Below are 59323 nucleotides of genomic sequence, written 5' to 3'. Positions count from 1 at the left end.
GGAATGCAAGATGTGTATGACTTCTTACATTTAAAAACTCCAAAGTATGTAGGCTAGCATGAAGTTAAAGGCAAAAATATCTTGAAAAGTTTCAGGCTATAAGAAATTTCTGACACTGAAGTCTTTCTTTGAACACATACAGTCATCTGACAGTTACAGAAACAGTTATGGCAGGTTACTTACCTTTTTCCTCACCGATGAAGAGGATGCTGAACTGGATTCTTAATGGTAAACAAACACATTCACCATCCATCTTGGCAGTGTTAATTGACTTTCGTCTCATTGTAATATATACTCTAACAACAACTGGCCAACACAGCTCAATGTCTAGGGGAGATGTTGGGAAAACAGGGCACTCGGTGTACGCACAGGTACGATATGCCTGCGGGACTTTTGATGCCAGCTGCCGTAACTGAAATTAAAACCTACATAAAAAAGTAGCTTTCAATACTGTCTTCTGGATTTAGAGGTAAATGATGGCAGATTACCACAGAAGATTAACAAGAAGAATAAACAGCAGCCTGGAGTGCTCAAGCCACCAGGCTATGAAGTCTTTTATAAAGCATTAATTCCTTGCACAGTTTTGAAAGGCTGTGTATGTTTTGAATTACTCACAGGAACCCTACCTACGACTTGCTGAGCCCAATTGCAGCCTGAGCTCTGAAACTGCTGCAAAAAAACACTCCTGGTGGGGGCTGGGGGAGCATACACAACGGAAAAAGAAAAAGCCAACTACTTGTCGAGTTTACCACGTGCTTTCTAAGGTCCAAGGTCTTTACAGTATCCTGCCACCTTACATCATCAGTTGCAAAATCCTGAGAGCAAGTAAAAAGGGGATGCTGGGGAGAGAACAAATGGAATTTCCCCCTGCTTGTATGGAGGAGTCAGTCAGCTCTGCTACAACAGTGGACACACAGCTTTCCCTCCAGGTCAAGAAGCTGATCCCATACAGGGTATCACTGTTTTCTCCTTGTACGCTTTTTTTTTTTTTTTGGATGTGTGCATGAGGGTATTTGTTTGTTTGCTTTTTAAAAAAAAACACAAACGTGTCCACTGGCAGCATTTAAAAGATAAAGAAAACACGCATGCAACCTAGAAGCCTTTAAACTAGACGGGGACAGAATACCTTACCACAGCTCACCTCAACTCCTTCCTAAAAATAAGTTTAAGCATAGTGCTAGATAAGTGAACCCTTAAGAAGGCTGTAAGGTTAATGGAGACCTTTCACACAGAGAATCAAAACAAAGAAAAGACCATACTGAAGATTACACTCTCTCCTTACAGAGAAATGACTCAGTGCCTTATCACACAGTATTTTCAAATATAAATTAAACAAAACAGATTTAAGAATAGCAGCGAGAAGGGTGTGTGTATTATGGCCACTCCGAGCCCCAGCATATTGGATACACAGATAATTCTTTTACTTTATTCCATGAAAACAAAGGAAAGATGTTCTTCCCAATGCTCTCTGCAGGGCCCAAGCTGAGAACAAAAATAAAACTCTGAACACTCTCATTTGGTCACAAGAGCAAGGAGAAGGGAAGAAGAGAGAGAGAAGGGCCAGCCAGCTGCCTGCCTGATTTCAGCACTGCAATCCTATGACCCTCAACTGCATATTCAATGAGTTGGTGTCCTAGGCAAAGAGGAGAGGGGAGGAAGGCTGGGAGAACTCAGGCCACGGTGCTAATTCCTTTCCTGCACAAAGACAGTCTCTTGAGGACACAGGCCTGCCTCCTGTAATGTGATCTCATAGTCCAGGTGGGAGAGTTTCCTTCGAGGGAAGTTGGTGAGAAGTTCAAAGCGTTCATTGGGGTATCCTTTTGACTGCACATGTTTCACAAGAGCCTAGGGAGAAAGAAAGGCAAGGAAGCATCATTTAATTACACACACCAAAAAAAAAAAAATCACAAAAAAAGTATCGCAAAAGTATCCTGGTTTCCTTTAAAAAAAAGTTTGTAATCACTGAGAAAGAAAATTTTGAAATTTTGCATGTAATATAGAACTTAGCTACTTTATTATCTAATTTGACCCTCACATGGTGTGAGTAATCATAGAAGCTAATTACCAAGCAATCCCTTACCTAACTGATTCTTTAAACAGAAGGAATATATACACAGCAATACATTAATTCAAGCAATCTGAATTCTACATCACACATTCAAGTCACAGTAAAGTAAGACTTGCAAAAAAAATCGAAGTACCCCAAATCAGAAGCCCCCTCACTTGCTTATCCGACATTACCCTTATTGAACCTAAATGCCACCAAAGAAGTATTTTTGTCAGACAACACTGACAAAAATAAATGCAACTTTTTTTTTTTTTTTAACTAAAATATTGATTTTTTTCCTACCTTCAAGAAGCATGTGTTTTTGGGGATTTTTTTTTTTAAAGCACTTTTTAATTCATCAGCTTCTCTGCCTACAATAGCAATCGAGGCAGGATACAGAGGGCATTGGGATGATGGGGTACCAGCCTCACAATCCAACACTCAGATGCACCAGGAAGAGCTAAAGCCCATGCTACACGAGAGAGATTTCCCAAGTTCATTAGCAAACACAGCAGATGAGAGGATAAAGTAGGAACAGACAGGGACAAAGAAATGGAGATTGGCTAAGATACAACAGGGAGTACAGCAACAGAGCAAGACTGGCAGAATGAAAAGTCGTAGCTTTTTGAAGAGCTGGAAAAAAAAGAAAATAAGTATGTAATAAACAGAAAGCATGAAGGAGTCCCAACAATCCTGTTCGCATAGTTCTGGTAGGTAACTTATGCTAGTAAATTAAGTGCACGGAGGTAAGCTAACAGTGTTAAACTTCTACTAGGACTAATTATTCTGCCAACTTCCACTTGCTATTTAGCTGACCTGCTGGGACCTCAGCGAGCCAGCATACAGCAAAAAGTGGCTGCCATCAAGGGGCTGGCAGTTACTGTGGCAGCTCACACCCACAGGGCTCAGGAGATGGCTGGCTGCTGTTCGTTTTGGTGTTTGAGTTCTGTCAGGAAAGCCGGTGGTGATACCGTGCTGACACGACACAAGATGCAGCCTCCCACAACAGACCGTGGCACTGCTCTATTATTTCAGGGGCACCAGGGCAGCTGGAGCACCCGAGGAGAGATGTGTTTGTGCAGGTGATGGGCTACAAGATGCAGCCCCGCGTGGGGCTGTGAAGGATCAGGTGGGAATGGTGGGAAGCAGGCTTTGGTTGAACCCCTGAGCTGTCAGCTCAAGGAGCTGCAGGAAGAGGTCAGCACGTTCTGCTACATCGGGGAAGATGAGCAGGAAAGCAGCAGCAGGATGCTGGTAGCAACACTACGTGGGCAAGAACTGAGGCCTCACAGTGCGGATGGAATAGGATGACCAGAAGCAAAACTCAAACGCACAGAGGGAGAACAGCAACTTGTGGGATAAGGTTCCCTGACGACTCATGACCCGTGGCAATAAAAACAGCAGCTCTCCCATCATCTGGAAAAATAAAATAAAAAAAATCAACTGAAAAACAGATATAAAATCTTGGTAATAAATGGCAAGGACAAACAAGTTCCACTGGAATTCAGCTGGATCTACCGGTCCTGCTCAGTAAATCAAAACCAGCAAGGAGAAGCAGTGAACACTGCAGGCAGGGACACCCTTCTGGGGTGGACTGAGGTACCAGCTGCTGACCTAACTCTGAGTCTTGGGAAGTTTGCTGCTTGCTTGAAGCCAAGACCCAGGATGTCACAGACAGAATGCCAAAACGCGTTAACAAAACTCAACATGTGTCTGAAGCACACCCTTGCAGCAGCAACAGCAAACCTGGGCTGCATCAGGAAGAGTACGGCCAGCAGATCAAGGTGATTACCCCACTTTGCTGGGCCACAATTGGAACACAGTGTTCAGTTTTGGCCCCCAAATTCAAGTGAGACAAGGAGAAACTAGAGAGGATCCAGTGGAAGGCCACCAAAGTGACTAGAAAATTGGACATGTATTGGCACGTGAGAGAGGCTGAAGCACTTGGGCTTGTCCAGTCTAGAAAAGAGATGGCTAGGTGGGAATATAACAACAGTGTTCTGACACAGAGATGAAGGCATTTCTTTCACAAAGATGCATGGTGAAGAGAGACAACGCACAGAAGCTGACCTGCAGGAAATTTAATCTGTTTATAACAAAATAAATCTTTTACTCCAATGTTTAATTTCTTTCATGTTACTTTCTCAGAGCAGCAATGGAACATCCCTTGCTGGAATCGCTCTAGACTCAGCTTGACAGGGTGCTGAATAGCCTCGCCTACAGCCCTGCCCTCAGAGGGTTACGCCAGATGGTCTCCAGGCATCCTCTTCAACATGGGCTTTCCCATGATTTGATGACTGCAGAACAGCTAGGAAGGTAATCTGCACAAAGATTTCTTACCAATTCATCAGAATGCACAGGCAAACCTTTGGGATAAGGAGACTGTGGCCCCAACCTCCTTCTTTTACCTGGACTATTCTGCAACAGGCTTTGCACATTAGGATGCCACTGTCTGATGAGGCATGTAAGTACGTTGGACTTCCTTTTCAAGCAACAAGGATAACCGAAACTGCTCACAAACCACTGTACCTAAAGATTTGGTTCAGTTTACTGTCCACATCTTGCCACCGTTTTAAGGCCAACCTTTCCTGCACACCCTATGACACTTGCTAGCAAATGGAAGTTAGTCAGGCAGCCAAGCAGCTATGCAGACAAAGTGCTAAGCTGCTGAACAGAGTGAAGTCAACTACTTGCTGCACACAAAGAGTAACTGCTTCTATAAAAAGGCAGTTTTGCTTTTTTTTTTTTTGCCTGGGGGAAAAAAAAGGTTACAGTAATATCAGAAACAAACATATCCTGGAGATAACAGTGTGTAAAGCAGCCACTCTTGATCAATAATAATGCAAGGATTAAAAAAAATCTGCCTTCAAAAATAGTTTTGGTGGGAGAAAAATGTCAACTTATCAATTAAAACTTTCAAAGTACAACTGTTTCCTCATACGATTTTCTTTTTATAGTTCTGGACAAATTTAAAATGAAAGCATCTAAACTGATAAAAAGCTTGGAAACGATGCTCACAAAACAACATCTGAGACTCAGCCTTCGTTTGACTGAAATGGCTTTAAAAGATTGCACGAGTCCCACCGCATCTTTTAGACAGGTGAGAACAAAAGCTGCCTGTTCAGTTCTGTAATGAAAAGAACACACACACATCTTCACCAAACCTTGTCTTACCTAAATTCCTCTGCTACTTGCAGAGCAGACAGTGAAGAATCTACGTGCTGAGATTTAACTTATTTTCAAATTGTCAACTACCATAGTCCATTAAAAGGAGTCAAGCCAGAAGTTAGGATTATTGGAAAAACTTTGATTTTACACCTATATATCATATAAATTAATTCTCTAACCATGGATTACTAGCACTTGTGCACAAAAAAAAAGTTAGTTGCATATGCAACTGTAACTTAAGTATTCAAAAGTTCGACATGTTTAATAACACATGCAACAGACTGCTTTCAAAAAACAGTTCAGATATAAAAGAGACCTTGAAAAGATCATACAGAGATGACTCCTATGGCAAAGCAGGAATGAAGGTCTGACACGGGAAAACTGGTTCCTACTATAAGAGTGTCCTTCAGTCTTCCTTTCAGCCCCAGGACTGCACAGTGACCTGCAGGCAGTCTGCATCCTCTGAATGGTTTTCAGACAGCTGCTGGTGTAACAAAGATGACTTTTTTTTTTTCCTTTTAAAGCTTTCAAGCAAAAGAGTAAGGATGAAAACATGACCCAGAGAGTACATTTCTAGAGTTTTGTGGACTATAAGTCTTATTTTCTTTAAGAGATGCAAACATTTTTCTTTAAGCTCCTTCTGAATCTGCATGAGGTCTCTGAAGAGGCGTGCTTTAGTCTTCCCTTAGACTTCAACACTGAGCTTTTGAGTTTCTTACACTAAAATGAGCTTTATTGGCCATTGTGTCATGAAAACAGAATGGCTAACAGGAATACAGTGACCTCTTTACACACTGCTTCCAGATGAACGCCTGTGAAAATTTGATGGAAACACCATCAACATCAACCTCTCCAGAGTAAAAAAGACAGAAGAACAGTTGAGAAGGACACTTGAAGCACGGTGATTAAATGATACCATAGGAAGTCTGTTTTGGGAGAGCTTTCTCCAAAGTCTACTGTCATCCATATCCAGAAGGGAGTGCGGAAGCACGCTGAAAGAGATGGAGAACAAGAAGCAAGAGTTTTGCCTTCGATTTCACCATTGTCTGACCATGGACAATGACTAAATGTTTCAGTTCAGAGAAAAGATAAACGAGCGAGCTGAGAGCATTTTATGGTAATTAAAAGATCAATGCAAAAGCTATTTGGAGTCATATTAGAAAGAAAACTAGCAGTTTGGGGACTAAGAAAGATATGCAACCTAAGCAGCAATGGAAACATACAGAGCCAGCAGAGTCTGTTGATCACAAGAGAGGAACAACAGGGAAAAAAACACAACAGAATGACAGTGAAAGCGCTCCCTGCTAGTGCCTTTCACTAGATCTAATTTCATTAGTGCCACCATAGGAAAAGAAATTCTCCAGTTTCAGCTTTCCTGTACTCAAACAAGGATTCCAATTAACTCCACTCACCAGAAGTTTAGCTTGTTCGGGCAGTGAAATTTGTTCCCTCTTTCCATCTGGATACCTTAGCATCAGCTGTGCCTTTGGTCCTAGCATAAAGGAAGTTACTACAAGTTAACAAACAACAAGGCAGCTGAATTGAGCTCTTCTGTAGATTTTAGGTGGCACACTGCATAGGATAGTAGGGTTAGGGACTGGAGACAAATACAAAGCTTTTAGCACACGAGGTTTCAGTCTATGAAGACATACTTGTACTGCATGTGTTTAAAATATACGCATCAAACTCAGGACTCTTGAAAGAGTTCACAGTACTGACCAAAACCAGTCAGTGTTTCCAGAGAAAAGCATACCGTGCTACCTCTGCCTGTGAGACCACCTCACAGTGCTGCATCTCAGCTCAGAACCGCAAGGAGGAACAGAGACTCCTGCGACTTGTTTGTATTAGCCTAAGTTGCACCGCTAAAACTCAGTCCGGACCCTCAAGGCAGCCAAGCTGAGCACGAGGTGGGGCTGCTGTTATTTCATTTCTCTCCACCACACCGGTAGAAGCCCTGTCATATGCATCTGCATTACACGAGTGCGAATTTCACTCGCAGACAAGGTCTCAAACTAAGAAACTTGAGCTCAGGGACTAACATGACTGCAGCATCACTGCATCAAAGTGCTGCTGCCGGCAACATGAACCGCCCGAACGTCTAGTGCCAAGGAGGGAGTAAGACAGAAGAAAAGGTTTAGCTTTTCAAAACGAGGGCTGAAACTATGCCCATCAGAGTGTAAAGACTTTCAGAAAAGAAAGCATAACACAGGTCACTATAAAAAAAAAAAAAGCAACGATGAGGCCACTTACCATTCACATCTAGGCCCTGCAACGTACTTTCAGGCTTGTCAGCTGACTCCTCCAGTATCCCTGCATCAATGCAGGGCAGTACTCTGTGATTTGATGTTGTTCCAGGCTCAGTCCTTGCAGGGGGTTCAGACTGAGGCCTCCGGCTCTCCTCTTTTTTATACCCCAAGTCCTTGTGCGGAGACTTCCTCAACTTGGCAGGATTCTCCGATTCCTCCTCCTCCTCAGATCCACAAACAGAAATAAACTCTTCGCTTCCAGAAAAAAGCTCTGACTCAGATTCCTCATCTGATCGACTCTCCTGCTTGGCCTGTGTGGAATCGAAATGTGTCTCCTGTAACGAGGCTCTGATAGCAGCTTCCAACTGGCTGTCCTCACTGGCATCAATGAGACTCTCCTGTTGAATACAGACACAACATAAAGACATTATAATGGTTTTAGATACGTACTAAAAATCAAGAGGATATTAAAGTGTTCCAAAGGAAAGCTACTAAAACTGTCATGAACAAACAGCATGGAAAGCTAGTCATCCTGTGACTACTTAATGATTCCTCCGTGGAGTTTCATATGGAATAGTAAATCTTCCTTCCACACACACACAATTCTGTGACTGTTAAATCCAAAACAAACGCTGAAAGTGCAAACTGTGTAACAAAAATAGTAACCGTGGGAGAAGGACAGAAGTTCATGGTGCACCACTGCTTTCGTTTTTGCATACTCTTCCACTAATTCATGAAGTCTGTTTATGCTACGGAACTGGAAATCAGTACAGCTGGATACAGACATACTACATTTTCTTCCAGGTTTCTGCAGTCCTCATACTTACTGAACGAGAGCATTTTTGGGGAGGGCTGGTAGAATGCCCATCCAGCTGCCCATGCTCACTCAAGAACCCAGTCACTTGGTCCAAGAAAGAAGTCACGTCCAGCTGGTGCCACTCCACTAGCTTCTGGCCTAGGGAACATAAGTCATCATAAAATGTATTTTCAGCAACAATCCTCCTAAGACTGCAGCTTAACCATCAACAATATCATTTCACTACTGTGCAAGCACTATGCAAGAATCCACATTTGTGGAACTGCAGCTGCCTACAGGCCACCACCTGATGATGACAAAACTTCCTCTCTTCACCCCCTTCAAAAGGTTCCACTCACGTACAGACATAAATACAATATGTATTTAGTTCTGCTAAGGGAATGTGTGCAGAATGGTGTATTAGGCATCAAAATTAAAAAACACAAAACACTAATTTTATGAAGAAGCATTTGTACATCCACGTCTGCTTTGATTCTACACCTTGGCAAGCAGCATTTATTTCCATGAGTAAAGTGCTGAGAACTTCAGTTTCAACAACAAAAAAATTGTTTTCAGGTGGTTTAAGTCAAACAGCAAGAAAACTCAGCTCTAACGAAAGAAACTATTCCTTCAGTCCTGAGAAGCATGAGACCAAACCATTAACACAGTAGCCTTCTACAATGATAGAAAAGGCAAGGGTTCTGTCACTCAAATGGAAAAGTTCTAATTTTAAAAGAGCTCGAGGTAAATTATTTCTAAGATAGTTTATTCATCACAAGATTTCAAGCAGCTTTTAAAAGGCCACTTCAAAAAAAAAAACTCACCAAAAACTCATTTAAGAATTTTACCAGCAGGTGGTACTCTTTTCAATTTTTAAGCAAAGTATTTGATAAACTATACCAAGTACCATTATCAAACATAGAATTTCACAAAGCCTTGGGAGTTTTGTTCCTTTAGTTCTTCCAGAAGTTGTTTCACTTCCTCAGGGACAAGATGATCTCTTGGAGGACAAATAAGAGAACTGAGATGCTTTACTTGCAATGTAATACATACTGCCAAAGACAGTATTCTAGCCTACAACTGTATACGTAAACTGCAGGTAACTGTCACTTGTCTTACCTGTCCTGGGATCCAGGATGGAGACATAAGGGAAGTCTGCTAATTTATAGAACTGTATGTACCTCTGTCCCTCCTCACTGTCATGGTACACCTACAAAATACCACATTGGAAGCTAGTTACTGAGGGGAGAGGGAACAAAAACTCCATCTTGAAAATGTACCGAGTTTTTCGCTATTTTACAGTGTATGCTACAATTGGTATGCACATGTCTCAGCAACTTCTACAAGCTGACTATGCACCTCTAATGGTGTGTGTATTAGAGCTTAAGCACTAACATTTTGAACCCACTCGTGAAAGGCTGTGTATGCACTAGAACACACATCCATAACTACAAAGGTTGTCTCTTCCACAGTTCTCCAAGAGAACTGCAGCAGTACCATTTTATTCAAAGAAGTCTGTTTTCACTGTCCTGCGTATCAGGACATCGAGTTACCAGTGTGGCTCCATTAAGTTTCCCACCTGCCAAAAAATGAAATGTTCCCGGATTATGTTCTTCACGGCCTCGTTGCTCCAGACATCACGGTTGAGACACTGGCACGCAAAATCTTGCACATTCTGAATGTTTATCATGAGCCATTTGTTCTGCATCTGACCACACTCCTTGGCCTGTAAGCAGAGAGAAAAGCTTCATTAGTTAAAACCGAAGAGCTAGATATAAACAATGCCAACAATGATCAGTGATGGCTTCTAACAGTGTCAGATTTTTCACCAAAACCCCTTCACAGTGAGAAAGATGGACAGGGCTAGTGCAAAGGCATCCACAAAACAGAAAGCAGGGCTGAAAGACCTGCTCAAATGAGATTGGTTGAATTACAGAATCACATCGATGAACAGAGCTGCTGGATTTCAACAAGCCAAGCACAGAGTGGGAAAAGCAGCTTTAGGACTGGGGTGGGGGAGAGGTGGAGGGAAAGACACTGAATTAAGTATTTGTTCAGGGAAGAGTGTAGTCAATCACACCAATCTAACAACAGAGAAAAGACCTGTTCACTCTAGAGATAAACCTGTGGAACATCATCTATTTAAATAGACAGCATAATTGACAGAGGACTTGCATAAATGCAACAGGACCACCTCTCTCTCTGTTTTTTTTGTTTTTCTCTCCAAGTTTTGAGTTACTCTATTACTGTACAACTGCCAAATTAGACATCCTTTTCTGATGCTCGTTATCCAGACTGCAAGTTGGGAGGAAGACGGGAAGGCGCAGGAAGAAATCTTACTGGTTTGAGTCACAAAGCTGGCATAGTCTGACTGCTTGGTTGCAAGTTAATGGTAGGAGTTTGATCAAGAATGTAATTCTGATCGCTGAATTGTCATACCTGTTGAAAAAAAGAGGGCTATATCAACAGAAGGAATGCTCTTACCACCTGGAGAGACTGGAACTAGCATATGAGCTTCCCTTCCTTTTTAAAAATATGCATTTATTTCTAAGTGCATTCACCATCCTGCTGGTAATGCACTTAACAGCAAAGCCAAGGAATTAGAATGTTACAGAAGATTTTGCTGTTTTGGGCAGCAGTTTGTTCCCCAAACCAAAGCATTTACATTTAAGGTGATTTTTAACCGGTGCACCTTCGAATAGTCAGTCTATCCGGTGCATGATAGACACGCGAACCCCATCCACTTAGCTCAGTGAAGTTCAGGACTCAACACTCCTCTTAAACCTGTAAATATTAAACTATAAGCTTGCTCGTTGTTCAGGTCTACAAAATATACTCTGCATGGCCAAGTGACCTGCAGAGCCAAACAGTATTTTACTCAAAGAAAAAAAAAGCTACAGAAGAAAAAATGAATGCAGAAGTGTGGAATATTCCTCCTGTTGTCACAGGGGACCTCACACCAACTAGGTACCACTAACATTACCACGTGAGAATCCTGTATTTGTTCACCAGAAGGGAGAAACAAGGCAGGTGGCACCTAAGTAACTGCTAAGGGTTTTAATTATACTTGTGATGCCTTTATTTTAAAGATTTACTTTGAGCTAGCCGTGGGATTTGAGGACCGATTCCAGGCAATCGGTTTAAGATGAGGCCTAGAGGTACTGCCCAGGATTAAAAGGGAACATATGTCAGTATGTAATGTCCGTTAATCACACTGCCTTAGTCCCGTGTTCTAACGTAACCCATATGGCACTGAAAGAACAAACTCAAAAATATGTAACTAGCATAGCTGGAAAGTTTATCACACTCTTCTACACTTACTTTGTATACTTTTTGACATTATTAAAAACCTGACTCTACCTCTCCTCCATCCAGCCACTGCACGCAGAAGGGTACAAGCAGGAAATTCCACATGACATTTTTGCAAAGGTAAGTTTTCACCTGGAGAGCAGGTCCAGCTCTTGAAACTACTTTTAACTTCCTTGTAAAAACAACAGGCTTCACTTTGAACAGTTAAGAGGACGCAGTTAAACTGCTACCATCTCACACACACATACACCCATGCTCTTACACAGCCATTGCTTTTCTGGAGGTAGAGGGGGAGCGTGGAAGGAAGAAATAGTGTGGGTTTAGAGATTACATTTGTGGATCATTTTGATGAATGACCAAAATAACAATGCAGGGCTCAAGAGCTGGCTTGCATAGCCTGAAAATTGCCTGATGGCTTTAGGTCCGCTGTTTCCTACATCTGTTCCCTCCTCTCACTTCTCCTCCTTAGAGGTACGAGTGCCTGGCACTTAACAAACAGCACCCAAAGGGTAAGTACAGAGCAACTCCTCGCTGCAAGCGTTCCCACTCAAGCCTTTAGCAATCAGGAACTTCCAAAGACAGATGCTTGTTAGATACAACAGGACAGACCCCCAAAAGACCCATGTCCCCCAAATTCACCTTTCCCCTTTCTACCCATCCATATTTTTTATCACTACAACAACCTACAGCAACAAACCAGCCATCACGGATCTGGCTAGACAATGTGGGAAACAAGCCTTGTTTTACAATCGCTACTGCCTCTCCCTGGAAACTCTCGCTCTTGTACTACTGAAAATATCATGGTTTATCATTTGTTTGACATTTCTGAACCATGTATGGCTCATAACTTTTGCGCTGGCTCTTTCTCATCCCTTTGCTGAAGTGCACTACTCCCTTCAGTCAGCAGAGAGGAACGAGGAAGTGGAGCCAGCATCTTGTGACCTTCCAGACATCTCCTAGTCAAGCATGATTCAGTTTGGAAGATACCAGGTGACACAAAGTCAGATCAAGAGATCTGTCTAACAAGAAACGTCCTGTTTATGTTAGGCTTACACCTCTTGCCTGGGCCAGCACAGAAGGACAGGGTGCTTTTCACCCTCCTTTCACCAACCAGCCATTCCTTAGCCCATGGTGCATCTGCAGGCTACCCTTATGCAAAAAGGACAGCCTAGAAGCACTTTATGCAATAATTGGCACCATTTGAGTACAAAACTAGGTTAGCTTCCAAACTATTACTGCTTGCTTCACACAAAGAAAAAAGTCAACATCAGCTGTAAAGCAGGGAGCAGCTAGAGATATTTAACTTGTAGACTGAGGAAACTTCATACAGATAGGCTTGTAACTCTGCAACATCACAGCTGCTTCACAGAAACACCAAAATCCTGATGAGTATGAAGTACAGAACTGCACACGCTAGAATTGTCTACTCCCAGAATAAGAAACGCAAACTAAGCCAATTCGGTGCGTACCCCCCCTAATTAAACCATAGCTTACAACACATGCATGAAGAAATAAACACCTACAATCCTGGAGAGCAATCTGTGACCTCAGAACAAAACCAAGCTGCTCATTAGAAAGCAAGTTTGGTGCGTTGCTCTAGCAATTTATACCTAGCAAACTCTACGTTGAAGAGATAGCAAGTGTGAAGCTTCATATGAAGCTCAATACTAGAGTCGGGAAATAAAAACTAAAAATCCCTTGTGCAAGCTTAACTGATCCTTAACAGCTTCATTGTACAACCACGCAACAGTCCACAAATACAGACTTTTGCTGGCACTGTTTTGAAGGTTTCTCTGAAATTCTCTAGCAGGGGAAAAAGGGCAGTTCAGGTTAACACCTTGCTGGCATATCAGTCGTTTGCCTCTGGTTTATTCAGCCCTATTCCACCATGGGCCATCAGGTAACTGACATCCACTGCCTCACCCACCGCGTTCAAAAGGGCTGCAGGATTAAAATAAAGTCTTTTACAGATTTTCCGTATCAAATCTTTTTCTTCCCTCTCTTTTACACTGTAATTAAGTTAGTCACACACAGCTCTGCAAGTGTAACGATCATACTTACTATGTGAAGCACACTGCTCCTTGATGGAGCTCAAGTTAGAAAAAAATCAATGCTTGTGTAACACTTGAAAATTTCTCTGATGAAATTTAATTCACATCTATTCTTAAAGGCTGGTATTGGAGAGTTAAAATGAGATGGCAACTTTTTGCAACTTACTGTTAATAAAGGTTTTTTTGTGTGTTTGAAGGAAAACTAATTTTCTCAGAAAAAAACAAGGATAAATGAATCTACCTACTACGAAAACCAAAAGCTAGAGTACCTAAACAGGAGCAACAAAAGGTGGACAACAGAGCTGCATGAAAAGCTTACTAAGACCAGACGCCGCCACTATTGCTAAGTTTGAATAAAGGCATAAATACAGATGGCACACTGTAGGCAGACTGTTCGTGCACACCCCTCCAGAGCTTAGAGCACATCACACACCAGTAATAAAGAATAAAAACCACAGATTAATACTAAAATACAAGAGCATCAAAACAACCGGATTCAGTCTTTGGTACTTTGGAATGGGATAAATATATATAAACTACATAATAGAGATGTTATCTAAGTGTACAGAGAAGGAAGAAGCCAACAGCAGCTTGTCAGAGGTGAATTTTGAGAAAGATTCTGGTCATTGGATTCACAGGAGGCCCCACATTGTCCCAGGCTGAAGCAGGACAGCAGTGCACAGTCATAAAAGGTAACATGAAAAGGGTAATGGTCAACAAATTGAGAAGCTAAGATTTTTCTTGCAAGAAAACTGAGGAGCATCAGTTTGAAATGAAAGGTAACAAATGGGACAAGGAACTGGACAAGAACACAAAAAGGTGAATACCCATACCATGAAGTGTGTGTGTCTCTAAATTTGAGTTACTACAAACAACAGGATGAGGTGTGTACATACAAACCCTGTGTTGTTTTTTTTTTTAATGTACACAATGGAATAAGAGCGCACAGACTTTACGACAATCAAACCTTTTGATCAGCTGCATCTTCCTCTGAAATTAATTTTGACAGTGGTGCATGCCATAGTCAACATTGCTAAAGTCTTGATGTGTTCTCAGCAAGACATGAGGAGAGACTTGCACACATCTTAGATTCCACAGCAGAGATTACAGGGCGCTTGCTGACTGCTTATACACTCTAGTATGGAGCAGCACTGGCTGTTTTATGTGAATTCCCTTTCTCGGTCCCTCAACCCATGTTTGCTTGGTTCACAAACAGCTCTGAACCACAGGCCTGGTCAGGATAATCAGCTGGAGGACAAAAGACAACCCTGTTTTGAAGTAAACCCTGAAACACATATCATGAGGCAGCGATGCCTCAGCACCAGCTACTTGAGCCTGCTCGTCTGCTTCCATTGCACCAAATGACTTGCTGAGGTAGACATGGCTATCCTCTGTCAGCATCCTTTCAAACCTGGAATTCTGTCGTAAGATTAAATATACGGAGGGCACTGTCAGGACACAGGAGCTGGTGACAAGCCAACTGATCTTTGGTGATTCGGGAAGCACAAAAAGAGAGATGAGGCCAACAGGATGCGGAGCTGGAGCCTCAGTGAAGGCAGCACGTCTCTAGAAGTTCTGCAGCAGTATTTGGGCATGGCATTAGAAACAAATGTAAGAGTGTAAATAATATTTTGTTCAGCTCATAGTCAGATCTCCAGCACCACTTGCAGTGTCTGCGCTGCCCCATTTGGTCATTAGTTTGCATTCTCATGAAATCATCTCTAACACTCAGCTACTTAAAGATGACCAGGCGGAAGTTCAGTAGTAACTGTGACTTTCAAACAATATCTGGAAGTTAGGAACTCAGAAAATAAAAAGATATACTGATTTGCATAGTCTCTAATCACTAACTGGGGCACTGACCCCTATAGTAGCAAATTCTGACTAGACCCACGAGAAACGCCACAAGTAGAAAAGGTGACACCTGAGATCGCTGAAATCCTACAGTCCCCTTAGCTTTCCCCTTCTTACAGGGACAATCTCTTGGACAGTTTTTCCATCATGACCAAAGGCAGAAGATGATCACTGTAATTTTATATACAAACACGACTTCTCCTGAAGATAAAGTTGCATCTTCATGACAATGCCACACCCAGATACATTTACGAACACTCAGGTATCAGAAATCATTCAGCCATGTTAGCAAAACTGCATGAGCTTCTTAGCTGGGCTGGGCTGCAAACTATATTGCCCCTTGCAAAGCACTTGCTCACCTATCAAAAGCCATCTTACTTCAGCTATTTCTGTTTCATGCTGTAAAAGATGCTTCAAGGGATGCAATTCTTCCATTTTTACCAGCCTCATTTGTGCACAGAAGTCTTTCACTGAGCGCCATTTGCCATGCTGGCATTTAAACAACAAAAAATGCAGTCTACAACCATTAGTTAAATCCTTCAGAAGTCACCAACATTTCCATAAGCGCTGTATCAAATATTTATCACTACGTGGTCCTTTGCAACTTTCTCATCAGCCTACACACACGCCAACAGCCTAACACAGGGCTTTCACACTGTACACAGCCATCACATATGGAGCTTCACCAAAACTTCAAAACTTACCGTTTCGAAGCTGCCTTTGTGCATCAGATCAATGGGAGGCCTGAAGAGGTCTGCTAGAGTAGTGAGTTTCTTATCTACTGCCCCTCCATTTCGTAGCTCCTGTTCCTGTCGAACTGCACAGCCCCAAGAGGAAACAAAGCTGAATTAGACAAAATGCTCACATGATGGATTTATTATTGACTCTACACTCATACACAAAACTTTGGCACCTAAGTCACAAGGTTGGTCCACACTGAGTAACATTAGCTGTTACTTAAGGCAAGAACCCCACTTGTCCCAGCTCTCTCAAGCAGTGGGAATTTATTTAAATACATCTTAAGAAATGTAAGTATCAGTGGAAGTGGTCACGTGCCAATATTTGAAAACAAAAGAAAGGCCACGATTTGTCCCCCATGATGCTTTTAAATAGAGAAAATTGAGCTACATTGCAAGATCATAGCTTTACTCAAGAGTATTTCTATTTCAATGTTTATAATACCTGACGGTAAAACAATCCCACAGAAAGATTCAGTTTATGTGGAGAGATCACAGCAACTGCTCACCTATATGCATTATATGCAGTGATATAATGCAGTTTATGGAACCAAGCCAGTTGAAATGAGGAATAATAATCTCATAACCCCAAAGCTTTCTATTTGTGAAAGGAGTTGCCAAGGGGCCATACCATACAAGCCACTTTTGAGCAGACACTGGATCCCTCCAGGGATAAAAGTATGCCTGTGGAGCAGGCCTGGAAGCCAGGAAATAAGATGGACTTCTGTGGCTAAAACGACTTCTTCAGAGATAACCGGGACAGTGATATTAACCCATAAAGTTTTACCAAGAAGCATCATTAACTTGCATCACAAACCTTCACAAAAGTTTACATATCACACACCTCTAAATGTTTTTGCTATAAGAGAGCGGAGATGATGAGAAAAAAGTTAAGGGCATGAAGATGCTGTAGATTCTGTGTTTTTATCTACATAGCTGCCAATTACTTTAGTTACTGCTGGAAACCCCTGACCAGAGCTGTCAGGGGAAAGCCAGCAACTACAAATAGTTATTTTCAGCATCCAATAGCACCTAGTAACTCAGGAACCTGGTCCTTGGTTAGAACTCTTGAGCACTCCCACAACGTTAGCAGTAACAACTGGGTAACAGCCCTAACTCACAGCTGTGAAATTCTTGTGTCAGCTGCTGTCAAAGAAGCCTGTTCTGTGAAACTTAAAGGCTCAAATAACAGCCAATGCTTTGTCATTTGGAGATTCTGCATATGAACAGATAGACAGTGGTAAACAGCAATTAAATTCACACGAACCTTATGTGTGGCCAAGGACAAAGCCTCAGGGCTACTCAAATCTAATTCAAGTGCCAGAAACACCACTGGCTATCCGAGAAAAATTCAGTGGATGAAATTAATTTCTACATAGCTATTAGATTCTTCTCCATTTTTGATTCTCCCTAAAGCAGAAAAAGTGTTTTTTGAAAGTTATCGAGAATGTATCTGCCACACCAAAGCAGGCAGAATATACCTTCTGATGGTTTTACTTACATAGCATAGGCAAATGTTTGGACCAGCACCCTCAGTACCTGCTTTGTATGTCCACTACTCAGTACTTACTCTCCCTTCAGCCATTCCATAACAATTTAAGATTGCCCCCAGAAATAAAGTAACAACCTTAACTGCACCCAAAGCACGTGGAAAAGAACTGTCAGCAAATGGTACCGCCACAACAAGGAACAGCCTAATAATAATATTTTTCCAAAATAACTTTTGCTACACAGTAAGCAATTAAAAAACATTCAATGACTGAAAACTATCATAGCCTATGCTAGCAATTAATTTGCAATCATACTTAGAAAAAAAAAAAAAAAGAAAAGGAGAACCTCTAAGTTACTGATCTGCAGACACTTACTGGTTTCTGTCTGAAAATCCCGAAAGCCATCGAATATTGAGCGCGCAGGTCTGCGTCTTTTAGGAGCTTAAAAGAAAAGAGTATTTAAATAATTATTCCAAAGGTATTCTATCAAAAGCATTACTTATTAGTACCTTCCATCACATGTTGAACAACAAAACAGGAATTCAAAGTATGACTGATGTGGGAGTAAAATCATTAGGAAAGGCTGGAGGAGGACGCAGACAAGTCATTTATGAGACCCATTCATTCCTATCACATCCTCTGTCCAGCAAACCTTACCACAGAAGGAACATGGATCAACAGTACACAAAAATTGAAAGTTAGCCCCTGCAGAAGAACACCTTCCTTATTAAGAAACGCATTTGTTTCTTCCACAAATCATTTCTACTCCTTTTTAATCTCTTATCCAGATCCCATCTTTGTCTGCATTGGCAATAGCCAAGCTCTTCCACTGCATCCAGTGTCACTGCCTGCAAGGAAACCTTCAGCTGGGCACAGACAGCGGGCCAGGCAGATAACTGAAGTACTGCCTTACAGCTCCACTGAAGTCCTATGATACACTAAAAGCACTGCAGTTGGGATGCAAAACGAAACTGCCTGCCAAGACTTATATTAACTACTTGCCCGCTTTACTCTAATTTGAAAGCAAAATAGCTTTAAGACAGAACTTTCAAAGCATAATTGTTAGAAGACATGATAAATATGAAATGAATTAAAGAGAGTAAGATAAGTACAACATATACCCACCAGAGATGTGTAATGGGAAAAATCCATTTACATTGAGGAAGCATGAAATACATACAGGTCACAAAGCAAGTACCTCCAAACCTTGTTTTTAGAGATCTTTATGGTTTTGCACCCGTAGACGAGAGGTGCTGCATGCACTGTCACCCTGCGCCGCACTAAGGGCACGGAGAATGACACGCAGTTCTTATTTCTTGCATTCTTCTTGTACAGTGTATCAAGAAAATAATAAGAGCGTTTTGCACAGCATATGAGGAAATTGAAAGTAACCCTGAATGAGGAGCATTCCTGTGAATAGCGCCTGTCCAACTCCAGTAAGTAACATTGCTCTCTCTCCTAAAAGCTTACCGCAAGCACAGCCTGGTACAGCCAGCTGCAGAGCCATTTAAACTCTAGCTTCAAGCAGCAACTGAAGGATCATCAGCAAAGCAACATTTGCCTCTCCAGGCTTAGCTACAAGCCCAGTGCAGGTGTGCTGTTGGACTTTCCTGATTTATTTTGCAGTGCAAGAGCGATTCAGAGTATCTGGCAGAGCAAACGGACACGGGCTTTTCAATCAGAAGAAAACCTAAAACATGACCTCAATATGAGGCTGTTAAAACCACGAACTGGAATATTTCCTGCTTGAGATTAGAGCTGAAAGGACCAACAGAAGTAGCTTTCCAGTGTCAGCTGGGCTGCCGGGCTGCTTCGTGCTATAAACAAAAGTGGCATTAATGAGAATATTAGCACTGGTGGATGAGACAGAGCCAGGAAGCTACCACTGATCCCCAGATTGCCTCGGTAGGGCAGTCAGGGACAGCATGTCTGCAACCAGTGTGTGACAGGCGGATAGAAAAGGATCAGACAAGAGGGTTGGCAGATCATACTCCTGCACTTTGTGGTTTTGTGAACCCACAGGCATCTCTAGACCTTTGTCAAAGACTCTGCTGGGTCACAAAGAAAGCAAGAGGAACAAGCTGGTGCACCGCCTTCAAAGAGCCCTCAGCAGGTCATCTTCTGCAACCACCTCTCAGCTTGTGCATCCTGGCAAAAGACGTCTCTGATGTTGAAAACAGGATCAACAGAAAACCAGTTCCGCAGTAAACCTCAGATTTGATCTCATGGCTCTCTCTAGCACAGGAACTAAACAACCGAAAACAAATTTCCTATGGGTACAGGATCACATTAAAGACGAGCACTCGCATGTCCTTCCTTGTTAAAAAAGGCAAGACTCTTAATCCAGCTGACATGTTAAAAGCCATAGACAGCCTGGTCAACACAAAAAGGACAGAGCCTCACAAGGGAAGTAAGTAACAAAAAAAAGGGAACTTTAGATCTCTATACAGAGGTGGACACTATACATAACGAAAGGATAATGCACCCGGTAATCTAGTCCTGCTAGTGAAGAATTCAGAGCATCAGCGTATTAGCTAAGTACTAACCAGTGTTTTAGATAAGTACACAACAGAAAACAGTATTTCCATTACCTCTTTGCTTACAGCAAAAAACGTTTCAAAAGCAGAACAGCTTCAGAAAACAAGAAAACTATCTGTGTGATACAGTTTAAAGAGCAAATTAAATTCTTTTAAAGGAGAAATGGATAACATGATGAGTAACGAAACAGTTCAACCCTTCCTCATGGATCTCCCTGAGAAGCATCCATTTGCCCTCTCCATTTTCACCTGTCAGTCAAATCCCCAGCTGGGACACTTTTGCAGCAGTGTTGCACAGTTCTGAACCCCCAAGAACACAGATGTGTACTCATCATTGCTAATTGGCTGTTACCTCGCAAAGTCACATGAAACAGGAGCTAGAAAATTGGTACCGCTGGGAACGTAGCATCTCCGATGGGCAAGGTTTTAAACAACACTGGTGTATTTCCAAGTATGCAATCATTTTACATGGCTGCACGGTTGCAGCAAGAGAAAAACAATAAAATTATGTACACTGCTTTCTTTATATTCACCAAGTTCTGCTCTTTTCTTGTCATGTAAGCTCATCTCAAGGTATTTTAAGAAAACAAAAAAGAAAATAAGAACACAAGCCTACCTCCAAACAAGGGCTCAGGTTCTACTAAAATTTCCTGTTTTTGAGGAATTGGAGCTCGTACTTCATCCCTATCAAAGAGGAAAGAAAAGTGAGAGATAATAATGTTCCAAGTACTATGTAAATTATACCCTGTTGCGCTCCAAAGGCTCCTGCAACTTGGATCAGCTAAGGATGCTGCTGTATCATCGCACAGAATCAGAGATTTAGGGCCAAAAGGGACCTCGGAGACCATCTATTCCCACTCAAGGCACTGAAGCAGGACTTAGTACACTACGCATTAAGATCTGGCATGGATCACCTTCCTACATCTTGACGTAAGATTATACGAATCCTTGGGTGACTTGATCCTAGACTTTGTCAATCTACTACTCAAACATTTTTTCTTCTTTAGTAACTTCCTTAGAACTTGGAAAAGTTTATTAAAAATTAGCAAAGGCTAATTGATCCACTTGCCACCCTCCTATCATGTTTATCTACATAGCGGGGAAAAGAAAGATTATTGGTTACCACAAACTTTCTCCTGCTGGAAGACTTTTTGCCTCCACTTTAAACTCACAGCCCTTTCTTTTTCCAGAGGAAGGAAAACAAGATGGTCAAAATTGTCATTTCCCTCCATACAATTCTGAAGCAGTTATTTGCTTTCGTAGCTGGGCTCCTTCGCGTAACAGCTTAGCTATGCTTACCGAGACTGCCAGGTAATCTGAAATTATGTCTGGGAGAAGAAATAAAATCACAAGGGCTACAAAAAGTATAATTTACCCAGTATAGTCACCTAGCCCATGGATCTACTCAAAGGAGCGCATGGGCTCACTCGAAGAAATCCACTGCTACATCCTGCCTATGAACTACTCCTGAAGCACCCTCTTCCCTGGACTCTCCAAAGTCTTAAGCGTGCAGTTTGTGGCTCTTGGCCATGCAGGTTTCAAAAAGTAACTCGTAATGTCAGCAAGATGCACTAACCTTGCTATTAACCTCCACATCTTTGACTGCTGTTGTGAAGCTAGTTATTCTCCATTTTGCATTTGCATATTTATTTTTCTCTCTTCCTAGAAGTAACACTAAGCTGACCAGCACCTGGAGGGTGTCAAGTATAAAAAAGAAAGTATTCCAATAAAAACTCGAATCGTAAGTCACTGATGCGCCAGAATTTGTCTAGAAATTAAGAACTCTAACACCTACAGATACAGACTTTTAACTTCATTACCTGTCACAGGTTCAAGCAGGGAGGCACTTAAACTATAAAGGTTAATGCTCAAACAGTTGTTTAAATTTATACATGTGCTTCAGAAGTATAAGCGACAAAAATTTTCTTTAAAAGTCAGTTGCCTTCTCCTTGAAGTGGAAGACTTTCGGAAAGACAAAAGCATGGCTAGGTTTAATTTAGACCTTTTAACAAATGTGACTGATACTAATTAGCTTCCACTCAAAATATTCCACTCATCCCAAGCAGGCACATTAACAGGCAGCACTGAAAGACTCTCAGCCATGCTCAAGTGCAACAACACTTTCCTTTATGGGCATGCGACGTGTAGGACACTAATGCAGATTTTGTAGTTGCTTACTCCTCTGCACATTAGTGTACACAATCTAGCCATTCCAGTGCCAAACCTAGCTACTCCTAAGAGAACACAAGAAAATGCTTACAAGCGGGACCGAAGTCACTATGTTTTATAAGAACCAAAACAATGGAATTCTCCCAGCAAAGCAAGAGTGCTGTAGCAATTTAAGAATAAAAATCTCTTTCCACTGGATCCCCACTTTAATGTCTCAAGCTCTGTCTGCAAAAACAGTGTGCATAACTTATGGAAAACTTCTGAAGTACACGCAAGAGAGACCAGCTTATGTAATAAGAACAGCTTATTTATTAAGAAAAATATCAGAGCAATCAATTTAACAAGATCATCAAAGAAGCACGTTATTACAGTGAAGCGACAGCAGGTTAGGAGAAGGAACAATCGTTTTATTTGTTCTGCCTTCCACTGTTGAATTCCTTAGACAGACAATTCACTTATACACAGATATGTTCAAGTACATACTCGGTGTGCGGTCGAACAGAAGACACCCCTGCAGAACTGGTGCTTGGCTCCTCTGCTATGCCTCCACCATCCAGAAACATGGTGACAGCCATCTCCAGATTGTTGTTGCATGCTTCGAGCATGTGTTTTCCCACGCTTTCGCTGGCACCTGTAACGCCAAAGGAAAAATTAAAGCATTCTTCAGAAAGCGTGTCGATCGGAAGCACTGGGAACAGCTAACCAGCACGCTTTCTCTCTCAAAGCATTAACAATCAGAGCAGCTCACCAGTTGCCATTTATCCCTAAGGCACAATTGTAAATTGAGACAAACACGTATCTCAAGGGGGAACGGAGTGCCCAGATACAGGACAGCCAGACTTCTGCCTTCCACAATGAGAAAATTTAGTGGAAGCCATACAAAGGGGGTTAGCGTCGTCTTTCTTTTTTCTAGACCCTTTCCTGGTACAATTTTCCAAACATTAACAGGTGTACCAATCTTAACTTCTGTTGTGGGATACAAAAAAAAAAAGAAAACCTCACTTAACATTGTTACGGGGTGAATACTAAATATGGTGCTAAAGTTATTTACTCATCTGTAACAGGTACTTAAAGAAGAAAAGATACCCTATTTTTCTGAGCACTCTAAAATGTAAAAGCAATGAGCAGAAGCTCAGTTCACATCAGAGGAGGAAAAAAAATAGTAAACAGGGAGGAAGTAGTACTTGAACATACAGCGATTTGTATCATGACTAACATTTATTAAAACGGGTCCCAAGCCCAACCCAACTAAATCCACTCTTTTTCTTGCTGCTCAGGATGAAATACCGCTTATCAGCACCATGCATAGCTCTTTCCTCAGAGGTTCAGCCTCTGCCCCCCAAAGCTTTCTCAAAAACACACAATCCAACAAAAGCACTCTCACCAAGGGAATCTCTCCTGCACCCAACCTTTTAAGAGCCTACTTGCTACAGCATTGCTCTAGAAGTAGCAGACTGCCAAAGAGTTTATTTTCATACAGGAAAACTGGTATAGAGGAAGAGTAGCAAAATGCAGCTGAACCAGTTTGGGAGTAGCTTTTGGATCTGTAATAATTCTTAGCAGGTTCACTACAAGTCACTGAAATAAAGAAAGCACCGTTTTCCCAGCATCAGAATAACAGCTAACATGAGAGAAACATGATTATTTTTTTCATCAGATGCCTGAGATTTTTCAGAGAGCTCTAGATTAAACAGGCTGATAAGTAAGAGAAAATACACTTTTAGAATTGATTTATCTCAATGGTTTCAAAGACCTGCACCATTACGTTAAACCACAAAGAAAGCCAGACAGACCGAGGGAACGGCTTTTTCAAAAACAAAAACAAACAAAAAACAAGACCAAAACAACCTGCCCCAACAAGTGTAACCAGATGACACTTAGCTGTACTTAAAGACATTAGTCAAGACGAAAAAAATGCAACAGAAAAAACTAGTAACATCTCAAATAAAACGTAAAAGCATCAAGCCCACATTTTCCCACTAACTGCTCTTTGGTATTTCCAGGAGCCCATTTCATTGCCAGTTGTACCAACCAAACACCACCTGTATAGCCTGGATTATACACACCACCCTCCAACCTTACTGCACAGTCACGTGAAGTCATTCATTCAGAAGAACTGGCACAAAAACTACATCCAGTCCTACACTACTTAAAGATACCAAGTCTTCCTCGCTCCTAAGGAAACCACCACCACATGAATATTTTCAGTGCTTGTGACGGCAAGCAGAAAATACTAAATATTTGTTAAGACTCAAAACAAACTTCAAAGAGATCCCATCATTCCATTAGCGAAGATTTACAGGAACTACACACTTTTAGCACTTAGTAATTTTCTTGGTGAGAGCACCAAAGAAACACAATTCTGCCATCTGGGAAAGAAAAATATAGTCAAGACTACTCCTCAATCCTCACCACCAGGTACACTACAATCAGATTGCCATATGGAATTCATTTAGCCTTTTCCATGCAAACACTGGTAATTTTGTACACTTACAAGTCAAATTTGAAAGCTGATAACACAAACCACCAAGGGTGTGTGCTACTGAGCACCTGTCACTTCACGCCAGCGTTGGCAAAACAAGCTCCACGAGACCAGGCTTTTGATAGAACCTTAAATTCTGTTAAAAGGAAAAAACAAAACTTCAAAATCCTCCTTTAAGAGCGGATGGATGAAGTGCAGTAGGTTCTTATTTTCCTTTTTGAAAGCATAAAAGGGGGAGCTCTTATGTTTAGCACAACCCGTAAGCAGAAAAAGCTGCTGGGCAAACAAGCATGATTCTGCCTGTTCCGGTTACTTTTTGAGCAACTGTCTCAGGCGCTACTGAAAAAGAAAACACAAGACATCCTGTAATGGAAACGGACTGACTGTAGCTTTTCTTTTTTATTTGAGAGGATTAATTCTTGACGGCTTCTGTAAGGCTAACTGAGCGATCCACAGCCCGTCAGTGTGCCGTACCGGCCCCGTTCAAGGCCCAAGCACATACACACTGTGTAAACACAGCCACAACCTGAAAACAAACTGGTTGGAGCAGGTGAATCAAGAGCAGCCGCGCTTGTATCAGCCGAAGAGCCAAAAATATTCTATTAAGCGCTCCTTCGGGCCCTGCCCCGTGGTGCCGTGAGCAGGGGGCCCGGGACGAGGTGGGCTGCATCCCCGGAGCGCTCTTTAAGCGGCTCACGCCGTCGCTTCTCAAACCGGGTTCTCAGCCAGCCGACACACCTTAAGAGCTGTTTCGGTGCTTTTTTACCCCAAAAGGCGGACGTGGGCTCACCCCGGTCCCCCTCTGCCCTCCAGCTGCGAGCCCACCGCCGGCTCCCGGCGCAGCAAAACCCAGGGGGACCCCGAGGGAAGGAGGGAGGGGGGGCAGCCCCGCTGACAGGCCCGGCCGCCGCCCGCCGTCCCCGGCTCGGCGGGGCCCTCCCCACAGCCCCGGAACCGGCCCCGCTCCGCCCAGCGGGAGCTGCCCTCGGCCGCCCCGAGCCCGGCCTCCCAGCCGGGCGGGGATCCGCCCGGTTAAACACGAAACGACGGCGGCGACGACGGCGGCTCGTGCCGGGCCCGGCCCTCCCCGCGCCTCACCCGTGATGGCGGTGAACTGCTGGATCAGCCCCCGGAGCGCCGCGGAGGCCGCGGAGCCCCCGGGCGCCGCCATCTTGCCGCCGCCGCCGCACAACAACACGCACGCCGCCGGCCCGCCCGCCCCGCGCATGCGCGGGGCCCGCCCGCGCCCTTCCTCTGCCGGGCCGCCGCGGGAGGGGCGGGGCGGGGGCGCGGGGCGGGAGTTGCCGTGGCAACGCGGCTCGCACCGCCTCTGACTGACAGCGGGATCCCTGACAGGAGCTGGGGGTGGGGGGAAGGAAGGAGGGGTTTTGGGGGGGGTTTAACGTTAACCGCAGGGCTCGGGGAGCTGGGTGGTTGTGGCTCGCCTGCTGCAGGACCCAAGGGGGCCGTTTCGATGGCCGTGCTGTTCATCAGTGGGAACGGGGAAGGCGTTTTTATCTTTGTTTGGGGCACTCGGCGTACCTGGAGAGCCCGCTGCTCCGTCCTGGTCCTCCAAGCCGGTGGGCGCACAGCCCGGAGTTAGAAATTCTGATAAGAGGCATTCGCTCTTCAAATCCACAACGGCGTGCTTTTTCTATTAAGATGCTTTTGCTCCAAATTCGGAAGCAGGGGCCTCAACAACAGGCACTCCCAGCCTTTCCTTGCGCTACTTGCAGGAACTGCATGTGTAGAAAATACATTTCCCTCTTTTCAGCCGGTTTCCAGCACGGCACAGCGTGTCTCACTTGCTGCTAATGCCATCAGCAGGCTGGAATTTTGCGGAGGAGCACCTTATTAATAGGTAGCAGCCACCCTGAATGCAAACACAAGCAGAGGTTTCCTTAAAAGCCTAAGGTGATTTAAAAACTCACTGCCATAAAACTCATTGCCATAAAAATCCCTTTCTCACTCCTCTTCTTACTTCCCAACCCCACACCAACTCTGGCTCCTGTAGGAGCTCTCAGGGAAGCAACCAAGCCAGCTCAAGTATTTAGGGGTTTAGTACTTGTGCTTTTTTTGTGCCAGTTGGGTGAGCTGAACTTGTTCACAAAGGCGACAAATACACCCGTGGAGGTGGCTGAAGGCAGCAGGTACACTCACCCCTTTGTGCAGCAGTGAACCGTTGTATCAGCTCAGACAACCTAAGTATGGACTCCTGCTTTACAAACACCATTAAGCAGCCATCAGACACCAACTCCAGCTGCTCACTTGGTCTTCTCTTTCAGTTTCCTGTGCTGTTACCCTCACAAGAAACCATCTAAATCCAATCCGTAGATGCTGCACAAGCAGTGGAAGCAAGGCTGCCACAGATTGAGAAATATTACCATACCAACAAGAATGGCTTCTGCTCGTGATTCAGTGCTCTTAGCTTATGAATTCTGCCTGTAGTTATGTCTGTGCTTGGCAACCGTAGACAAAGAATTAAAAAATTAAATTGCATGATCTCACAGTATTTGGGTAACTAACACTCAGAAGCAAAGGAATCATTAACCAACCCAAACCAATCAAAGATATTTCCCCTGCTTCAAAGTACCTGGATTGTAACAACAGAAAGAGGTTGCTGGTGCAACCAAAATCCACTCAGCAGTGGCTGAATTCTACCCTCTAACAAGAAAAATATAGAAGAAGCTAAAGAGGAGCCTCCTAAGGCCTATTGTGCCATGCATGCTGTGAGTATGATCATTTGGGGGATCTGAGAAGGCTGTTGGACTGGCCTTCTGGTATAGGTTATAACTTTTATGTGTTTTGCAGTTCAATTAGGTGTTTAGCTAATGATTGACTTCTTAGTCTTGTTTATTTTCCCCATCCTGCAACAGCCTTTAATCTGTTCTACGCATGTGACATACATAAAGCAAGGATTATTATTATTATTATTTTACCTAGTCCAAGCCAAAGCTATAGTGAATTCTAAGCAGCTGAGAAAGTATAATTACAGAACTAAGAAACAAATCTACATCTTTGGGGTACGTAAAGTTAAAAGACTGACCCAGTAAGCTTCAAAAATAATGGCTCTTATGTAAGGGGTCATTGTTACATTGAGAGGACAAAATCCATCAGGCAAGAAAAAGTACACAAAACCCCCAAATCCTTTACCACCACTCCTCCAGCAAGTGTACATCTACCCTAGAATATACATCTGTACAATTTAGGCCTTTGAAATGGCTTCTTTTTGTGATTTTTATATTTATCTGCAGTGGAATCATAGCTGTAGGATTTGCTATTGATGGCAAGGAAGTAAGTCTGTAAGATGCAAAAAAGCCCCCAATTCTTATTCAATGTCTAACTGGGATTAGTTTAGTGCATGTCATAAACCTTAGATATAAGAGACACTTAACTGCTACGTTAAGAGGGAAGAGGAAGAATCCACAGAACAGCTTTGGAGGAAAAGGGAATGGAACTGGCGTTAACTGGCAATGCCATATGCTGGATGTGCTGAGCTACACCCTGGTGCATGTGTGCTGGAGGAAAGCCTTCCTTCTCCCCTGCCCTCTCTGTCCTCCTTGCTTTCTGTCACCCTTTAACATCTTGAACTGGATGACAGAAAGCCCCAAGCGCCACAGCTGAGTGGGACTTGTGTTGTTGGTTGTTTGAACGTACTCAGCTAGACTGCATGATACCACGCAATTAAGCTGTTTTTTAAACAGAATGCCCGTCTTGTGGCTTTGCATATATTATTTGGTGTCTTCTTGCTACAGGGATGGAACTAGCCCCAAAACAATGAGACCACTAAATAAGTTGAAACCTGATAAAGAACAAGGCCATCAGGGGATATGCATCTTACTTCCAACTCCCTTCCTTTGAGCTCTTGAGTTTTTATCTAGATATTCACCTGTACGATCACACATACTTCCTTTTCTCTTTTTTTCACTAAGAATCTATCAAACATCAGGATTTGGCTGTAAAAGTATCTTCCGCACCAGCACTGCGGTACTGCGGTATAATGATGGTTGATCTGGGGAAAACACAGTAATTAACTAGGGCCAGAAGTTGTAAGACATGTAAGATTAATTCTTAAGATACAAATGGCTTGCAGCTCAAAATACTTCAGGTTCAGACCCTTCGGTGCTAGACGGTGAAGGCAGTGATTAAGAACAACAAGGCAAACATTCAAACTGTTTGAGGGGTACAAAAGTACCACCAGGACCAAAGCACCTCAAACTGCAGAGAGCTGTACCAGGCATAAATTATAGGGTTTTGGTAGCAGGTGCCAGCACCTGTAGGAGGCCAGGAATTGCCTCCTACCACTCAAAATCTGTTCCAACCAGCTCCAAAATCCTAAGCACCAGAACCTGAAAAATAAAATCAGAAGAGCATGTGGTGCCCTTGCTCAGACTTACTTGAGAAAGGTCTGCAGTCGGCAGGATCTGTGCTCTTGGAAGGAGGTGCTCCATGCCAGAGCAGGGACTGTCTTCTGAGCAAGTTAAGAACAAACATCAGACTTGACAAATTGACTGTAAGATGGGGCTGAGCAGAGACTTAAGAACAAAACTTTCTCTTCAGCTAGTCTGAAAATATAGGGTTTACTTATTACATGCTTATGACTAGAAAAGCCAGGTGTCATTAGCCCCAAAACAGTCAATACCTCTGCCTTCAAGAACACTGTAATCAATGAACGAATATATTTGACAGCCTAGGTAAGACACAAACAAACAGAACAGAAGTAACAATGATACAGAAACAGATCTATATTGAAGGCTTCCAGCACAGTGGTGGAGGCAGCATTGGAAAAAAATGAATTATGTGCAGCAGGTTGCCTGCTGCAGCTTTCTCAAGAAGCGTCTTTGAAGAGGCTGTTTATTTAGGAGAAACCCACCACTATTAGAGACATGCAAGCAAAGAAAAAAAAAAATCACATTTTTGGGTCAGTTTATGCTTTCAATAAATTTTTTTAGTTAACTTAAAAAACACCAGAAGTTACTGCTTTGAAACATTTGTTACAAGCATCTCAGAGCCCAGTTGAAAGTTCATAGATGGTTCCATGACTTCATGAGTCCATGACGTTCCAAAAAAAGTACACATTTGAAACACTTCCTACCTTCAGTTATAAGCACGCATATTTCAGCAGCATAGGTTGGCGTTTTTCTCTCATTCAAAAACATATACTTGAGAAATATATCATTACATGGAAAGAAAGGCCAAGAGATGGCTTCACAACAGCAGTACACAAAACAATATAACAGGAATACTTCCTCTGCTGACTAGCAGCTAGTCAGCTTTTCCAACTTCCCACAGCTGTCACCTTCCCCACACATCTGGGTTGTAATTCCTTTCAGTGCTGTTACTTTTAAACCCAACTGGAAAACAGTATTTGGTAGTCCTCAAAAAAAACCAACAACCCAAGCCACAACAGTTACAGTCAGGCATGGTAGCTGAACTCCAGTTGAAAGTTAAATGAATCTTTAGGGTTGTTAAGTCATTACTGACAACTCCAGTTTCCATTTGCTTTTCCCCTTTTGGTTTTTGTTTTTGGTTTTGTAACTGTCTCCTGGACTAATAATTTTTGAATATATATGCTTTTAATCAGACTCAACAGTTTGCATATGAAAGTTAAACAGCAGTAAATGTAGGCAGTATTGTATAAGAATAAAGTTACAAAATACTAGCACTAAGAAAACAAAATTAACAGAGGTAGAAATGAACAGAGTACATACAAGCCCACAACCAGTTAGCTTATCAGCATCTCTAAGAGATTCTTGCCTCTGGCTGTGGGGGAACGATCTGTTTTTCCCCCTCTGACTAAGAAAGGGGCTACTACACGGCAGGTTGAGGGGGAGGGAAGGAGCGTGTTTGCAAGACTGGCTGTCTGGTTATACCCTTGGTAACTGCCAGGCAAACAGCGCAATTCAGCAAACAGACCAAATTCCAGTAACGTGCTTCAGTTTAACAGAACAGCGGCTGTGCCGAGTGAAGCCTCGATCTCGGTCAGCAGACTACTGGAGATACAGACTCACCTCTCATTTCACATCTGGGAGATGTGCATCCTTCTCTTAGAAGGCTCCGAATTCTTATTCTAACATAAGACCAACAGTTATTTTAGATTTTAAACACTAAAGAGTATTTACACTCAAAATTATAACAAACAAACAAACTTGCAAATGCAAGTCGTAGAAAATAAGCCACAGTCAAGAAGAGGCCAATTAAAATTTTTAAGGTCTAGGGACAAGAGCTATTAAAACTTCTCAGAAACATTCACTGCAAGTTTTAATAAGCAGACAGTTTTGGTTGCTCTTGTAGCCTAAAGTGATCCCGTCAAAACCATCACCTTTTCAACTGTTTAGAGGGAGCTTTGCCTAACACAGGGGAAAGCACTACCATGGTTTTAATTCTGATCCTTTCCACCATGTGTCTGTGGTTCTGTTGCTCTACTCTGCAACAGGGCTTTTAAACATTTGAAGGATTGTCTTTTGCTCTTTTTTAGGCAAGGAACAAATATCATTTGAGTCACTGGTATTAACGACACAATTCAAAACGTTTCCGCCCTTGAGGCCTGGTGACTTCATTCGGACTCTGGTAGGAGACTGCCAGTTTTCATTGCACGAACCTTTCCGAACCTTGCGGTGATTTGTTTCAGTCTGTTTTTTTGGTAGCTTCATGTCCTTTGCCTTCTTACAACTTCCCTTTCTAGCAGAAGAGTCTTTCACAGACTGAGGTGTTTTGGTGCGAAGAAGGTACTCATCGGGAGAGCCTTTTTGTCGATTGAGTGACCTTTCCTCCTTGTTGAGCTGTCTTTGCAGCTGCAGAGCCAGAAGCCTATCCTGCTCCTCTTGCAGACGCCTTTCATAGAGCTCCTGCTCAAAGGCTTTCTGCATTTGCAAGTCAAAGTCATTTATCTGCTCCCCTTCGTCCCCTGAAGTTTCTGGGAAAGTTCTTCTCCTCTTATCAAGCACACCCAAGTCAACCACTGCTTCAGCCAGTGGTTCCAGAGATTTCCTTTTTGGAGTCTCCATAGTGTTCTGCAAGCTCTCTGGTATCTTTTCATCTGGGTTTCCAGCCACCTTCATGAGATCACGTATCACACTTCTGCTGTTAGACATCATAGAATTTGACGCTGACTGAATACAAGCACTAGTTTCAGCACAGTTTTCAAGGCTTATGCGTTCTACATGTGTTAAACTGCCACTGTCCAACTCTACTCCGTCTTCTCCTCTAGTTCTAGGAAGAACTGTTCTAGCCCCTTCCCCTTCTGCAACTCCACAAAGCGTATCCGGAACTTCAACTGCCAGACAATTTGGCCCAGCTGATTTTTTCTGCTTGACAGTGGTGGTCTCCTCTGAAGTTGAGGCACTTAAGTAGTTCATGCATGACTCCAAAAACGAATCCTGAGCAGTGGAAGACTTGGTCACACCAGACAGCTGTGGAGACAACGTTGGCATTTCCTCTTGCTCATCTTGCCACACAGTACTGCTGCCTTCATTGTTACTGGTCTCCTGAAGGAAAGAGAGACACCCCTAATTAAATAAATTTATTAAAAGTCAATGGGTATGAATAAAATGCAAATCTCATTTATCATAGCCGCACTGTTCATAACTACTCAAGGATATTAACTTGGATTCTTCTTTAAAAAGAATAGAATTGTTAAATAATACTGAAAGTATTTAGAACAATCTGTTGCAGCCTGGCTAAAGGACTGGAAACAACTGCAGCATTCTTCTGCTATCAATGTCTCAAATCAACTGTTCGAGATATTAGTCTGCTCATCTTCTTTAGCAGTCTAGCAGGAGATACAAAGAGACAGACAGACACGAATTAATGAAAACCAGAGTGCAACCTCCTCCAATGAGCTCCAGAACGATCATTAGTTTTATACACCGTCACTTGCAGCCCAGAGCTCACTGAAGATCTTCATGTAAACAGCATTTACTCCTTCTGAAACCAGGAGTATGCATTACTGAAATAATCAAAAAAGCTGCAGAATTAGAGGAAAAATTCAAGGTAATTAAAACTGTCCGTGGACGAGTGATAGTCTGTGAATTGAGTAGACTCAGGTATCCTGGAGCAGACAGATAGCACACAAGATACAAGGAGACTTGAACTTCAAAGTTTTCTCAGTACTTAAGTTTAGTTAACTGGAGTCTTTACATAGATACACAGGGGAACTACCAAATAAGCCGTAGGTGTGCGTCTGCTGACTATCGAGCGCGGTTTCTTCCCTTTCCACTTCTGGGAATCATGAATGCTGAAGGCAGTTCAAAATGGGAAAGCTGAATTGCACAGTGCTGATGGGCATTACTATAGGCAAGGCGGAGAATACCCTGGAATTACTAACACTGAGATTTAAGAAATGATTCTAGTTACCACAGAGCCAGAGTCACTCCTGCCTCCTTCTGTTGTTCTGGAGAAGGAAGTTGATCCCGATGTACGATGACGCTTTGGAGACAGATACCTTAAAGGAGAGGAAAGTATACTTTTTAAAACTTTTTTTTTTCTCCTGGAATTGCCAGTGCTTTGCATTAATCATCATCTCAGGTTCATTCTGATAATGAAAAACAAAAGAAGGGTGAGGGCTTCCCTTCTCCTCCATATTATCCTATAAGATATTTTAACATTCAGTAGCTTACATTTATCCAAATTATCATGGGAAGCCAGGCTGCAAGATTCCAAGAAAGCACATGGAGCAGAAAGACGTTATATCAAGAAACAGATCACTAATCATAAAACAGAAACTTGGCTTTCTTACTTCTGAATGTCTCCAGAGTTGCTTGGTTTGCTCTTCATCTTGCACAAATTAGCTGTGAATGGTGCACATGAGAGGCTGTCTCCTGGGGAAGGACTGCTGAGCACACGTTCTCTGGAACTGTCATTCTTCGATGGCAAGGAAAAATAGCATTATGTAAAACAAAACAACAGAAACAGAACTACTATTGTCCTTCTGGTACAAAATTAGTTACTTTTATCCAAGGAATTCCAGAACTGTGAGTAAAAGGTAATTATGGAATAAGAAACATTGAATGTTCTGTATGCTTTCCTGTATCTGGCAGTAAGGGACAAGAGGTTTTGGTTCTCAAATTACATTATTAGGACTATTAGCAGATAGCAAAAAAGCAACCAACAAAAACCACAAACAAAAGCTCCTCCCACCCCTCCAAAAAACAAAACAAGTTAAATTTTCTCAAATGTCATCATGTTCCTTTTTCCAGTACAGGAGGATATAGACCTCAATTTCGTCCAAAATAGCGTTTTTTAATTCACAGGGAAAAGGAAGTAGTCAGAAGAAAAACAATGTTTTAAAACGTTTCACAGCAAGAACTTCCTGCACCCATTTCAGGTTCCTATTATACAGTTAGGAACGCTTGGGGTATTTCACACTCTCATTGGTTCTTCAAGAGTTAACAGTCAGTCCAGGATCTAACATGCCGATGGCTGACAACAGCTTCCAACTACAATTCAGATAAACGTAAGTTATTCTGAAGTTTAACTTTTGCTCTGAAAAGCCTAAGTTGCTTTCATTAAATGAACATCATTAAATGTCCCCTTCGTGTTAACATACCAGGCTGTTGCTCAGCTCCCACGCCAATTCTTCATCTTGTTTAAGCTGTTTCTCCATCTCCTTCCGTCTTTCTTCTGCCAGTCTGCGTTCCTCCTCTTCTTCTGCTAGCAGCCTTTGAATGTATTCCTCACTCGCCTTGTTTTCCTCTTGTTCATGTGCTCGCCTTTCTGCCTCCACCTGAAAAAGTTTGGGTTTTTTTAGGCATCTGGTTACTACTGTCAGACCACACTTTACATCAAAACCTCAACTGAGGCTCCTTCAGTGGGGACGATCCACTCCTCACAAAGACACCGCACACTTCAAAGACAGTATTTAATTGCAGAACTCTCCAAAAATGTAAGAATCACATAGATACTGTGTGCAGAGTCTTCAGTTTGATACCAGCGACCTACCTTTTGGTTTCTATAAGATTACACTGTTAATATTGCAAACATGAAAGGTTAAATTCATTTGCTCGCCTTTTTAAAATGTTAGTAACAAGACTAACCTCTACAAATACGTGGGCTAAGATTCTTTCTAAGGCTGAATGTCAGCTAGACCACAGTGTTTGCCCATCGTGCTCATATCATCTTAATTCCACCATGAGTGCAGACGCCTGGAAGACAACGCATCTTTTCTGTGCCCTTCTCTCCTGGAACATCCACAACCCAAAGCAGCAGACCAAGAATTCCAGGTCTGCCTCCCTTTCTCACAGCAGACACCCACTCACAGTATATCAGCTACCAGCAACTCCACAAGGACAGCGGAGTACTTAAAGAACGAATACAACTTTCTTGAACTGTGTGATGAAATTTGGAATTTTTCTTCAGAGAAGAGCGTCAAGCTGTGATACAACATGAGCTATATAAAGTTTGTTTAAATTATGCATTTATAGCTTATGAATGGCACCAGACACCCTTACGTATTTCACTGCTTCTGGGCACCATCTCCATTTGATACTACCACTGGCAATCAATCTTATCCCGATAATTACCATAGAAGCAGAGGATTGTGGGATTCTCTTCATGTACTCCCCGCTCTTGTAACAACCAACAACGTAGCTTTAAGGGAAAAGAATATTCTGACACTATTTCCAGTTGTCATTCTTATTACTATGTCTGAATTGTATAAAGAAGGATCCTTGAACAAACAAACGTTAGGATCTCTTAAAAATATTTTCCAGTTTTTTCAAACGAACACAAATAACACAGGGAATGAACAATTAAGAAAGAGAATGCTGTCTTTTCACTACTGAAGCTCATTTAATCAGTCTGTTTTACTCAGAGAGTGAAATCAAGAAGGCAAGTACAAGACCAAAGCCAAAACAGTTCCAAATTTTTATATCTGCTAGTCCCAAATCCTTTATGTACACCTCAGGACCTGCAAAAGCCATTTCAGTACACGTGAGTAGGGATGCAGTTAGTGAAAGGGCGATACTAATCCCGGAGGAACTCCTCTGTGCAGTTTTGGGGAACATGAGGAGAGCTGCCCGGGTGTTCTGCTGTGCTTGTACCTCCACGCATTTCCTAGCTTGTGAAGCACACCTCCTTGAAGGGACAAGCCAGCATATGCTGCTGGCTCAACTGAGATGCTGAGGTAGGCAGGAGAGTTAACTGGCACAAGAAAACTTGGGAAATGCTGGCTTATGTCAAACGCAAGGAAGCCTGTCCTCTTTACTGCAGGAGGCTGGCGAGGCGCTCGATTGCAAGTACCACATATATTTATCCCACTCCCGCAGTCTTCCCTAGGCAACCATTTGCAGCTACTGTTAGAGAAAAAACACAGAACTGCAGAGGCTGTGGCCTCACCCAGTACAGCCTTTTGTAGATTTTTATTTAAAGCAAAAAGGAAGGCTCAATTCAAATGAAATCATTCTAGCTATCTAGCTGTACTTCCTGCAGAGCATGCTTGAACAGGAACATTAACAAAATAAAAGTTTCAAGTCCCTGAGCCTTTAGATAAGAAGAAACAAAAAAAGACCATAAAAAATAATCTGCCCCTCAGCCTTGACTTGGAGTGATGGACACTAAGGCTGCAGTTTGTCAGTTCGATTAATACTTGAAGGTGGCAAAAGCTGAAACTGCCACCAGAAGATGCAGCCGTTAGCCAGCATAAATAGCTGAGCAAACAATGGCTGCTCTTTCAGCTTGTGCCACCTGTGTGTCTGAACTGCAGACTGCCACCTCCCACTGCTGGCAACAGCCGTTTGACCTTGCCAAAATGCACGCACTCCATCCTTCCTCTCTTCCTTCCACGTGGTATGTACACCGCCCGAGTGACACACCGGTGGCCGCACAGTTCAGCATCGCAGCCAGATGTGGAATGCCCTTGAGGGTTGCTTCTGCTTGTTTCTTATCTCTGCATGCTCAGCCCTGATATCAAGTTCTCTTCCTTATTCACGGTTTCTTATATGCAGAGGCTGCAAAGCCTTGTTATATATAGCTTTGTGACTATGTAGCCTTCTTAGAGTCTCTTCAGTAAAGGATAAAAATTTAATTCACGCTTTGCAAACAACCAGTGTGCTCTTGCAGCAACAATCCCCTTTTAAATATCTTCTTTGTCTGATAAATAACATTTCAACTGTTTGTGGGAGCAATTAAAATAACCAGATACAAAGCATTTCTGCTTTTACATATATTTTTTAGACTTACCTTGCTAACCTCTGCTTCATATTCCTGTCTCAGTTCCCCAGGTTTGCTCAGCTGGTGTTGTGGATGAGGGACACAGACTAATTCAGAAGAAGGGAGGATGGGGAGAGTGAGTAACAAAGCAAGACCATGACAGTCAACAACAAGTTTTTAACAAAAAACACTTCCATGCCCTGCCGCAGGAATGACTTAAGTCAAGCCTTATGAACAAGGTATAAAGACAGTAATAGTAATGAGGCTATTGCTGCATAACAAAGCAGCAAGAACAGTCAGTATTTTCCAAGCACTGCATACTGAGCAAATATATATGCTGATCATAACTTACGTCTTGCTTTTTGCAATTAATTATTTCACTCTAAGTGGAAAAAGTAAAACAACATGTCTTAGAGCCATCCTACCAAAGGAGGTCAAAACGCTATTCACTGAAATATATATGTACTTTGTTGTCTGCTAAGAATGTTATGTTTTATGCACCCAGCTAGAATACTACAACCTCCTGAGAGGTCAAATCAGCCCTTCAAAATATTCATTCTACGTCAATTTAACATAACAGACCTAAAATATACTAAGAACAATCTGCTCATGTGTTTTGTTCTTTTCCTGAGAAATTCTAAGGTTACTATAACCATCATTCTCTGATGTGAGTTAAACACTCAAGGTCAGTGCTGTTACTGACCACGCTGGCAAGGATAAGGAGAGGTGCAGGAAAAAAAGTGTTGCCTCTCCCAGATCAGCCTCCCCCAGATATTAACTGTCAGACGAGATCAAATTTTAAGAGAGCTTACAACATAATAAACCCCCAAACCCTTCTTCTAGGAATTAGTGAGATTTTGCTTCCTTTTGTCCAACATCACAATTTTAGGCTCTATGACTCCTGGATAGACTGAAGCTCTGGAATTTCTAATCAAACTTATTAAGAACATCTGCAAGTTGAAAAAAAAATAACTACTTCACTTACCTGACAGTGATGAACACAAACACTTACAGATTTTACAGCTGAAGTTGAGTCAGTAACAAAAAGCTGTCTTTGTAAGGACAGGGAACCACACAACAACACTTTGTGCAAATAGCACGAGCAACTATCTACTTAAACGATGAGACAATACAACTTCTCTGCCTTGCAAGTCCTTTTCATGGAACAGCTCTGATACCACACCTTCTAGCAATAACACAGCATGTCTATGGACAGTTTCTTCTGTCACAACAGCCCAAGTCCACTAATTACTTTGGTAAAAGCAAAGACAACCCAGGACAAGTCACATTTTACTTACTTTCCTCTTCCAAATCCTGTCCGTTAATTCTACGCTCGCATTCCTTTGGATAATTCTTCTGAATCTTTTCCCAGAACTCCCAGTTGATAAGAGTGTTTCTGCGGGCATTATATCGTGCCCAAGAAGAGACTCGACGCCGACAAAAAGGGCAACAAAGACTGGCATTTTCAACTGTCAGCTGGAAACAAGAATTACAGAGGGTGTGGTTGCACGGTAGTGTCACAGGCTCCACAAAGATCTCCATGCAAATTTGACACAGGCAGTCAGCTAAGGCAAGAGGAGCCTCCGATTTCTTCGACATATTGACTCAAAGCTCAGGAACAGGACTAATATAACATCAGTACCTGAAAGCAGAAAGAAACTTGTGTTTTACTTGTCCTAACGAATGTAATAGAGAACACTGTTCCATAAGTACCTTATGAAAACCTTAGCGTATTCAAGAAGTCTGATTAGTTCATTACTTTTGCTCGCAATCACAGAAATTCTTGACTTACAAAGGAAGACACAGGTCTTACCAGAAGTCACTATAGCAGGGCTTCCTACAGTAGCTTCCAGTGTACTGTAGCAGGTACTTCAGAGGATAGCAAGAAGGTAGTAAGAAGAAAGGAGAAAGAGTAAAAATTCTTCCAACACTTATTCTCTAATAGTTATAAGCTATGCTCACATTTAGCAGATGATATTGCAGTCACTGAATCAACCCTCAAAACAGACCATTTTTTGGTATATGCACATCCTTCAAAAGCTGCTTCTAGTACAGATTTAATTCTGGTATTTTCTAAAGGTGAAATACAACATTCTCCCTGAGCATCAGAGGAGGTTTTTCCTTGGAGAGAAAGTTCTTCCTCATTCATTCATTTGCTTAAGCTGGAACTTGAAAGTCAAAACACTTTTCAGACTCACAAACATAATCGGAGAACTAACCAATGCATTCAACACTTCAGCATCTTCCACGATGACTTGTATGACTTAAAATGGTGGGGATCATCCAACCTTTCTGCTACCAACCCTCCTCAAAGGACTTTTCACTTGGCCCACAAACGCTGTGGAACAGAAAATAAAAATAAAAGACTACCCCCAAACAGGAAAATCAACAAAAATACTACTTTTCAAGTTACAGAGATTTAAGAAAGTTCTTTCAGGCTCCACAAAAAACAGCCAACAACAGAAAGACAGGAGAACTTTCTGACAGAAAGGCTGTAATTTCAGTTCAATCTTAAATAATCCACACAGGAACTTGACAACGAGACAGATCTATATTAAGGCGGGTTTTAGTGGTTCTGTTCTTCCTTCACTGAACACCCAATTGTACAAGTCTTTGTAACAAACCACCTAAAAAGTCCATATATACCTCTTCTGGACCAAGCAATTTTAATGGTTACGTGCACAGAAAAATTAGCGCCTGCGAAGTAGGCTAAACGTGGATCTTCAAGAACGAGAGGCGGGAAATGACAGCGTGCAGGTGGCTGCACGACGCAGGGGTCTCACAGATGAGCGCTCCTCTCACAGATGGGTGATGCAGCTCCACCTCGGAGACAGAGGAAGCGAAGCGGGCAGCTCGGGCCTCTGCTGGGCTGATGAATGCAGGCTCTAAGCAGGTTCCGAATCCCCAAACGGAGCGGTCAGCGCGGCACTAGCACATTAATACCTCATTAAAACACACAAACAACCAACAACAAGAACAAACGCAGGGGACAGGCGCTGCGAGGAGCAGCAGGGAACAGCACACAGGCGGGCCTCTCGCTGACCGGGCGCTTAAGGGGAGCAGGCCGCGGTGCAGAGGGCGGCGGGGAAGGGCAGCGCGACGCCTGCGGGCGGCCGAAGGCGGGGAGGCCGCGGAGCGACCCCGCAGCGGGGCGGGGAAGGAAGGGGAAGGAAGGGAAGGGGCCCGAGGCCTGGCGCTGGGGAGGCCGGGCCGAGGGGCGAATCCCGGCGAGAAAGCCCGCGGAGCCGCGGCCGCGCTCCCCTCAGGCCCGCTGCCCGAGCCAGGCTGAGCCGCCGCCACCCGCCGAACGGCCCGGCCCGCCCCGGCCCTCACCTCCCCTCCGCCCCCCCGCGCTCCCCTCACGGCCGCAGGGCCCCGGCGGCTGGCGGCGGGCTCCCGCTCCCGCTCCTCCCCGGCGGCGCTGGGCCGGCCCCTGGCGGGCTGGGCCTGCCGCCACACGCAGCCCCGGCTCGGCCCCCGCCGCGCTGAGGCGGCGGGCGGGGCTGCGGCGGGCCGGGGGCGGCCCCCTGCGCCCTGCCCCGCGTTACGGCTGCTGCTCCCGCACCGAGGGGCGGTGCTCCTGCCCTGCCCGCAGCGCCAAGTTTTCGTATTTTGGTTAGGGACGGCCCTCTCTGTAAAAACGTAGGCCGCTATTTCGAAAATCAAGAGTCAGAGCCCACAGAATTATTCTGAACTCTGGAATTCAGCTCCCGGTTGTACACGCATGTTATTCTATAATTTAGTTCTCTAAACAAATGTTTAAGTGAGGAACAGTTACCTGCCGTTCTGGCTAAAAGGCACCTAGGCCTGAGTGTTTCCAGGGCCTGTTGCAGAACCTGCAACTGTCCACTCAGAGGACAGGAAAACCAAACAAACATACTACTGAAGCCTAACCACAGGTGCTAGAAGTATGAATGTCCTGGCCTTACTTAACAGGAGAAGGGAATCGTAGCATTAATGCTCTTTTTTTCCTACTTACGGTGGAGACATTTGCTTAAAAAGTCTTTCTGCACTCTTGGAAGTGGTATGACTCTCTTTAAACCGTATAAATATTTAGTTTGAAGAAGCAACTGTCTACTACTTGAACCAAGGGAACCTTAGTCTTTCCTCATATTGTCTGTTTCTATCGTACATGGTAAACCAGACTATGTCCAGATTGTATAAACTCATGTTAAAGTGCACATAACTGCACTGGTCTCTCCAGCGTCATCTACACGTGTAGGAACCAGGACAGGACCGAGAGATCCTTCACCTGCACTCACCTTTCCTCTAGCGTTGATATCTGCGTCGTGTCCCGGCTCATCTCCTTCTCCAGGAGCTCAAACTTCTGTGCCAGTTTCTGCAAGCTTGAGTCCAGATCTTTGAACTGAGTCTCCAAGGATTGCAGCTTATTTTCTACTCTGAGGGATGGAAAATGCATTTTTTTAGAACTTGGGTATCACTGTACAGTGCTTTCTGTCATCGAAGTGGTGACTCATTCCACTGTGAACAGATCCAGATCAAATTTGAGGTTCCTCCAAGCTGCATGTGCACATTTACTGGTTTTACAGATGCATACCCCACTAGAGTTATTAGTTTTCGTACACGGTCTTGGTCTTTTTGACCCTCCCCTGGAGCAGAAGTCTTATAACTTGTAAACACAGATACAGCCACAGGAAAGATCTGTATTTAGATGTGTGTATTTGAGTTGCAGGTGTCAACCGTTTGCATTAACATTAGTGGTGCAAGGTTGGTTTTTTTTTTTTTCCCTCTAATATATTGTGAGGTGATTTGTACTTTTACTTGTACTGCAATGATCTTCTGAAGCCTTTTCAATTGACATTGAACAGAACTTCTCATTCTTCCCCAGATTAAAAATGACACCAATAATAAACCAAGCCACCCACATTATGTTACTGTTCTCTGTTAGCTTTTCCTCCTCTGGTTTTCCCTTTTATATGTCTGTTCTTCTGCAGAACAACTGCGTGACAAAGAGACCTTAGAGAAACAGCAATCAGAAAACTGCTGTGTTTTGTAGTTGATATTTCTTCACTTTTTTCATAATTTTGTATCTGCTATGGTTTTCCTTAATTAAAAAAATACATATATATTTATATATATAAATATATATATATTTATATATGTCCTTTCTTAAGAAACGGGCCAAGAACATAGTCACTTGCATGAGCGTTAAGCTGTTGCTTTACCAGCAACAGCTCCTCCATCTACCTGACTTCCCTTTTCCTGTTTTGGGTAGCATCTGCAGTTGTCCTGAATGACGGAGGAAAATAAAAAGGCAGCAGCAGTAGAATATTTTCCTAAGTATCCCTGGCCTTAATTCATTGTCTGTCTGGCAGCTTGTAAGGGTCCATCTCTAATGGTTTTCCGTTGTTTCCTGAGGCTAAGAGTTCCTTTAGGGTCTTGTAAAAGTTGCTTTCATCCTGACCCTACATTTGTAGGGCTTCTCTTGCTTCAACGGGTATTTTATTTCTCAGTCTCCTTTCTCGTGTCACATTAGAGATTTTCGGCTGTTGTTCATATTGGGTGTTGGATGTCAACAAATTATCGTACATGCTGTTGTGTATCATTACTTGATTAACTTGGGGAGGGGGTTTACGTGTTCAAAGTATTTTTGTGTGCATGCTTGCCAAATGAATTTTAGGACGAAAATAGAACTCACATTGGAAAACTGAACTTGTGTGATGTAGAAAAGCAGCAAGTTCCTACGACTGTGAAGAGGTAGTGTATCTTAAAGGGATGGAGTCTGTCTACACAGGCACTGTAGAGCAAGTGTCTGAGATGGGGTGACGTTGGCCCGTAGCTGCTGTGGGTAAGTTCAAGACCCACTTCGTATCTTGAGCTATGCAAATAAACAGCGGTGTAAGAGGATAATGCAGTGTGCACAGAAGCTCTGGTAGGATGAGCTGTAGGAATAACACAAGGATAGCATGCTTTCAGAGAGTAGTTGTCAGGAAGCAGAGTCTTTTCTCCAAGGTTCTCCTGGGGGATGATGAGAGCTTCCTGGGGGAGCCATTTACCTGTGAATTGCTCCGTAAATGCCACTTTATCAGGGTAAATAAGTTTTCATTCTTGCAAGCATTCTTCTATACAAATAATAGTAGAAGCTATCAAAGATCCAAGCATTAACAATACCTTCAGTGCTGTAGTAGTTTTTCAGCAGCCTTTAGGTTGGTGCTTTAACATCTGACCTCTTTTGTTTTTCTGGCACTATTTTGATATGGGGTGTGGGATTTATTGCCTGTCTGTGAACTACTGTTGTGTACTTGTAAACATCTGTAGTAAACATTTCAGCATGTGCTAATTTTAGTTCTAAAAATGTCTGTTTGGTTACAAAATAGTGAGACTGATCTCTGTAACTAACCTTCTACTTTTTTTTTTTGTAGATTCTAATAGAATCAGTGCTTCTGTCTTTTGATCAAGGGTCTGAATGAAACTTGAGGAAGAATTGATTAAACCTCCCGCTTTCCTTTTAATAATAACCGCTAACCACTTTTTCATTTCACGTGAAGTTACCATCGAGTTGGTAACCTCTAATGTCTGTCTACTGTAGGAACAAACCACATCTCAATTCTCTACCAGAAAGGTTTTCAAGTTTTTCTTCTGTTAGCATATAGAACTAGAAGATTTGCAGTAAAAACTCTCATACTCCCACTTTCCTGGAAGTGTGGTTCTATGCTTACGCTTATTTCCACTGCTCAGGCGCTTCCAGAGAATGACATCTTTCCTTACTTTAGAGCTGCTGCATAGCTTTTTATTTTCCAGGCCAACACAGAGCCCCACACTTCACAGCTCTTCCTCAACACTCATTTCATGATACCAACTCGCAGCACTCATCTTCCTTCAGTTTCCCACCCAACTATTTTCACTTTGTCTTTCAGGAGTTGTTCCCATGTTTGTTTCTTTCTGGTGAGGTCTCTAGACTAGGCTTGTATTTTTTTTTTTTTTTCAGTTACTGCTGTGTGAATCAGCCTCATAAAAACTGTTGGTAAATAATGTAAGTATCTTGAGCAGGGGAGCAGTTTTTTACCAGGTCTGTCAGCCAGTGTTAGTCTATAAGCTTTGCATGTAGGTGGAAGGGTTTGGGCCGGGGGGGACGCGGGGGTGGCATCTGTGAGAAGAGGTGGGGGCTGCCCTGTGCTGGTTCTGGCCATCTCTGCACTGGACCCAGTACTGCTGTTACAGCGGCGAGCTGATCTTTGACTGGAGTATTTTCATAATTTGAATATAAAAGCAAGTATCAGTATCTGAAACATTAATTTCATAAGCAGAAGTACTACATTTCATCAGCAGTGATACTCTCAAAGGACAGTAATAATTCTTACTACATGTAAACCAGAGTGGTATGTGCGACACCTAAGTTGGCAGAAATTTCTTGCTTGATCCCATTTGCACAGCACAGACAGGAAAGACAGTACAAGGAAATATGTACGTGACAATGCACTGAACGGGGACACCAGCTTGCCTGTCTCCTAGCTGTGGAGAGTTTCAGACCCTTTTTCAACTCTTTCCTTCTTCCCGGAGAGCAGTGTCAGTCGCTTGCATTCGACCCCACTGTTGCTGCCCGCCTGGCTGCTCAGCCACCATCTAGTAGTAATGTGCTGCCGCACTGCAGTGGAACGTGGGGACGGGTGCCAGCAGGGGCAGCATGTGCCAGGATTGCTTTACATGAAGCCAATGAACCTGTCGATCAAGCTTTTTTGCAAGCCTCTTGGAGTACAGGCTTTGGAAATGGAAGGTGACTCAGCGTCACCTATGTCCCAGTTCCTTAGTTACAGTGATTTTCTTTCTCAGAACATACAAGAAGGGTCTGTTCTTGCCTCCTGTTAACTACAACCACCTACTTCCTATCTTTGAATCCTCTAGATGCCGAAACATTTTCCCAAATTCAGCTCATCCCAGCCCTCCCATTTACAGCTGGACCACAGCGGAGTGCAAACCACAACTTCCCGTTACCGACAGGCCCCTGGGCAACACTTCTCGCAGTGCCAGCCTTCGCTGAACGAGCGCTCGCACAGAATCCTGCAGCAAACAGCCGGCACCAACAGCTTGGAGCTGGCCAGGATGGCGCTTGTGAAATGCTGCAGCCTGTGGCTCTGTCCCCCTTCCCTCTCCAACAAATAAAGGCAAACCAGAAGATTGCACTACCCCCTTACCATACACCCAATATACATATTTGCATCCTATCTACTACCCGTGACAATTTCCAGAGGAAGTAAAGGTTCGCCTTGCTAACAGACCACCACAGCCATAGTCTTCTCTCCCCCTGCCCCTTGCCCCCTTCCATAGTACTTGCGCAACCCTTTGATGACCTGTTCAATGTCTTGCTCAGCACGCGCAGGGATATGCTGTCTTTAGCCATCTTCCTGGAGAACAAGAGAAGAAATAAAGCTGGAGCGGGCTTGAACCTCTCCTGACGCAGGCAACATGGACAGGAGCTCTGACTCCTGCTGGAGGTTGTTTGCACTGGGGCTTTTTATAGACTGTATATCCAAATATAGCTCACAGATGCATGGACACATGCTCCCGAACACGTTACGTACCAAATTACGCATCTGGACCTCTTCCCCTGACCCACTGATCTTGTTTGTCTTCAGACATAAAATGAATTTAAAGGTGACGATGAGAATGGGGAAGCTACACTAGCCTGCTTGTTTGCTGTTTAGGCTGTATTTAGCTATACTGCCCAGCAGCTCCCGTCTTGGGCCAAAGTCTCATGCTGTGAAAGGCTGTACAAGCAGATTGCTGTTGGGTTGTGATTTTTTGTTTTGATGGTAAAACTGAACTTGGTTGAGAATGATTTTTTATTTGGCTGCTGGGAGCTGCTTCTGAGGATGAAGAGTAGCAAAACCCACATCACTGGAATCTCATCCATAAAGGATGGACAGCCTAACACTACTGGCAACTGATTTTCACGAGCTAGCAATGCAAAAAAAAAAATTGCATTTTTTTTCCCCATAAAAAAGAAGGCAAATAACATGCTTCTGGTAGCACAACAGCCAATGAAACAAGACAGCGGAAAAAACCCACATCAGTTAAGCAGGACTGCAGCCAGTGGAAGGTATTCAGTCTTTGCCTGTGAAAAGTTCAGGAGAGAGCATGAGGAAAAAAAGTTTTTTTTTTTTCTTTTTTCCCTCTTTTAATTATTTTCTGTTCATGGGAAATCTAGCATGAATTACACACACCAAGAGCTGCAGCATTCCCATGTAGCTGCACTCTCCCCACCTTCAACTTGCAAACTAAGAGATGTTTCTAACAAGCCGTAATTACCAAGCTCTGCTTGTAGTGTCTCTAACAGCTTTGGGAAGGCAGTGGAAGTATTTGGGTGTGAAGAACAGTGCATTTGGCCCTCTGGGTTTACCCCTTGATGGGCTATAAAATACACTTCTTGACAATTTTCACAGCACCTGTGCTTAACAAGAGAGTATAAACACATGGGAGCAGTGAGAGAAAGCATTTATTAAGACAAAGGTAACAGTTATTTTTCTCTTTGGGATACACACAACTAAATGCCTACAACAGCTGACCCATTAAACAGATGTTACCATTTTCTCCTGCTCCTTTGTTTACTGCACTGTGAAAAAATCCAATTGACAATGACTGTCTAAGTACTTTGATTACTCGTTAGTTAGTTGATGCTTCTCTAGTCTTATATGCAAAATAATGAAAAACATATTTCTACTAGACCCAATTCAAGCTAACTGTGACACAGTTTAACAGGGAAATTAAAGTAAAGCACCGAAATAGTTGCAAATGCAAGGAGCTCAGCCAGTTGCAACTCTGTTACTGCTCAGCATCCTCATTTAGCATTGTGGATTTCCCTGCTAGCGTGAATTTATTCCTCCAACCTTAATTATGTCAGGTCAGTCGTGCACTAATATTATCCTTAAATCTATTGAAATCAGTTTCACTTAAGCTCAGGACACAAATCGCCAACCTTTAAAGAGCAGCTGCAGCGAACACCACAAGCTGCTGAAAATAGAGCACCAGGCCAATTACATCACGAGTGCTTATGTGAGAACACAGCAAACTCCCTGCCGTTGCTGAGGGTGCAGCAGGTGTCACTGTTCAATTCACCGTCGATGGGTTTAACTGGACTCATATTTCAAATGCTGAGGAATGATTCTTCGCTGCAAATTTGTCAACGTTTCAGTGGCTACGATTCTGGCAACGGATAAACAGATATAGAACTACTCTGATCAGCAACTAATACTCTCCTGGAGCCTTTGATCTCTGTGCACGTGAGCCAGTTCACTTTCTCTCCATGCTCAATGGTTAGCTTTGGTAAAATTCTAGCATGGTCATTTGAAGCTGCTTTGTTGAGCTTTCCATCTTTTCTGGTGGAAGCAGGTGCTTGGGCCTTCCTTCTCTGGAGGGACTTTGCTGGGCTTTTCTGCTGCTTTCCCACATCACCGCTGACATCCCAGAGCAAGACTTTCCCATCGTTTCCTCCAGTCAACAACCAGTATGTTTCTGGCATAAAGAGGACCTGTGATACTCCTAAGCTGTGACCTTTAAACTCCAGCTCACGTTCGAACTTGACACCAGTGACTCTGAATATTCTAACTTTACCATCTTGAGCTCCGCAGCCAAAGATGTTGCCACATGATGCGACAGACAGGGAATGTGCAAGTGGAGGGTTAAAGAGCTGGCCAGCTGACTGTGGATTGTCTTCTGTTTCACACTCCTGCAAGTTTGTGGTCCACAGGGGGCGAGCTTTCTGCAGGTTCCACAGCATAACCTTGGGGGGGGGAAAAAAAAATCCGTTTTACTTCGAAGGACACAAGATGTAGCATCAGATTCTTAGGTAGAATCAGATCATTTTACTAATAGCAAAAGAAACCACTAATTCTTGCTCTGGCAGAGCAAGGACTGTGTATGAGTGCAAGAGACCCAAGATCTCTTGTGAGAAGTGGTTGATCTTCACCTGCCAAATAAGACAAATCTCCACGGCACACTCTGCAAGCCATCACAGTGCCCTTCCCAGCAGAGTCAATGACTCAGGCCTTCAGAGCACGAGATGGATGAAAAAGCTGTTCTAAAAGCTTTTCCATTCATCTCGGCAGTAGTAATCATGATATACTGCACATCTTAATTATTTAAAAGGCAGGACACGAGCAGTGAATGAAAAGAGAGCTTTATGATTCTGAATTTTAGTTCTGTCCCTGCTGCATAATTATTCTAAAACAATCACTTTCTCACTCTCCTGTGTTTGAGAAATGGAATAGCAAAAGGTAAACAGTAGTTCAGACCGTCCATTTTAAACAGATCTCTCTGTACTTTTTATATCAAATCAGTAGATCTGGTTTGTCCCGTTACCTTATTAAGGAAGAGCACGCATTTCCTGATAAGGTAGAGGTAGGTGGTGCTTTTAAACTTGCTTTTGAAATACCACCCTGCCTCCAAGCTGCTTATGAAGCAAAAACCATTCCTTCAGATGCTTCTGCCTCACAGCAATTCAAGTATTGTAGATTTAAATGGCATCTGTTAAAAATTATACTCTTGTTACTTCTATAGTATGAATTGATGATGATTACTTGCAAGGCCAGCAGATATCAAAGCCCAAGTCTGTCTAGTTCAGTACTGGTATGCTGTTTGCTTATCTGGAATCCAAAACATACTGCTTTTCACTTTTCTGTTTCAGCAGTCCCTGCTGCTGCTGCATTAAAACTACTTGGCTACCAATGAAAGGGAAAACTCGTCCGTGATGACTGTGCAGAGCAGAGTAAGTCAGAGGGGCTGGGTCTTACTACTTCAGCCAAACACTCCCATTCTCATCACAGACAGCGCTGCAGCAGCTTTATGCGTTTAACAAGTAGTGGCAAGTTTTATGCAAACTAAGTATTTTCTGTCCTCGTGGCCTTTTCCCCATTTCTGTGGCACTTCTGAAAAAAACGCCAGTGACCTAATTTTCAGTTCTCATCAGCTGCTGAGTTTGACACATGAACCCAGAAAATGTTTCCGTACTCATAGAGCTGGTGACTTGTCCAAACACATGCTGCAACTCAGCACTTCAGAATCCTGCAACTCAGCTTCTCTTTGTGAAGTGACAGATCTTACAGCCAGCCCTGAAGCAGAAAAATACACTTTTCACTGTAGAAGAACACTAACAAATGTCTACTATTTTGGGGATACTTTCACCTAACAACTCATTTGCTGAGCTGCACTAAAACATACAAAGAGTCACAACAAATAACCAGTTTGCTCTCACAAAAACAGTATGTAAATGGTTAAAATTATGATAAAAGGTTCCAGCCATAGGCTTGTGATTCTGTATTTTAGCCATATGAAATTAAGCAATCAGTTTAAGGTGCTGAGTGCACTTCCTACTCTCAGACTGATACTTCAGTACCCCTGAAAAGAAGTTTCTCAAATACTTCATTTAAAATCTTTTAGTCAATGCCAAACAAATTTTGAGTTTTTTTTTTTTAATCTGACAGTCAAAAAATCAGACTTCTATCAACCAACTTTTTTTTCTTTACAAACAGTGGTTTTAAAAATGAAAAAAAAAAGGTTTTAAGAACATGTGATGCATGATGCTGTCAAAGGAAATTTCCCCCAAATGCTACTAGAACCATGGAAACCTTTGTAGAGGGGAGTTTTAATCTCAGGCTGAAACAGGAAGGCGATCAGATCTCAATCACTGGAAAGAAGCTACCGAAAACCATCTATTGTGCATGGTCAGCTTTGGCAATGTAATTCAAGACTCTGCTAATTCCTTAGCATGGTTTGTTCTAAGGATGCTTCTGCAAAGGACAAAGTTTTACGCTTCTCTGCCTCATCAAGTGGAAAGGCAAAGAACATTCAATGCTTCCAAGAGGTTACTGCAAAAAGGGATAAATTTATAAAAACACCTCATCCTTACAATGGACGGATATTTCTCTCTCTGCATTAAAGCATTCTTGCTAGCACCCTGTCTGCTTCAGGCATTTTGTTTTCCTAACTATCCCCATTTTGTCTGCAGCCACAGCTGGTCACCAGGGACAACTCCTGCTTCTGCTCCACCACACAGAAAGCCGCCGTGGCCGCAGCCTGCTTTGCGCCATCTCCCAGTTCCCCGCAAGCCACCCGCTTCCACGCTGCAGCCGCTCACGGGGAGGGTTGGGAGAGCACCTGCCAGGTTACGGCGCAGAAAGCCCCGCGCTGTTACCGCCCCTGCCAAACCTGCTTCGGAAAAGTTAGAGGGTTTTCCAGGGGCTCTCGGTGAAGGCGTGCCGGCGCCTCGCTACACGTGGTTACCGCTTCGCCTCTCTAACCTCTGCCCATGGCACGCAAATCACCTGCATGTCCAGTCCGCACGAGACGAGGCTCTGCGGCCTCTGAGGGCGAAAGGCAACGGAGGAGCAGATGTTTGAGTGCCTCAGGGACCGGCAGGCTTTCTTGCTTTCCAGATCCACCACCTTTATTGCCCCGGAATCGTCCGCCGCGGCCAAGAAGCCGTCGGCCTCGTTCACCGCCAGGCAGTTGATCTCCTCCTCGTTGACTTGGAAGCGCTCCACGGGCTCGGCGAGGGCCCGCGCGTCCAGCACGACCACGGCGGCCCCGTGGGAGGCGTACAGGCGGCTGGGGCAGCGCGGGGAGAAGGCCACCGCCGTCACGTCGTCTGCCGGGGGCAGCTGGAGCCGCCCCGCCGGGACTCCCCCGCCGCCCCACAGCGCCAGCTCGCCCCGCTCGGCTCCCGAGGCCACCAGCCCTTCGCGGCTCGCGCCGAGGCACAGCACGGCGCCGGAGTGCCCGCCCGCCCAGCGGGCCGCCATGGCGGGGCTGGGGGGGACGGCGGCGGAGCTGCACCGAGCCCGGCTGCCGGCTCCCGGCCTCCTCAGGGAGGCTCCGTCCCCTCCCTCCGCATGCGCGGCGGGCGGGCCGGGGCGGGCCGGGGCGGGCGGCCCGCGGCTGTGATGGCGGCGCCGGCCGCGCGCGCCCCCTCGCCCTGAGGCCTTGGGCGGGCGGCGCGGGGCGGGCGGGCGGAGCGCTGGGGACGGGCCCGCTGCCGCCGCCGCCTGAGGGAGGCCGAGCGGCCCCGAGCCGCCCCGAGCCGCTCCGAGCCCCCTGCCCGCGCCCCGCCGCCTGAGGGGCGGCCGAGTCGGTGCGCGGCCGGGGGGGGGGGGGGGTGATGGCGGCGGGTCCCGGGGGAGCGTCGTCGTCGTCGTCGTCGTCGTCGTCGGTAGCGGCGGCGGCGGCGGGCGGGGGAGCCGGGTGGCGGCTGCCGGGGCGAGTGCTGGAGCTGGTCTTCTCCTACCTGGAGCTGCGGGAGCTGCGGAGCTGCGCGCTGGTGTGCAAGCTGTGGCACCGCGTCCTGCACGGCGACGAGAACAGCGAGGTGTGGCGCAGCCTGGCCGCCCGCTGCCTGGCGGAGGAGGCGCTGCGCACCGACATCCTCTGCAACGTGCCCACCTACAAGGGCAAGGTGAGCGCGGGCCCCGCCGCGGCCTGACGGGCGCCCCGGCAGCCGCTCGGGCCGAGCCCGTGGAGAAGCGAGGCGGGGCGGGCGGAAAGCAGCGGGGGTTTTACCTCATCTTTACCCCCCTTCCCCCCCCCCCCCCCCCCCCCCCGCCCTAGGTTCGTGCCTTCCACCACGCCTTCAGCACCAACGACTGCTCCAGGAACGTCTACATCAAGAAGAACGGCTTCACGCTGCACCGCAACCCCATCGCCCAGAGCACGGACGGGGCCAGGACCAAGATCGGCTTCAGCGAGGGCCGCCACGCCTGGGAGGTGTGGTGGGAGGGCCCGCTGGGCACCGTGGCCGTCATCGGCATCGCCACGAAGCGGGCGGCCATGCAGTGCCAGGGCTACGTGGCCCTGCTGGGGAGCGACGACCAGAGCTGGGGCTGGAACCTGGTGGACAATAACTTGCTGCACAACGGGGAAGTCAACGGCAGCTTCCCTCAGTGCAACAACGCGCCGAAATACCAGGTGAGCGGGGCTTGGCACGGGCTGCTGGCAGCTGGCCTGCGGGGCCGGCTTCCCTAGCGCCTTGCAGCTGCTTGCTGAATTGGGCCTGCGTGCCCATCTGAGCATCTCTTTGCCATCCCTGCAGAAGGTAGGCAATTTTGCCTTGCGAGGCTTCTTCTCCTTAGTTACCCCTTCCTTATGTTACACCTGTTCAGCCTGCCTGGTCCTCTGTCATCTCCCTGCTTCTGTCTCAAATATCAGGCGAGGCCCGTGTATCGTGGGTGGTGCTTTAACACCACGTCGCTTTTTAAAGCAAAAGCTGACAAGGCTGTTTCAGCTCTCTGGAGTAAGGCTTTGCCCCGCGGTAAGGTGGCCGCATGCAGTAGGTGTTTCACCCTTTTGTGAGCTGAGGCTAGCGCTCAGGTAAGAGCCTTCCTGCAAAACCCCGCAGGGGCACTGAGTGCTGTTTGCTTGCTCTCTGGCGGTCTTCCCGTAGCTGACGTCCTTCAGCTGGGCTATGAAGTCCAGATAATTTCAGGTTATTAAAGAGTAAGTGCTACCTTTTTGTCTCTCTAGAAGTGTTTACCTTTGTTCCTCTGGCTGCTTGCACAGCCACATTTTGACTGCTGGATTTCCTCACACTGCAACTTAAGCTGTGTGCAGTAAAATCCCCATCTGGTAACGTCATGGGTTGGTACGAATAACGCCTTGCGTGTCAGTTGTGTGTGAAGATCTCTGCATTAACTGTTACTTTATATTTATAAATTTCACATAAAAGTTCACTGCCAAACAGTTAATTCTGTCTAGAAGCTATATCTGCCATTTTTGCAATTAATAACTGAAAATAATATAATTAAAGACATTTAGATTTCACGTCTCCTGACGTGTGAATTGGCTCAGCCCTTGCACCGCTTGCCCATTTGCAGTCACTTCCTGCTGTCCCTGACTAGGCCTTTCTGCAGCAACGGGGTGAGGAAGGGTTTTAAAGCTAAGAAAACTCTCGTGGGGACTCAAGGGTGAATGGTGCTTGCAGTCGCTGCTTTCTTAAAAATCGTTGAGAGCTCAAACTGGTGATCCTTTAAAGTATTTTATGCTTGGTAAGAAATGGACAGTGATCTGCTCGTGGAAAACATACTTAAAGGTAATAGAAATTCGTTAGCGTCAGTTCGAATTAAAAAATGTCTTGGCTGGAAGCAATCCCCAGCATTGCGGTTGGCTGGCAGGGATAAGAAGTTTGTGCTATATCATGCTGTGTTTGCTGCTGGTGCCTGCGACTTCTGTTTATAGTTGAAAATAGTAAGTACTAGATAAATACAGGGAGCATTGTGTACACCCTGCTCCAAGTCTCTTCTTGCATTCGGTGTTGATTTGGCTTGCCTCTGTATATCTATTTGAGGTTTTTCATGCTTACTTTGCCCAGACTTTGCACTGAAACTTCTTTCTGCCTTGGTCAGGGAATGCCTGTGACAGTACTTGCGCGATCAGGAGTATGTTTGAGTATGCTTTGTGTGTGGCGGTTACCTTTTTAAATCAAGTTCGTTGACTTTAAAATTGCTCTTTGCGGACCTTACAGGTCAGTGGTAACAACAACCAGATACAGAATACAGGTAACTTTGGGCGGAGGCCATTCAAAAATTCCCAGATTTCTGCGGTATTTTGAAGCAGAAACTGCACCGTATACTTGCTCAGGGTGCTGTTGCAAGGTTCAGGTGTGAAGGATTATGTTGATCATCGTGTAGGTGTTGAGATACAATCTGCCCGCTGGAGACACGCAGAAGAGGTATTTGGGGTCTTAACACATACGAGAGAAATTGAGAAATTCCTGTCGTAAAAATAACGTGGTAATGAGAAAAAGGAGAGCCTTGCTTTAATCTGATCTGCTGTAATACGTCTGAGTTTTGCTTTATTTTTGTGTCTCCGTTTGAGTATGTTGACTGTTTTTTTCTTTTTTTTTTTTTTCTCCCTCCTCTCCTATCTCTGTTTCCAGATAGGTGAAAGGATTCGAGTTATCCTGGACATGGAAGACAAAACGTTAGCATTTGAGAGGGGCTATGAGTTCTTGGGAGTTGCGTTCAGAGGACTGCCAAAAGTTTGCCTGTATCCGGCAGTGTCTGCTGTGTATGGTAACACAGAAGTGACTTTGGTCTACCTGGGAAAACCTTTGGATGGATGACATGGATTGTTTCGTTGGGACGTCAAGATGTGGATGACTGGGAGGAGAAATCTGCATGTTGGTTAGAGGGAAACGTGTATTAAAAAAAAAAAAAAAAAGTGTGGGTGTGTGTCCAAGAACCATCAAGGAAACCGTACAGAATTTTGAAACGGAGGACCAGCCATACTTCAGGAATTGTGTTACATTTCCTCTTTCTACCAGGCCAGAAAAATCCTCAGGGTTGCAGTTGGTTGAGTGGGAAGCTGACACATGCATGTTGCAACAGATTTCATTGCTAAGATGGCAGTGTGTGACCTCAAATATTTAACGAAGGATTTGATATAAAACTGCTTGAGGAAATTAACCTGAGATTTGTAAGTAGCGTGTTTTGTGAAAGACTCCCATTTTAAAACTGCTTGTTCCTTTCCTTCCCTCCTTTGGGCCGACATGGGTACCAGAGGAGAGCAAGTCTGGTTGGGTTTTATTTACAGTTTTTAACATACTGAGAAGCATGGTCTGTCTGGACTGCCCTTCTCCAGTATAATGATATAAAATGTGTGCAGCTATTTTTAAGTGTATTTTAAGAATTGTATATATAGACCATGTTGAAAAGAACAGTTAAAACAAAAGAAAGGGTTTGCTTTATTCTAACTGGAATATAATTTCTTAAAGGGGAAAAAAAACCAAACCACTACATGGCATCAGAAAAACCTTGGACAGGTGTATAACATTCATGTAAATGTACTTCTGTTGTATTGTAAAGCATTTTGGGATGCTCTTGTGGAGTACGGTGCTACATTGGCTCATTTTCTGTGTAGCTGACAGCTTCTGTAGCTTTAACGATAGTTTTGTTCTCTGTAGGAAATGCAAAAAGTGTGCCCTGGAAGTTTTCTTTTGCCAGAATTCATGGTCCACCTTTAAGAAAGGAAGCTGCAACACAGTGCTGAGCTTGTCTTCCTTTCGAGGTCAAAAAATACAAGCTTTTAAAAGCGTTCTTACGCTTTCTAATCACTGTAGTGAAATGTTTCAAAAGAATGAGGAGGCAACGTTCAGCTTCTTAGTCGATCTTAGTTTCAATTTAAATGGCTTTTCAAGGCTTTACGACTTCGCCTTTAATTATAAAATCCCTCGGTACCCAAGTATTCACTTGCCAGTTTTCAGTCAGGACTGTCAGAATTCTCGCCTCCGTTTGATGGGGATTCTGGATTGGGTTCAATGTTTGTGCTTTTTACTTTGCACTGTTCTTCTAAAATCCTCTTAAAAAACTGCCTGGTGTGCCGCTGCTCTGGCACGTGCAAGCTGAAGAGGCTGTGCAGCTTAGGGGTATGGGAAGGAGCTGCTTTCTGGGGAAACTGAGGTGGAAAGGTCTGTAGAGAGCTGCAGAAGGGCTCCTTTTAAAACAGGGACTGAAGCCTGTGCGCCCTCTGGTTCTCTCTCGGCTCTCACTTCTCGTTCACTGGTGTTTCCCAAAGCTTCACAGAGCGAATTGGACTGTTTTGGAGTTATTGGTGGTGTGCTGTTCAGAGAGGGTGGAGGAAGTCTTTATACAACCTCATTTTGTTTTATTTGCATTGCAGAATGTGAATTGCTTGACCTCGGACACTGACAATTCTCTGAGCCGGGGGGAATTTTTCTTAGGCTGTGCTCGTTTACCCCCCAGTACTCAAGTGACGTGAGGAAAGTGGCACGAGCAGGTGACTGAGGTGCCCAGCCTGCTGCTGCAGAGCTCTCCTTGGAGTGCTTTTTACACAGTAGATAACCAGGTTCTGCACTGGAACAGAGTATACACGTTATTACCATTTAAAAGGATTTAAAAGTATTTATTTGTTTTATGTGTTGTTTATTGCTTAAAGGCGATGTTGAGGTCAGTTCCTCTTGGCTGTGTTAAAGAAACAAAATACGCAGTGAGAAATGATGCTTAAATGGTACTGAGAGCGACTGAATAAACGGAGTGAGACTGGCACGAAGTGAGTACCTGTTGGAAAAGTCAGTTACAAACTTTGATTGTACTGGACTGTAGGGAACATGTCTAAATAGCAGAACCATGTGGTATGAGGTAGGAAAAAGGAAACAAAACCCTGTCCCGTTTCTGAAAGTAACATCTTCACTGAGGTGTGAACGTGTTGGCGCAGTCTTGAAAAATGTGACTGCTGCGCTGGCTCACGAATCCAATTAGATGTAAGTAAACCCTGAGAGCTTCAGAGGAGTTTCATTCACAAATTAAGATTGATTTCCATTCTTCAGACTGCGTCTTGCCCTATAAATAATTTCCCTCTAAATTAGAAATGGTGAAAGTTGAACATTCCTTGAGGGTGGGTTTGGGGGGACTCACTTATGTAAGACTATAACTTATTCCTGGAGACCAATGCTGGCTGTACAAAATATTAAAATAAACTCTGCTATAATTCAGAAGGGTATATTTGTGTGTATTGTTGTAATGACATCTGTGGTGTGCTGATAGGAAAAATGGAGTAGCAGTTTGGTGTGTCCAAACAAAAATTCTTATCGTCAGAAAGATGACAACGCTGGGACCCTGTGATCTGCTGCATGAAGAGACATCTGGGTGGTGGTTACGAGGACCTGAAGACTCGGTAGTTTAATAGCTGTGCTCGTGAAATTACATCCTCTGAGGCGGGGGTGCTGGCGTGTGGCAGCATGGGAAAAGGCTTTCCTAGCAGCTGGAGGTCTCCTGACGCAAATTACCGAGCAGCAGAGGAGGTATTGTGCTCGCTGCTGAGGCTGCACTGCCCTGCTGCCGAACAGAGGTGCCTTCTTTCCGAGCATAGCTGCTCAGCTTCTCTTTCTGTAGCTTTCAGTATGGAAGTGCAGTATTTCTTGGTGCTTACAGGAAAAAGTAAGGATTCCAGGTTGAATTCTACTCCGCAGCAACAAGATCAAAGACGAGCAGTGGTAGTTAATGAAAGTATGTTTTGATGGTGGACTTTCTCTCCCCATTATTATTCAGATTATTAAAATTAAACTTTGCAGAGCGTTTTGCTCTGTCAGGGATGTGTTTGCTCACTGTCAGCATTTTGCAGGTCTTAAACTTGGGCTGTCGCTGGAAGCAGGTGTGATAGTGAGAACACAACGGAGCAATACTTAAACTTCATCGATAGTTACTCTGTTAGCCTGTGTTACATAGGTGTGCTTGCTTGAAGGTGCTTTTCAACTTTTTGCTCACCACCCTTAAAAATTTCTAAGAGAGAGGCGGCAGAGCCAGATGTGCACAATTGAAGGTACCTGTGCTACCAGATCCAATTTAACTCCTCTCCCTCGTTATTTCTGAATAGCCTTTGTTAAGCCGGGTACGTGTTACAAATACATCTGTGTATTTGGCCGGTGATGTACAGCTGAGACTTTTGACTAACCAGGCAGCTGTTTGCTTGCAGCTTTTCTCACTTGGCAGATCATTCTGAGACTGATTTTATTCATCTTCTATACTTTGAGCTTGGTGTACTTAGAAGAAAGCAGATGGTGAGCTTGCCCTTGGAAAAAAAAAAAAAGAGGCACCCCCTGCTGCCACCTTCGTGGTGGTTCATGCTGGTGGGACAGCAGGATTGTCAGCCCCTCCTGTGTCGCCCATGTCTCCTGAGCAGCTTTGAGTACCAAACGAATCACGCAGCTGGAGCAGCGATTTCTGACATGGACATGTGAGTCAGCGGGGTCCTGCAGCATGCCCGAGCCCATTCTGCAGCACTGGGAAGCCGGGAGACACCTCTCCTCTCCGTGAGCTGCAGCCAGCACGCCTCCTCCGGGCTGCTCAAGAGAGACGTGCTCAAGAGATATTTTGAAATAATAAAGATTTAACATCCGTAAGATTTAATACATGTAGTCAAGCCCTTTGCTAAGGCATTGCTGTTTACTTTTTACTCGTTTTGCAGCTTTTTCAGTCTAAGAGCACTAAAAAGCCTTGCTGACTCAAGTGCATGCCTGCTTACCGGGATTCACGCGGTGCTTGTGCAGATGTGTTAGCTTCTGCTCGGCTGTGCTGGCTTCAGGCTGCTGCTTGGTTCTGGGTAGGTCCTTGGACTGGCTGTCCAGCGTGTCCAGCGTTCTGCTACTGTTGCTTGGATCAGAATGGCTTCTATGCCCTGTTTTTTTTTTTTTTTTCCTTCCCATTCCCACCTGTGTACAAAAGCATGTAGCAGCATGCTTTGGGCACTATTTAAATATATAGAGGATTGTGTGTACTTGCCAGGGGATAATGGAAGAGCAGACAAGCCAGGCAAATACCTTTTTCTGCTCTTAGTGTTGTATATTGCAAGGTTTCTGCGATGCCTGAGTCGGGGAGGAATTCGGTCCTGTCTGCAAGGGTCCCACAGAGCACGTTCTCGCGCGTGGATGAACTTTGCTCATGCGACACCAAGTTCTTGTTTTGCCAGAAGAGATCAATTGCCAGTTGTAAATTTAATTCCAGGGCTTCGTGCAGCTTGTGGGCGTAGTTCAGACAAGGACAGTGATTTCATTTGACCTAAAATTAGCTGGATGTTGTAGAAGCATCAAGGAGAGGTCGGATGTGCATTTGGTAGCTCGTGTGGGTGAGGGACGGCGTTACAACTCTCTGTATCTCCTGGAGCTTTCAACGTGGTAAGTTCTTAAACACCTGTGTAGGTATGTATGGCTGAAGCCCAAACAGCTGAGGTGTAACTGAAAGCAGGGCAACATGCTGCAGGATGGGGCAGCGTCTCAAAACCAACCAGATTCAACAGATCATCTTGCAGGAACTACTGGAGGAGGGCTTGTTTTCAGCCAGGAACGCAGGAACGCTCAGAAATACTGTGTGAGGCTGAGCAACTGTGATCAGTAATCAGAGGAGACGGTGTTGTGGTTGGGAGCTCTGAAGCACTTCCCAAAATCTCTTCATCAAGAATTTGCTTTTAAGTGGCAAACTTTGGCTAATGCTTGTTCAGGGGTCAAAAGGTCTGATGCTGGCTAGCCGAAAATGTGCTGGAAAAAGGGATTCTGCAAGTTACTTTGGAGTCAGCTAAACAACTGCTTGAATTATTCTCCCTTTCCCAGCTAGTGATTTGACTGCTGTGGTCAAGCGGAACGTCATCTGTTCGTGGCTTACATAACTCAGACAGATGCAGGCTTCAGGATCCTTTAGGATATCCCGTTTATTTTGATAAGTGAGCATTTTGCTTATCAATTGAATAAAACACTGATCTTTTTGCAGATGTAAGTGTGCCGTGAAAACTGGTGGGAGATCAGCAGGTGGTCCTCTGATCTAGTCATACTTCATGTAT

The 59323-nt window shown here is 44.1% G+C and overlaps 4 protein-coding genes across 13 annotated transcripts; 1 reads left to right on the top strand and 3 right to left on the bottom strand.

Moving 5' to 3' along the window:
• Window positions 1-1399: 1399 nt before the first annotated feature.
• UBXN7 (UBX domain protein 7) lies at window positions 1400-26136 on the bottom strand. 3 transcript variants are annotated; one of them, XM_040567447.1, is made up of 12 exons: window positions 24899-25026; window positions 22888-23035; window positions 21812-21925; window positions 20852-20919; window positions 18074-18139; window positions 16176-16288; window positions 9837-9983; window positions 9377-9467; window positions 8289-8416; window positions 7466-7859; window positions 6628-6707; window positions 1400-1845 (listed from the first exon to the last, which is right to left on the bottom strand). In XM_040567447.1, exons 3-12 carry the CDS (start codon window positions 21829-21831, stop codon window positions 1684-1686), a joined length of 1269 nt encoding a protein of 422 aa, XP_040423381.1. In that variant the 5' UTR covers window positions 21832-21925; window positions 22888-23035; window positions 24899-25026; the 3' UTR covers window positions 1400-1683. The 3 variants fall into 3 exon arrangements, with proteins under 3 accessions (XP_040423381.1, XP_040423379.1, XP_040423380.1); XM_040567445.1 differs by lacking the exons at window positions 21812-21925; window positions 24899-25026 and adding an exon at window positions 25985-26136; XM_040567446.1 differs by lacking the exon at window positions 21812-21925 and having other exon boundaries at window positions 24899-25019.
• Window positions 26137-29726: 3590 nt separating this feature from the next.
• RNF168 (ring finger protein 168) lies at window positions 29727-41310 on the bottom strand. 6 transcript variants are annotated; one of them, XM_040567279.1, is made up of 9 exons: window positions 41296-41310; window positions 39680-39961; window positions 39253-39371; window positions 38332-38675; window positions 37064-37140; window positions 34434-34610; window positions 33624-33748; window positions 33242-33329; window positions 29727-32373 (listed from the first exon to the last, which is right to left on the bottom strand). In XM_040567279.1, exons 4-9 carry the CDS (start codon window positions 38630-38632, stop codon window positions 31309-31311), a joined length of 1833 nt encoding a protein of 610 aa, XP_040423213.1. In that variant the 5' UTR covers window positions 38633-38675; window positions 39253-39371; window positions 39680-39961; window positions 41296-41310; the 3' UTR covers window positions 29727-31308. The 6 variants fall into 6 exon arrangements, with proteins under 6 accessions (XP_040423213.1, XP_040423214.1, XP_040423212.1 ...); XM_040567280.1 differs by lacking the exon at window positions 41296-41310 and adding an exon at window positions 40367-40475 and having other exon boundaries at window positions 38847-39371; XM_040567278.1 differs by lacking the exon at window positions 41296-41310 and adding an exon at window positions 40367-40475.
• A 5160-nt stretch (window positions 41311-46470) lies between these two features.
• WDR53 (WD repeat domain 53) lies at window positions 46471-51398 on the bottom strand. Of its 3 annotated transcripts, none has more exons than XM_040567267.1 (2): window positions 51270-51398; window positions 46471-47771 (listed from the first exon to the last, which is right to left on the bottom strand). In XM_040567267.1, the coding sequence occupies exon 2, from the start codon at window positions 47766-47768 to the stop codon at window positions 47187-47189; it is 582 nt and encodes a 193-aa protein (XP_040423201.1). In that variant the 5' UTR covers window positions 47769-47771; window positions 51270-51398; the 3' UTR covers window positions 46471-47186. The 3 variants fall into 3 exon arrangements, with proteins under 3 accessions (XP_040423201.1, XP_040423198.1, XP_040423200.1); XM_040567264.1 differs by lacking the exon at window positions 51270-51398 and adding an exon at window positions 50311-50868; XM_040567266.1 differs by lacking the exon at window positions 51270-51398 and adding an exon at window positions 50195-50330.
• Window positions 51134-56486, top strand: FBXO45 (F-box protein 45). The gene is made up of 3 exons (XM_040567268.1): window positions 51134-51437; window positions 51590-51946; window positions 53913-56486. Exons 1-3 carry the CDS (start codon window positions 51144-51146, stop codon window positions 54096-54098), a joined length of 837 nt encoding a protein of 278 aa, XP_040423202.1. The 5' UTR covers window positions 51134-51143; the 3' UTR covers window positions 54099-56486.
• Window positions 56487-59323: the final 2837 nt, after the last annotated feature.

The sequence above is a fragment of the Cygnus olor genome, chromosome 9 (genome assembly GCF_009769625.2).
Source record: "Cygnus olor isolate bCygOlo1 chromosome 9, bCygOlo1.pri.v2, whole genome shotgun sequence".
NCBI lineage: Eukaryota > Metazoa > Chordata > Aves > Anseriformes > Anatidae > Cygnus > Cygnus olor.
The sequence above is the reverse complement of the archived record's forward strand: the minus strand, read 5'-3'. Positions and strand labels throughout refer to the sequence as shown.

What these genes read in the sequence shown, in the direction of transcription:
- UBXN7 (XM_040567445.1), bottom strand. Translation starts at nt 26,114, where the DNA reads ATGCGCGGGGCGGGCGGGCCGGCGGCGTGCGTGTTGTTGTGCGGCGGC. An exon ending in TCTGTTCGACCGCACACCGA is followed by an intron (nt 20,920 to 22,887) that starts GTATGTACTTGA and finishes CCTCTTTGATAG; the next exon opens with GGATGAAGTACGAGCTCCAA. An exon ending in GCAGGGCCTAGATGTGAATG is followed by an intron (nt 6,708 to 7,465) that starts GTAAGTGGCCTC and finishes CCTTTATGCTAG; the next exon opens with GACCAAAGGCACAGCTGATG.
- RNF168 (XM_040567279.1), bottom strand. Translation starts at nt 38,632, where the DNA reads ATGTCGAAGAAATCGGAGGCTCCTCTTGCCTTAGCTGACTGCCTGTGT. An exon ending in ACAGGATTTGGAAGAGGAAA is followed by an intron (nt 37,141 to 38,331) that starts GTAAGTAAAATG and finishes CTTCTGAATTAG; the next exon opens with TCTGTGTCCCTCATCCACAA. An exon ending in GGAGTGACTCTGGCTCTGTG is followed by an intron (nt 32,374 to 33,241) that starts GTAACTAGAATC and finishes TCTTTCCTTCAG; the next exon opens with GAGACCAGTAACAATGAAGG.
- WDR53 (XM_040567264.1), bottom strand. Translation starts at nt 50,787, where the DNA reads ATGGCGGCCCGCTGGGCGGGCGGGCACTCCGGCGCCGTGCTGTGCCTC. An exon ending in CGTGCGGACTGGACATGCAG is followed by an intron (nt 47,772 to 50,310) that starts GTGATTTGCGTG and finishes CCCCCCCCCAAG; the next exon opens with GTTATGCTGTGGAACCTGCA.
- FBXO45 (XM_040567268.1), top strand. Translation starts at nt 51,144, where the DNA reads ATGGCGGCGGGTCCCGGGGGAGCGTCGTCGTCGTCGTCGTCGTCGTCG. An exon ending in TGCCCACCTACAAGGGCAAG is followed by an intron (nt 51,438 to 51,589) that starts GTGAGCGCGGGC and finishes CCCCCGCCCTAG; the next exon opens with GTTCGTGCCTTCCACCACGC. An exon ending in ACAACGCGCCGAAATACCAG is followed by an intron (nt 51,947 to 53,912) that starts GTGAGCGGGGCT and finishes CTCTGTTTCCAG; the next exon opens with ATAGGTGAAAGGATTCGAGT.